This window comes from Ranitomeya variabilis, chromosome 4, assembly GCF_051348905.1.
Source record: "Ranitomeya variabilis isolate aRanVar5 chromosome 4, aRanVar5.hap1, whole genome shotgun sequence".
Taxonomy (NCBI): domain Eukaryota; kingdom Metazoa; phylum Chordata; class Amphibia; order Anura; family Dendrobatidae; genus Ranitomeya; species Ranitomeya variabilis.
This window is the reverse complement of record NC_135235.1, coordinates 401322968-401387225: the sequence shown is the minus strand read 5'-3', so window position 1 is coordinate 401387225 and position 64258 is coordinate 401322968. Positions and strand designations below refer to the sequence as shown.

The 64258-nt window shown below is 44.9% G+C and overlaps 1 protein-coding gene across 2 annotated transcripts; it reads right to left on the bottom strand.

The window, feature by feature from the left end:
* Window positions 1-10332: 10332 nt before the first annotated feature.
* On the bottom strand, window positions 10333-60934 carry LOC143764901 (uncharacterized). 2 transcript variants are annotated; one of them, XM_077250991.1, is made up of 10 exons: window positions 60761-60934; window positions 47465-47616; window positions 46282-46461; window positions 46088-46211; window positions 29503-29666; window positions 22373-22543; window positions 21879-21996; window positions 21680-21777; window positions 21423-21534; window positions 10333-17930 (listed from the first exon to the last, which is right to left on the bottom strand). In XM_077250991.1, exons 2-10 carry the CDS (start codon window positions 47570-47572, stop codon window positions 15988-15990), a joined length of 3018 nt encoding a protein of 1005 aa, XP_077107106.1. In that variant the 5' UTR covers window positions 47573-47616; window positions 60761-60934; the 3' UTR covers window positions 10333-15987. The 2 variants fall into 2 exon arrangements, with proteins under 2 accessions (XP_077107106.1, XP_077107105.1); XM_077250990.1 differs by having other exon boundaries at window positions 60767-60933.
* Window positions 60935-64258: the final 3324 nt, after the last annotated feature.

Sequence of the window (64258 nt, the reverse complement as noted above, 5' to 3'; positions counted from 1 at the left end):
TTCCCCCCCCTGGCACTTTCTATTACCCAACCAGAGACCCTTCTCGGTCGTCTCTGCCAGTCAAACCATCTGTCAAAGTCCGGCCCTGCTACTGAATCCTTTTGTAGATACCCATCCTCCGTCACATCCTTTAATAGAGATGACCCCTTGTCAGACTACCCGTACTCCTGGCGGTCAATCCGGCATCGCAATTCCCTTGCACCCATACCATCTGTCTGGTCTGACTCTTTTTCAACACGTCCGTTACAGGGTCTCCCGCCTAGGTCACTCAGCCCTGAGATAACTGAGGCGTCACTACTTCTACCTCTTCCGTCAGGCCATCTTCTATTATGTCTTTGCTGGCTATTTCTCCCATGGTCATTAATTGCCCGAAGAGCAGTTCTTCCATTTGTCTCTATGTCCTCCAATCTTTAGCGAACCTCTTCGCCTCTCTATACCGTGAGTTGAAGATGGCGGCCATCTTCTTTCCATTTCCTGCAGCTCTCTGTTGATCTGCTACCTCTCACATCTTAGCTGCTCGACTTCTTTTAGGTACGCCACGCGATACCCCAGGAGCATCTGGATATTCCCAAGACTCTCCATGGATCCGACAATGAGGAATGGAACCACCCCATCTTCACCCACGACCTGGGCTTCGTCATCAGCTGGAATGCTCACTCTCATCACACCGGACCTATTCACTATCTCCTACATCACCTTCCCAAATCTTCCGATGACTTTCCTCACCAGACCTCTGGGCACTTGAATGATGTCTTCTACAATACCCAACCGACTTTGAGCTTTCCTCGCAAGCTCCAGACGTCGAGCAGCTTCGTTATTTCTCAGCAAGATCATCTGCTTGGTGTGGAGGCATTGTAGGTGCATGTCCCTCAGGATAGCCACCCACTTTACTGTTATTCCTTAGATGACAGTATGACCAACTGCTGCATCTCTGGGGCCCAGTACACACTACAAGCTTCTATTGCCTTTCTAAAGGCCTCATGCACCTCCTTACTGGCACAAACTACTCACATGTATTCGGGTACCTCTATTACGCACTTGAAAACCGAAGTCTCACCTTCTTGGCCATATTGTTGGACCTCCTCGTCCTTAGCATCAGCGCAGTTTTCCAAGACCTTGATGTCCTTTGTTCGGCCATCTGTGTGGCACTTACCCTGCTGGATTTCTTCCTCTGTGGAGGCCCCTTCTTTCGTCAGCCTCTTCAGTTCACTCTCCTTCATAGCGATCAGATCAGAAGAGCGCAACAGTTCGATTTCCTGGTCATCCGTGGATTTCTGAAGTTGGGGATTGGTCTCCTTTATTTTGAGGTCCCGGAGAACTTTATCTTGCTCCTCTACCAGGCAGCGACGCTCATCCTCTCTCTGGAGAAGCTCCTGCTGATGCTTCTCTTTGGCCTTTCTGAGCACCTCCGTATCTTTCAATAAGACCTTGTTCAAGGTTTGGCACGCTGACAAGTGACCTTTGAGCTCAGAGACTTCCTTCTACAGCTCATCCACTCTGTGCTCAACCGCTTGTCTCAGGACCCTTTCTCGTTCGACTATTTTTTTAAGCAGCTCTATGTTGTGGTCCTGCTCTCTTTTGGCCAGCACATGTTGCACCATCAGTTCTTTTATTAGATTTTCAAATGGTCTCTCTTGTCCACCCATACTCTGCCTCTTGAGAGTTCCACCTGTTTCTGCATCCGCCTCTATTGTCTCTGCGGGGCTCTCTGTCTGTTCACTCTTAGGTACCTCTCGACTCTTGGTAACTTCAGAGATCTCCATCTCTTCAGCATCAGGTACTCTGGAGCCTTCTTCATACTGAGCCACTTCACCCTTTCCAGGCATTGCAGATGTGGGTCTACTACAGGTCTGTTTTAATTCCAGCCCTACCTCTGTGCTGGGATTTGTCAAAGATAAAGTGACCTCCTTATCAAGGACAGTAACCTGATCTGTACCTGACCCTAACTCTTCCTCATCATCTCTCTTCTCAGAGGCTGTAGTCTGTCCCGCCTTTCCACGGCCCCCGCGATGAGACGAAGATCTGCCATTTTTACTCGGCTTCCCTTTAGGGTATGTGCACACGTCCGTATTTCTTGCAGAAATTTCCTGAAGAAAACCGGAAATTTTCTGCAAGAAATCCGCATTTTTTTTTGCGTTTTTTTTCTTTTTTTTTTTCGCGTTTTTTTTAGCATTCTGCAAGCGTAATTAGCTTGCAGAATGCTAAAGTTTTCCAAGCGATCTGTAGCATCGCGTGGAAAACTGACTGACAGGTTGGTCACACTTGTCAAACATACTGTTTGACAAGTGTGACCAACTTTTTACTATAGATGCAGCTTATGCAGCATCTATAGTAAAAGATAGAATGTTTAAAAATAATAAAAAAAATAAAAAAAATGGTTATACTCACCCAGACATCTCCTCAGCGGCGTCCGTTCCTCTTCCTATAGCTGCTGTGCGCGCAGGACCTTCCATGACGTCGCGGTCATGTGAGCGGTCACGTCAGCGGTCACATGACCGCTCACGACCAATCACAAGACAGTGACGTCATCACAGGTCCTTCACCGCACAGCAGCTATAGGAACCGAAGCGGCAGCATGCAGCGGTGAGGCGGGAAGACATCGAGGGTGAGTATAGGACTATTTTTTATTTTAATTCTTTTATTTTTGACCAATTATATGGTGCCCAGTGCGTGGAGGAGAGTCTCCTCTCCTCCACCCTGGGTACCAACCGCACATAATCTGCTTACTTTCCGCATGGTGTGCACAGCCCCATGTGGGAAGTAAGCAGATCAATGGACTCCTAGGTGTGCGGAATCCCCGCAATTCCGCATTTTTAATGAACATGTTGCTTTTTTTTCCGCGATGCGATTTTTTCGCGGAAAAAATCGCAACATTTGCACAAAAAATGCGGAATACACTGTAAATAATGGGAGGCATATGTTAGCGTTTTTTTCGCGTTTTTATCACGTTTTTATAGCGAAAAAAACGCGAAAAATCCTGAACGTGTGCACATGGCCTTACTGCACTCTTTTTCCCTTGCGTTCAAGTCATAGTCTAAATAGGAGTCACCCCCTCTCACCCTGGAACAGCAAGTCCCCACTTAAACAGGTGTCAGATCCACACTTTCTTCTGGTCACCCGTAACTCTGGACTATTGACCTTGGGTGGCACTACTTCCTCCTCTTTATGCATCCCATTAACAGGAATCCCCACAGCCTGCTGCTGTAGTGGGGCTTCAATACAACCATTCCGTCTCTCCTCTGAGCAACCCTACACTTCATCAACTTCCCATAGGTCTTCAAAGACCACAAAGTCCCGGCCCCTGTCCAAGGGGTAGAACAAGTTTGGTGTTATACCACCATCTTGGCACTCTACACTTTTGGACATATCAATGATCACTCTGTCTACAGTATAGTCCACAGTGACCCCATGGATGCAGTGAACCTTGACCTTTTTCTCGGTTAGACAGAGAACGAGAGGATTCCCGTCAGAGTCACCTGACTCTTTGAGTCCAGCAGTCCAGATACTCCTTCACGGTGTAACATCACAGTACACACCTGCGGCCTGTCATCAAACGGGAAGTGTATGCTGCAGTCGGAATACGCAAAACACTAACACCGCTGTTCCCCAGACATGTCCACTGAGGTAACCGGTGCCACCATTTTTGAAAGTTCCACCCCTTTTGGGACTCTGCCCCTTTCATGACGCAACCCCTTTTCGTGACTCCACCCCTTTTGGGCCGCTACTCCCTTTGGGACTCCGCCCCCTTTTGGGCAACTATCCCTGTTTGGGTTACTGCCCCTTTTTTTGGGACACCACCTTTTTAGGGACATTACCCCTTCCCTGGGGTACACCCTGTAGACTCCCCACGGTACTCTCAGGCCCCAGTTCGCACAGAACACCAATGTCTCTGGGCTTGCACTGGCCCTTTAAGAATTTGCACGATCTGGACCAACAATGTTTTTATGACACCTCACCAGCTCCTGCTGGCGCTACCACAGCTCCTGCTGCAGTCACACACCACCGGCACCTCCAGCTGCCGATCACAAACCGCTGCTGCTGCCACTGCAGCTTCGGCTGTTGCAGAACATCTTGCTGCAACTGCAGCTCCTCTCCACAAGCCTCTGCATGGCTCCGCACCGCAGATTTCATGGACCTGCCGATCCACAACTCTTCGTAACCCCGCCGAGTTACAGCCCAATGCTTGTCAGCTTCGTGGACCCGCCGATCCACAGCAAGTTGATTTGAAGAAGAGAAAAAAAATCATTGTGACCCCGCCGAGCCACAGCAATCACCTCCACACGTGCTTCCTGGACCATTGCCCGCAGTCTAGCACCAACTGTAAGACAATGCTTACTTCATGTCTTGGGGGACACTCGCTTGGCAACGGGATAAACGCACTCAGGCACGATTTTCTTACAAGAATAGTCTCTTAGGTTTATTTCCACATCAGCATAAACCGCAACCTCAGGAACTTGGTAGTGTGCAACAGCCTGAACACCGTCTGTACATATTCAGCTTTACAGTGGAACCATAGTCCCTCACTAACCCTGGTCAGCATAACACGGATTACAGTCCGATACCTGTTGGCAACCATCGCACAAGTTCCCGGATGCTTCTTATCCTCAGAGGTATCCCATAGAGTAAACAGTCTCTCTCTCTCTGACCCCAATCAGTATAACAGGGATCCCTGTCCGCTACCTGTTGGTGCCGGCCACACAGGTTCCCGGATGCCTCTTATCCTCAGAGGCATCCCAAGAGTAAACAGTCTCTCTCTCTGACCCCAGTCACTATAACACGGATCCCTTTCCGTTACCTGTTGGAGCCGGCCACACAGGTTCCCGGATACCTCATATCCTCAGAGGTATCCCACAGACATCTCTCACTGACCCTGGTCAGTATCACTCACAGTTATCAGACCGTCCACTCCAGAGGTATCTCACAGGCCTCCTTGCTCTGGCTCAGACTAGCCAGCACTCTCTCCTATGTGCCAAACACACCTCCACTACATAGGTGTAACCACACCCAGGTGCCTATTACATGGCTAGTCAGGTGATCGTGACATCACCACAGTTCCTTAAACACACAATCACATACAGGCTTCATCTTGGGTATTCAGACACATCCCTTTGGGTGGGTTTGTAGGTGACTGGACCCACCCATCTCTCCAATCACCTGGAAGCCTTCCCAATGTAAAACAAATCCCCCAGCAGTAGATCTGCTGAGCAAAACATGCCCAGGCTTCCATCACAGGGCCACCCACCTCTGCGATACATACCGCCCATTAATCACATGACCAGTCGCTATGCCACAGTGCCCATTTAATAATGTCGAGTCCCCTCATGTACAGTGAACCTGTAATTATATATAGTCTTGAAAACAATATATCTACAGCCAATAGAAGCTGTAGATATATATATATCCTTATACATCTCATTTCTCGTTCTTTATTTCCATATTTTTTCCAATCCTCATTTTTTCATTCTCATAGTCTTTATGCCTATCTATAACCTTCTTTTATATCCCCCATCATTTCATTAATCTCACATTACTAATTCTCCTTTCTGTGCGGCATTAATTTCCCATTAATCCTTCTATTGCTTGTGGATCCCATGCATGCGCACATGATCGTTATAATCGTTGTCATTTTCCACTAGCTGGTCTCAGGTCATGCTGGCGCATGCGTGTGTGCATCTTCCGACTAATTCCTTAGACCTTTGGCATCGCTCGGCTTTTCGACTTACGTGACCAGTCCGGATCATGTGACACACCCAGATATGAAGACTTTATTGCATTTAACCCTTTCACGACATGCGCCGCACATGTACGGCGCATGTCATGTCCCTCCCTATCATGTGGGCTCCTTCATTGAGCCCACATCTTTCCCAACACATCAGCTGTTGTGGCCATATTGACGGAAAAATAAAAAAGCTATTGCTGTGGGAAGAAGGGGAGCGAAAAACAGAAACACAAAAACGAAAAGGGCTGCGGTATGAAGGGGTTAAAAGGTCCTTCCGTGGCGCACAGTGCACATACCACCACGCTTTTCTGGTGCACGATCAGTGTCGAACTGGGGTGACAAGGGCCCACCAATAACATTGATTTTGGGGGACCCACTTTTCACCTGCATGCAAATATTATACTACCCCCATTCACAAATTTACCTATATCTCTATATAATAATAAACTGGATAGCGTGGTTAGTGAATGATGAGGTGCTGCTTTTTTTCTGTACAGAGTAAATCAAGTGAATTATGCCAAGTACTGCCCATACAGTGGGATTGGGGGCCCACTGGGGGATTCCCCTGTTACCCTGTGGGCTAGTCCGAGCCTATGCACGACAATTCTCCTACCTACAGGTAACTTTTTACATATTTTACCTTCACTTATCTCTTGCATTTTCAACATGACTAACTATATCTATTTCATTTGTACTCGATCTTTCAATATACCTTATATCTCATTACCTATCATTTATACAACTCCATGTTGTGTACTATCAATTTAACCCTAGACTGACTTTCTAAACAAACCCTCCCTAACCTCTCTCCTCCTAATAGGCTATGAATATTCTCTTATATAAAGTTATATTGTATTTGACATGCATTTTTCACATATTAAACATTCCTTTCACTGAGCTGTTGCTAGAGACAAACATTTCCCAAACACATGACTGGCTTTAAATTTTATATTGACCCGTGTTCATCCCCTCCCTCATTTTTTTCTGTTTTTCTTTCGGTGAATGCACACCAATTGCTTCCACTGACTGCAGATATATGGTTTTCAAAACGGTATATATAATTTTTGTCATGAACAGCTAAACCAAATATTGGCATTCATTAATTGTGATATTGTTAGTGCAGCGCCCCAGAGTCCTGGTCGTTGCAGTATTGTCGCTCTTCCACTATGGGGAGTGATGGTACGTCTGATGGTACTAAAGGAGTTCACCTGACCAGGTATCACAGTCACACACTACACTTCACACTCCGGCCACCAGGGGGAGCAAAAGGTTCTATTAGGCCACTCCTCACACTCGGGTAAAACTGGGGGTTGGATAGGAAATTAGTTAGAAAGCTGCCTGGGTGAGACCCAGAGAAGACCTGTCAGGCAGACAGGGGGAGGAGGAACATCTGAGCTGCAGACAGAGGTCCCTGTCAGGGGTGGGATCCTGACAGAGACATAGCAAGAGATAGAACGTTACGGAGCTGCGCCTGCACCTCATTGCGGCAGCATCCTAAGAAAGGACAAGAAGCTAAGTATATTGTGGAGAAGTGAGAAACGAGATCACAGCACAAGGAGATAACACCAGGAGGAGTCTTGCCTTAAGACCGGCAACATCCTTCTGAGGCACGTAGCCGGTGGCCGGAACACCGAGGGAGTAATAGGCTCTACGCATTACTTCAAATAACGGCAGGACAGTTAATTCCAAGTTGGCTGCCCAACCTTTAACCTAATGAAGACAACGGAGGCAAATTGTGGGAGAGGGGCGTCTCTAGGGTCCCTATAAAATAGCTCCAGGCCTACCCTGTCATACGGGTCGTCCTATCCATACCATCTGGGAGACGGAGAGAGAATATCAGAACATACACGACAGTTGTGAGGACTATCCCGTGGTGCTCAGCAGGGAAGTACTACAACACACAGGCGCTAGTAGGAAGGCTACTGATTTCCACCTGCAAAGGGAACTCTGGATGTGCCTTTGGACCAGCCTGATTCAACTAGCCCTGTTAGCAGTGCTCTGGATTGTGGACGCTGAAGTCTACAGTAAAAGGTAAAGAGACTGCAACCCTGTGTCCTCGTTATTTACTGCAACCTATACCATCATCATTTACCTTACTGGGAAGCCCTGGGGACATACTTCACCTGTGGGAGGGTACACCATCTAGCTGCCATAACATCACCCCAGTGGACCCCTAAGCAGCGTCGGTCACCCTGACCGAACACCACAGGTGGCGTCACGAACACTTGACAAACTACATCCTTTAATTGGGCATCCCCCTTAGGCTAGGTTCACATTGCGTTAGGGCAATCCGTTTAGCGCTAGCGGATTGCGCTAACGCAATGTTTTTGTAGGGGCCTTGTTTAGGGGTCGCGCTAACGTCCCCGCTCTCGCAGGGAAAGGACCTCGGGCGTGCCGCGGACGCTGCAAGCAGCGTCCGAGGCGCGCTACAAAAGAACGGCACATTGCTAGCGTGAGCCGAAAAAGGCTCGCGCTAGTTTTGCGCTACAGGCGAAATTTACATTGCTGTCAATGGGTGCGCTAACGGACCCGTTGCACGGCGTTAATTGCGACATTTTCGCCGTGCAACGCTGTCCGTTAGCGATCACCCACTAACGCAATGTGAACCTAGCCTAAGCAGGGCCACGGACCGGGTCGGGCCACCGTGACATCCCCAGAACTGAGACAGAGGGGCCCGGTACCGAGTACCCCACTGCCCTGCGCCTGGGGGCGATCCATTTATATTTCCGTTATGCAGAAAATCCTTAAAAAAGGTCATAAAGGTCGAAATTTTGAGATACTTTGTGTTCTGCTCATTTTCGGCTGTGAATTCCCAAAATAAAAAATATTTTGCTTTATCTACAACGGACTGTTGATTGAGTGCTTATGGTTACCGATTATTTAATTTGATTTTTTATCGGCTTGCAATTGTCCTATTTATTTGTAAGTGTGAGTGATCCATAAGCGTATCTAATCGCAGCACATGATACACTTCACGTATCTAACCCCAGCTTATGATACAGCGAGCAGCACCAACTAACAAAATCGGTGGTGCCGGCTATCCTTGGTGACTGTCTACTTGTCAGTATCACTGGCAGTCACCAACAAAATGGCTCTTCACTGTGATCCTAAACTTCATCCTCTCTTATCTCTTTTTTTAAATGAAAACATTAATACTTCACATTTTTTCAATTGTTGAAAATAAGTTTTTTTTTGCTGGCACCTTTCCTTTAAATCACAGGAACCCACGGAAGACACCCTTGTCTGAAAGAAGTTACTCTGACAGTTGTGGAAATAAAAATGCAGAAAAAAAGGACATTTTATTCTTTATTATACAATAACAATATAATCTATGTACAATCAAAATTCCTTAGATACATTGTTTCAAGGTTACTAATGAGATGGCTATTCATATCAACAAAATCATTTATTAATGGTTAAATTAGATGAACCCAGAATATTGGCACAAGAATATTAACAGCGAGCACTTCCAAATATTTTACATGGAATGAAAAAAAAATGGATCTTAAATACTTTGATGCAAAGACTAGGTTTTCACAGAATGACCTCCTGCGTTTTTTTTTTTTTAACAAACACAATGCCAGCACCGAGCATGCCGAACAGTGTTTTACGGCTTTTATTTACAAATTAGTGAATCGGCATTTGTCACCAAAACACAACGCCCTACGTTACCCCTTCACAATGCAGCCAGCTTTGGCCTTTTTGACAGCACCCCATTTTTCAAATCAAACATGTTATTTTACATTGTTATAACTGCAATGATTCTACATATCCCAGTTTTTTTTAAATCAAATATTGTACTTTTTGTTAGCGGTAAATTTTAGTCTTGGTTTTGCCTTCTTTCATTTATATTAAATACTTAAAATAAAAGCAACATTCAAACTTTTAATTTTTCTTCCTTCAAAGAAGATATAGACAGTCATAATGTCATGTCACACAGCATAGTTAGTAAATATATTTTGTCGTGTCTACGGCAGCATTTTTTAAAAACAAACATTTGTCTTTTTAGAATGCTAGAATAAGTTTTCACATTGGAACAAAGATTTCAAAACCTATAGTTTTAGGAAACAATTCATATTTGAAGTGGTTTTGAGGGGTTTATTAAGACATTACCTTATAAAAAATAAATTGGCACTCCTCAAAGCATTCCACATTGCATTCAGATAACATAGAAAAAAATGTTTGGGCATATGCCATGGCACAGATTTTGCTGAAATACTTTGTTAACAGCATTTCACATTTGCAGAGCCCCTGAAGAGCCAGAAGAGCAAAAAATATTGTTATCATATCTCTCAAGCAATTCATTTAGGAGGAAAGTGGACTCTTTCACAGATGTTTCATAGGTTTTTACAGCATTGGGCAATGAAAAATTCTATTCTTTAAAAAAAGATTTAATTTCATTTTATTTTTTATCTTTACACAATGTAATAAGGAAAAAAAAGTAGCTTGCGTGTAGCTTATATGTGGATATACACTATTGATTGGTCATACTACAGGGCTTAGGAAGTGCCATTTGGTGCATAGATTTAGCTGGAATTGGTTTCAGGCACCTGGTTGCATTTGCGGTCCCCGTGAGGTATCAGTACTGTGGAAATTCCCCAAAAGAGACCCCATTTTAGAAAATAAATCCAACATGGATTTTTTTTGCAGATTTATAGTAAGTATTTAGACACCACAAATAGTTCCCAAAAAGAAGAGTGCAACAAACATGGTAGATTACATTTTCTTATTTTACACATACAGTTACAGTAGGTCAAGAAATATTTGGACAGTGAACGAATCTTCCTGGTTTGGGCTTTGTATGCTACTCTTTATCGAAAATGAAACAACTGAGATGCAATTGAAGTGTAGACTTTCAGGTTTAATTAAAAAGGAGTTGAGAAAAAATAACCAGTTTAACCCCTTTACCCCCAAGGGTGGTTTGCACGTTAATGACTGGGCCAATTTTTACAATTCTCACCACTGTCCCTTTATGAGGTTATAACTCTGGAATACTTCAACGGATCCTGATGATTCTGACATTGTTTTCTCGTGACATATTGTACTTCATGATAGTAGTAAAATTTCTTTGATATTACCTGCATTAGTGAAAAAAACGGAAATGTGGCAAAAATTTTGCAATTTTCCAACTTTGAATTTTTATGCCCTTAAATCACAGATATGTGGGAAATGTTACTTATTAGGTATTTTGTGTGACATGTCTACTTTACATCAGCACAATTTTGGAACCAACATTTTTTTTTTTTGATAGGGAGTTATAAGGGTTAAAAGTTGACCAGCAATTTCTCATTTTTACACCATTTTTTTTTAGGGACCAGATCACATTTGAAGTCACTTTGAGGGGTCTATATGATAGAAAATAACCAAGTGTTACACCATTCTAAAAACTGCACCCCTCAAGGTGTTCAAAACCACATTCAAGAAGTTTATTAACCCTTCAGGTGTTTCACAGGAATTTTTGGAATGTTTAAAAAAATGAACATTTAACTGTTTTTCACAAAAAAATTGCTTCAGCTCCAATTTGTTTTATTTTCCCAAGGGTAACAGGAGAAATTGGACCCCAAAAGTTGTTGTGCAATTTGTCCTGAGTACGCTGATACCCCATATGTGGGGGTAAATCACTGTTTGGGCGCATAGCAGAGCTCGGAAGGGAAGGAGCGCGTTTGACTTTTCAATGCAAAGTTGACTGGAATTGAGATAGGACGCCATGTCGCGTTTGGAGAGCCCCTGATGTGCCTAAACATTTAAATCCCCCACAAGTAACACCATTTTGGAACTAGACCACCTAAGGAACTTCTCTATATGTGTGGTTGAGCACTTTGACCCTCCGAGTGCTTCACAGACGTTTATAATGCAGAGCCGTAAAAATAAAAAATCATATTTTTTCACAAAAATGATATTTCGCCCCCATTTTTTTATTTTCCCATGAGTAACAGAAGAAATTGGACCACAAAAGTTGTTGTGCAATTTGTTCTGAGTACGCTGATACCCCATATGTGGGGGTAAGCCACCGTTTGGGCGTATGGCAGAGCTCGGAAGGGAAGGAGCGCCATTTGACTTTTCAATGCAAAATTGATTGGAATTGAGATGGGACGCCATGCCGCGTTTGGAGAGACCCTGATGTGCCTAAACATTGAAACCCCCCACAAGTGACACCATTTTGGAAAGTAGACCCCCCCTAAGAAACTTATCTAGATGTGTGGTGAGCACTTTGACCCACCAAGTGCTTCACAGAAGTTTATAATGTAGAGCCGTAAAAATAAAAACTCATATTTTTTCACAAAAATGATCTTTTCGCCCCCAATTTATTTTCCCAAGGGTAACAGAAGAAATCGGACCCAAAAAGTTGTTGTAAAATTTGTCCTGAGTACGCTGATACCCGATATGTGGGGGTAAACCACTGTTTGGGCGCATGGCAGAACTCGGAAGGGAAGGAGCGCCGTTTGACTTTTCAATGCAAAATTGACTGGAATTGAGATAGGACACCGTGTCGCGTTTGGAGAGCCCCTGATGTGCCTAAACATTAAAACCCCCCACAAGTGACACCATTTTGGAAAGAAGACCCCCTAAGGAACTCTTTGACCCTCCAAGTGTTTCACTACAGTTTATACCGCAGAGACGTGAAAATAAAAATTCTTTTTTTCCACAAAAATTATTTTTTAGCCCCCAGTTTTGTATTTTCCAAAGGGTAACAGGAGAAATTGGACCCCAAAAGTTGTTGTCCAATTTGTCCTGAGCAGGCTGATGACCCATATGTGGGGGGGGACCACCGTTTGAGTGCATGGCAGAGCTCGGAAGAGAAGGAGCTGTTTGGAATGCAGACTTAGATGGAATGGTCTGCAGGCGTCACATTGCGTTTGCAGAGCCCCTGATGTACCCAAACAGAAGAAACCCCCTACAAGTGACCCCATATTGGAAACAAGACCCCCAAGGAACTTTCAATATTTGCAGATGACACTAAACTCTGCAGGGTAATCAATACAGGGGAGGACAATTTTATATTACAGGCTGATTTATGTAAACTAGAAGCTTGGGCTGATAAATGGCAAATGAGCTTTAATGGGGATAAATGTAAGGTCATGCACTTGGGTAGAAGTAATAAGATGTATAACTATGTGCTTAATTCTAAAACTTTGGGCAAAACCGTCAATGAAAAAGACCTGGGTGTATGGGTGGATGACAAACTCATTCAGTGGCCAGTGTCAGGCAGCTGCTGCAAAGGCAAATAAAATAATGGGATGCATTAAAAGAGGCATAGATGCTCATGAGGCGAACATAATTTTACCTCTATACAAGTCACTAGTGCGACCACACTTAGAATACTGTGCACAGTTCTGGTCTCCGGTGTATAAGAAAGACATAGCTGAACTGGAGCGGGTGCAGAGAAGAGCAACCAAGGTTATTAGAGGACTGGGGGGTCTGCAATACCAAGATAGGTTATTACACTTGGGGCTATTTAGTTTGGAAAAACGAAGACTAAGGGGTGATCTTATGTTAATGTATAAATATATGAGGGGACAGTACAAAGACCTTTCTGTTGATCTTTTTATTCATAGACCGGTGACAGGGACAAGAGGGCATCCTCTACGTCTGGAGGAAAAAAGGTTTAAGCATAATAACGAACGCGGATTCTTTACTGTAAGAGCAGTGAGACTATGGAACTCTCTGCCGTATGATGTTGTCATGAGTGACTCATTGCTTCAATTTAAGAGGGGACTGGATAACTTTCTGGAAAAGTATAATATTACAGGGTATATATATTAGATTCCTTGATAAGGCGTTGATCCAGGGAACTAGTCTGATTGCCGTATGTGGGGTCGGGAAGGAATTTTTTTCCCCATGATGGAGCTTACTCTTACCACATGGGTTTTTTTTGCCTTCCCCTGGATCAACATGTTAGGGCATGCTAGGCTATGGGTTGAACTAGATGGACTTAAAGTCTTCCTTCAACCTTAATAACTATGTAACTATCTAGATGTGCTGTGAGAAAGTGTTTCACTACAGTTTATAACGCAGAGCCGAGAAAATATAAAAAAAAATTTCCACACAAATTATTTTTTAGCCCCCAGTTTTGTATTTTCCCAAGGGTAACAGGAGAAATTGGACCCCAAAAGTTGTTGTCCAATTTGTGCTGAGTACGCCGATACCCCATATGTTGGGGTAAACCCCTGTTTGGGTGCACGGGAGAGCTCGGAAGGGAAGGAGCACTGTTTTACTTTTTCAACGCAGAATTGGCTGGAATTGAGAATGGACGCCATGTCACGTTTGGAGAGCCCCTGATGTGCCTAAACAGTGGAAACCCCCCAATTCTAACTGAAACCTTAACCCAAACACACCCCTAACCCTAATCCCAACTATAACCCTACCCACACCCCTAACCCCAACCCTAAATGTAATCCAAACCCTAACTTAGCCCCAACCCTAAGGCCTGTTTCACACGTCAGTGGCTCCGTAACTTGTGTGGTGACAGTTTCCTCACGTACCGAAGACACTGACTTACGTAGACACATTAAAATAAATGAGTCTCTGCACATGTCAGCGTGTTTTCACGGACCGTGTGTCCGTTTGCAAAACACGGAGACATGTCAGTGTTCGTGGGAGCGCACGGATCACACGGACCCATTAAAGTCAATGGGTCCGTGTAAACACGTACCGCACACTGATGCTGTCCGTGTGCCAACTGAGGACCACACGGACCATGCAGGAGACAGCGCTAGAGTTAAGAGCTGTCCCCCCTGCGTGTGGTGCTGAAGCCGGCATTCATTCCTTCTCCCCAGCAGCGTTCGCTGGAGAGGAATGAAAAATCAAGGTTTTTTTATTTTTTTTGTGATTAAAATAAAGTTCCTGGTCACCTCCCGCCTCCCACCCCCTGTGCGCCCGCCCGCTGGCATTAAAATACTCACCCAGCTCCCGCGATGCTTCCTCTCAGCGCCGGCAGCTTGTCCTGTGTGAGCGGTCACGTGGTACCGCTCATTACAGTGATGAATATGCGGCTCCACCTCCCATAGGGGTGGAGCCGCATATTCATCCCTGTAATGAGCCGTTATTAACCGACTTGGTCATTGCAGAATATTCCACTGCTTTGCCTTACTAAACGTCTGGGTTGGTTTTGCATTAAGTGTTGGATCATTGTCCATCTGTACTGAAGCACTGTCCAATCAACCTTGCTGCATTTGATCAATCTGAGCAGAAAGTATAGCCCTCTACACTTCAGAATTCATTTGGTTGCTTCTGTCACATTGTCAATAAACACTAGTTACCTAGTCTGGTAGACTTAGATATTTAAACGCCAAATTACTGGAGTGTGTTCTTCACTTGGGTTGATGATGTGAAAGGGTTTTTCTTTACTATGGAAAAGATTTTACGATCACCTACTATTGTGGTCTTCTGTGGACATCCAGGTCAAAGTTTCAAGCTCAACAGTGCACTCTTTTTTTTTTTTTTTTGCAGAGTGTACTGTTGGCCACTTGGCAAATGGCCACTTCTTAGGCTACTTTCACACTGGCGTTAACTGCAGTACTCTCGCAATGCGTCGTTTTGCCGAAAAAACGCATCCTGCAAAAGTGCTTGCAGGATGCGTTTTTCCTGCCTTGACTAACATTAGCGACGCATCTGCGACGCATTGACACACGTCGCAACCGTCGTGCGATCACTGAAAACTACAAAACATGCAGCAATATAGTTCTCAATATTCTTGAGCCCTGGCAGTCTCCACTACTCACCGCTAATTGTACACTTTCTCCGTTCAGATTTCCTCACTAACTGAACAGCAATTTTGTCCATAAAATAACTACTGATTGAGAAACATGTGACTAGATCATCAGCCTCCCCAATAGAAAAGCAGTTGTTTTCTTATGTCAGCTGTTTTACAATTGGAGGAGGCTGATGGATTGATCGGGTTACAAGTGCCTTCAACAGTAGACGCATTATGGACAGCAGTGGTGTTCAGTTTGCGAAAACGTCATTAAAAAAAGACACTGGCGAACCTCTTTAAACACAAAATTGTGAGATTCAATATGACTCATTAAAAGGCAATGGACCGCATTTAATAAAACTTTGACCAGAAAACTTGTTGCCAATAACAACCAATCTGCACTTAGCTTTTCTTTTTTCAGAGTATTTGACAAAAAATTAAAACTACAACTCTGATTTGACATAATTAGTAATAAGACCAGTTCTTCTGTCATACAATTTTAATAAATTGGACTCAATAGTGCTGAATTTTGTACCCCTCTTTTTTACCTTGAGGCATGTATATACCGTGCTTGTCATGTAACTATAATTTGTGAGTGTAGCGGATCAATGGAAAAACTATTCAAGATAGAGAGCTTGGGAAGTTGAGAGACACTTGAAGGTGTGTGAATTCTGTGATGTCTAATAAGATCTGATCTCTGGATAAAACATTTTCCACAGTCCGAACATGAAAATGGTCTCTCTCCTGTATGAGTTCTTTGATGCATCTCAAGTTGAGATTTACGTGTAAAACATTTTCCACAGTCTGAACATGAAAACGGCTTCACTCCTGTATGGATTTTCTGATGTGCAACAAGCCCCGATTTCATAGTAAAACATTTCCCACATTCTGAACAAGAATACGGTTTTTCTCCTGTGTGAAATTTTTGATGCTTAACAAGAACTGATTTCCGAGCAAAGCATTTCCCACATTCTGAACATAAAAATGGCCGTTCTTCTCGGTCTTTTCTCAGACGAAGTTCATCATTCCCAATTTTTGAGGACTTTCCATCTGGATGAATTTTCTGATGTCGGACAAGATCAGATTTTTGAATAAAAAATTTACCACATTCCGAACATAAAAAAGGCTTTTCCCCTGTGTGACTTCTCTGGTGTATTTCTAGCTGACATTTACGTGTAAAACATTTTCCACATTCTAAGCATGAAAACGGTTTCTCACCAGTGTGGATTTTATGATGTTGAACAAGAGATTTTTTCTGTGTAAAACACCTACCACATTCTGAACATGAAAATGGCTTCTCCCCTGTGTGAATTCTCTGATGTCGCTCTAGATGATCTTTCAGCAAAAAACGTTTCTCACATTCTGAACATGAAAATGGCTTCTCTCCTGTATGAATTTTCTGATGTTTAACAAGATATGCTTTCTGGGTAAACCCTTTTCCACATTCTGAACATGCAAATGGTCTATCCTCATTAGGAATTTCATGTCTTTCAGGGTGGATACAGGTATTACCATTCTCACAATCCAAACATGAAACTGAATTCTCCAATGTATGAATTTTTTGATGTTTAACAAGACCAGATTTCTGTGAAAAACATTTCCCACATTCTGAACATGGAAAAGGCCTCTCCCCTGTGTGAGTGCGATGATGTTTCACAAGACCCGATTTCTTTGAAAAACATTTCCCACATTCCAAACATGGATACGGTCTTTCTCCTGTGTGAGTTCTTTGATGGTCAACAAGAACTGACTTCTTGGCAAAACATTTCCCACATTCTAAACACAAATATGGTTTCTCACCTGTGTGAATTTTTTGATGTTTCCCAAACATCGATTTGTTGGTAAAACATTTCCCACATTCTGGACACGTAAACTGATTCTGCACTGAGTGAAGTCTTAAATGTTTAACAAGAACAGATTTTTTGCCAAAAGATTTTCCACATTCTGAACAGGAGTATGGTTTCTCCCTCATGTGAAATCTCTGATGTTCTACCAGGTACGATTTATAAGAAAAAGATTTACCACATTCATCACATGTAAAAGGCCTTTCACCAATGTGAATTCGTTGATGTCTATAAAGAATAGCTCTGTGGGTAAAACGTTTTCCACATGTAGAACATGAAAAAGGCTTTTCCCCCGTGTGAAATACCTGATGTTCCACAAGATGTGTCTGCTGAGTAAAAGATTTGTTGCACTTATCACATGAAAACGGCTTCTCTCCTGTGTGTGTTCTTTTGTGTCTAAAAAGATTTGACTTCTGGCTAAAAACTTTTCCACACTCAGAACATGAAAACAATTGACCATTTTTATGTCCTGAACACTGTGTCACATCAGATGAATGAATAGGTGAAATGTCCTCTTGAAAACAGTACTCCGAGAACTCTTGTGCATTGAAAAACCCTGGGTGTACACTTGGGACAGTATATAATTCTTCTGGAAAATGCTGTTTAATGTTATCTTCAATTTCACAATTTGGAGATGAAACAAGCTGTCCGTCTAACAACTTGCTGCGGTCAACTGTTGAGAATAAAAAGGATTTTATAACTTTTTAAACTACCCAAATAATATAGTAATACACAATACTAGTTATCTGTAGATGCAGTGGCTTGTAAAAGTTTAGGCACCCCTGGTCAAAATTACTGTTATTGTGAACAGTTAGGCAAGTTGAAGATGAAGTGATCTCTAAAATGGCTAAGGTAAAAAATTACACATTTCATTTTTTACATTTTAAAAATTACAAAAAAGAAAATAGGAAGATGCAAAAGTTTGGGCACCTTTGGAAATTTGTGTGCATAGACAACTTTTACCTAGTTTTCAGGCTTTAAATAGCCCGTTAGGGTTACGGCGTGTTCATAATCATAGTTAGGAAAGGCCAGGTGGGTCAAATTTCCCAGCCTTTTCAAAACCGACCTCCTCTAAGCTTGTGCCAAAAAACAACAGCCATGGTTTGTTCTAAGTAGCTGCCTAGCATTGTGAAAATGGTGGCGGCCCACAAAGCAGGAGTAGGCTATGAGAAGATAGCAAAGCATTTTCAAGTTGCCCTTTCCTCTTTTCAAAATGCAATAAAAAATTGGCAGTTAACAAGAATAGTGGAGGGCAAGATAAGGTTTAGAAGACCAAGCAAAATTTCTGTTAGAGCTGATCGTAGGATTGCTAGAGAGGCATATCACAACCCCCGTTTGACTGCAAAAGACCTTCAGAAAGATTTAGCAGACTCTGATGCCGTGGTACATTGTTGTACTGTTCAGAGACACCTGCACAAATATGGCCTTCATGGAAGAGTCATCAGAAGAAAACCTCTCCTGTGTCCTCATCATAAAATTCAGTGTCAGAAGAACGCAAAAAAACATATAAACAAGCCTGACGAATTTTGGAAACAAGTCCTGTGGTCCGATGAGGTTAATATAGAACTCTTTGGCCACAATGATCAAAGATATGTATGAAGAAAAAAGGGCACAGAATTTCAGGAAAAGAACATCTCACCAACCGTTAAGCATGGGGGTGGATCAATCATGCTTTGGGGTTGTGTTGCAGCCAATGGCACAGAAAACATTTCATGGGTAGAGGGAAGAATGTATTCAATTAAATTTCAACAAATTCTTGTTGCAAACATAACACCACCAGTAATAAAGCTGTAGTTTAAAAGAGGATGGCTTCTGAAAATGGATAATGATCCTAAACACATGTCAAAATCCAAAACCGACTACCTCAAAAGGCGCAAGCTGAAAGTTTTACAATGGCCCTCACAGTTCCCTGATCTGAACATCACTGAAAATCGGAGGTCAGACCTCAAAATAGCAGTGCATGCAAGACGACCCAGGAATCTCACAGAACTGTAAGAATTTTCCAAGGAAGAATGGATGAAAATCCCTCAAACGAGAATTGAAAGACTCTTGGATGGCTACAAAAAGCATTTACAATATGTGGTACTAGGTGCTAACCATGCAGGGTAACCAAACTTTCGCACTGGCCCATTTTCCTTTTTGTAATTTTTAAAATGTAAAAAATTAAAATATACAGTACAGACCAAAAGTTTGGACACCTTCTCATTTAAAGATCTTTCTGTATTTTCATGACTATGAAAATTGTACATTCACGCTGAAGGCATCAAAACTATGAATTAACACATGTGGAATTATATACTTAACAAAAAAATGTGAAACAACTGAAGTTATGTCTTATATTCCAGGTTCTTCAAAGTAGCCACCTTTTGCTTTGATGACCGCTTTGCACACTCTTGGCATTCTCTTGATAAGCTTCAAGAGGTAGTCACCGGGGATAGGCTTCCAACAATCTTGATGGAGTTCCCAGAGATGCTTAGCACTTGTTGGCCCTTTTGCCTTCACTCTGCGGTTCAGCTCACCCCAAACCATCTCGATTGGGTTCAGGTCTGGTGACTGTGGAGGCCAGGTCATCTGGCGTAGCACCCCATCACTCTCCTTCTTGGTCAAATAGCCGTTACACAGCCTGGAGGTGTGTTTGGGGTCATTGTCCTGTTGAAAAATAAATGATGGTCCAACTAAACGCAAACCGGATGGAATAGCATGCCGCTGCAAGATGCTGTGGTAGCCATGCTGGTTTAATATGCCTTCAATTTTGAATAAATCCCCAACAGTGTCACCAGCAAAGCACCCCCACACCTCCTCCTCCATGCTTCACAGTGGGAACCAGGCATGTTGAGTCCATCCGTTCACATTTTGTCGCACAAAGACACGGTGGTTGGAACCAAAGATCTCAAATTTGGACTCATCAGACCAAAGCACAGATTTCCACTGGTCTAATGTCCTTTCCTTGTGTTCTTTAGCACAAACAAGTCTCCTCTGCTGGTTGCCTGTCCTTAGCAGTGGTTTCCTAGCAGCTATTTTACCATGAAGGCCTGCTGCACAAAGTCTCCTCTTAACAGTTGTTGTAGAGATGTGTCTGCTGCTAGAACTCTGTGTGGCATTGACCTGGTCTCTAATCTGAGCTGCAATTAACCTGCGATTTCTGAGGCAGTTGACTCGGATAAACTTATCCTCAGAAGCAGAGGTGACTCTTGGTCTTCCTTTCCTGTGGCGGTCCTCATGTGAGCCAGTTTCTTTGTAGCGCTTGATGGTTTTTGCAACTGCACTTGGGGACACTTTCAAAGTTTGCCCAATTTTTTGGACTGACTGACCTTCATTTCTTAAAGTAATGATGGCCACTCGTTTTTCTTTACTTAGAATTTGTATTGTGGCAAGAAAAAAGCAGCTAACAGTCTATTTAGTAGGACTATCAGCTGTGTATCCACCAGTCTTCTGCACAACACTACTGATGGTCCCAACCCCATTTATAAGGCAAGAAATCCCACTTATTAAACCTGACAGGGCACACCTGTGAAGTGAAAACCATTTCCTGTGACTACCTCTTGAAGCTCATCAAGGGAATGCCAAGAGTGCAAAGCAGTCATCAAAGCAAAAGGTGGCTACTTTGAAGAACCTAGAATATAAGATATAATTTCAGTCTCACACTTTTTTGTTAAGTATATAATTCCACATGTGTTAATTCATGGTCTGGATGTATGTATGTATGTATGTATGTATGTATGTATGTATGTATGTATATATACACACACACACACACACACACACACACACACACACACGTGGCATGTGTGTCCGTATATAGAGGAGATATGTGGGGCTCATACTCTATATAGTTGGACAATAAGTGAGCTTATACTTTATATCGGGGGCTGTGTGTGGCATTATACTCTATATAGGAAGGCTGTGTGTGGGATCTTACTGTATATAGGGGGGGCTGTGTGTGGGGGTTTCAGTAAATTTAATCTGGATCAATATTAAATTATTTTATATTAATTGTAATAATAAAATTGTAACTAATAAGTTAATATTAATATTGAGCAGAATTAATTTCAGCCTATTGGTTCGGCCCCCCACGACAGTCCCAGTCTCTCATGTGGTCCCTTGAGGAAATTAATTGTCTACCACTGTGCTTTAGTCTATTCTGCATTTAGAAGGTATTACTTACGAGTGCTAATATCTGTAGGAAATCCCTCATCCATGGACAGTTGATCACATCGGATATAGATATCTTCTTCTCGCTCTATGATTTCAACTTTAAGATCAATTATATCTTCATCCTGATCCAAGATGCGGAGAAAGTAACATCAAATTATATACAAAGTTTAAGACTTTTTTAAAGTATCAAAGTAAAATCAGTAGTAGGAATTATTAACTTTTAGAGAGATCATATGCATTTTATAATGATAACCGTGCTCCATCTACCTGAAGGTCCTGTGGGACAAAGGAATTTTCTTCTGGACAGTTCTGGAAATGCAGATCGCCTGGATATATATCTGGTAAATTAATTTTACTGGATTCATCTGCAGAATATATAAAGTGATTGAATAAATCCTTTCCATGGGTGATCAAATAATGGAAGCATATGGATGACCTTTCACAATAAATTAAAGCCTCTTCTTACCAGATGATGTAGAAGAACAGTTCAGCATAACATACTTGTATGCATCTTTGTGTCCTACCAAAAACTCCCACTCATCCACAGAAAAACTGACAGCAATATCTTCACACCTTAAAGGAACCTGAAACAAGATAATATAGTCATCAGTAATGATGAGAGAGTATACTCGTTGCTCGGGTGGTCTCTGAGTATTTGTGAGTGCTCGGAGATTTAGTTTTTGTTGACGCAGCTGCATGATTTACAGCTACTAGCCAGGCTGAGTACATGTGGGGGTTGCCTGGTTGCTATGGAATCTCCACATGTAATCAAGCTGTCTAGTAGCCGCAAATCATGCAGCTGCAGCAAGGAAAACTAAATCTCCGAGCACTCACAAATACTCGGAGACCACCCGAGCTTGCTTGGGAAAACCCGAGCAACGAGTATACTCACTCATTACTAGTCATCATTCAGAAATGAATGCTGCTGTATGCCGTCCCAGAACTCCGAGTAAAGCTCACCTCTCCAGTCAGTAGCTCAATTATTTTGTAGGCAACTTCTAGGATCTGCTCATTTCTTTCATGTATTATTACGCAAGATGGTGGTTCTGTGATTGGGCCTGAGGTTTGGCTCCATTCTCCTGACACAAGGCTCAAACATTCACTGGGTGTCTTTTTAACTACTTCAAAATTCTGTGAATGGAGAGATAGTAGTTGTAAAATCATAATCTAGGAAGGTATTGAACAAATGTAGTGGTTCTCCATATGCGGCAGGTGACGGCGGTGTTCTACAGCTGACACCCACTTGTAGTTGCTTACCTTCAACCCCTTAAATGCCGCCGTCAATAACAACTACAGCATCCAAGCTCTTAATAGTAGGGTTATCCTTAACAGAACAATCAAGTGCAGGCAGAAGTATTTGGAGTGTAATGTATCATCAAACAATCACTTTTTAACATTTCACAGTGTTACTTAACTCCATACTCCTTTCGGAGAATCCCTTTAGGCTGCTTTCACACATCAGATTTTTGCCATCAGTCGCAATCCGTCAAATATTGAAAATAACGGATCCGTCTCAGATTGCGAAAAATCCTCTGATCAACACCTGGTCGTCTAATGGTTAGACGGAGACCTGGAGAGACGTACAAGCCACAGTGTCTTGCACCCACTGTGAAATTTGGTGGAGTATCGGTGATGATCTGAAGATGCTTCAGCAAGGCTGAAATTGGGCAGGTTGTTTTTTGTAAAGGACATATGAATCAAGCTGCATACAAGGTTATCCTGGAAAAAACAGTTGATTCCTTCTGCTCAGGCAATGTTACCCAACTCTGAGGACTGGTTTTTCCAGCAGGACAATGTGCCATGCCACACAGCTAGGTCAATCAAGGTGTGGATGAAGGACCACCACACCAAATCCCTGTGATGTGCAGCCCAATCCCCAGACCTGAACCCCATTGAAAACCTCTGGAATGTAATCAAGAGGATGATGGATAGTCACAAGCCATCAAACAAAAAAGAACTGCTTACATTTTTGTACCAGGAGTAGCATAAGGTCACCGAAAAGCGGTGTGAAAGACTGGTGGATAGCATGCCAAGACACATGAAAGCTGTGACTAAAAATCATGGTTATTCCACAAAATATTGATTTCTGAACTCTTCCTGAGTTAAAACAATAGTATTATTGTTTTTAAATGATTATGAACTTGTTGGGATTTTTTGCATTATTTGAGATCTGCAAGCAATGGATATTTTTTTTTTGTTATTTTGACCATTTCTCATTTTCAGAAAATAAATACTAAATTTATTGCTTGGAACTTCAGAGACATGTCAGTAGTTTATAGAATAAAAGAACAATTTACATTTTACTCAAAAATATTCCTACAAAGAGAAAAAACACCGCCCCATTAAGAAGAAGCATCAGCGAAACGGCGCTTGTCGGGCGCAGGAAGCGGCACGCAGTACCCCCCCTTCTCCCTGCACCACACCGCAGCACTCTACCAACATACATTTGTTCCAGGTAATATTCATTTATTTTTACCGTTTTTTTTTCTCTATTGTGTGCATTGTCATAACTGAATTGGATCTGGCCGCAACTTATTTAACCCCTTAACGACCGCCGATACGCCTTTTAACGGCGGCCGCTAAGGGTACTTAAACCACAGCGCCGTTAATTAACGGCGCTGTGGAAAAAGTGAATAGCGCCCCCCAGAGTCGGATTTTCTCTGGGGTCTCGGTTGCCGAGGGTAGCCGAGACCCCAGAGAACATGATTCGGGGGTTTTTTACCGACCCCCGAGTTGCAATTGCCGGTAATTAACCGTTTACCGGCGGTCGCAACAACAAAAAAAAAAAAACGCGATTTGCCGTTTAATTTCTCTGTCCTCCGATGTGATCGCACATCGGAGGACAGAGAAATGTGGTCCCCGATGGCCCCCAATAGCCCCCCGATACTTACCTACCTCCCCCGGTGCTCCTCGTGGCTCCCGATGGGCGCCGCCATCTTTTTTCCGGGAAAAAATGGCGGGCGCACGCGCAGTGCGCCCGCCGCCCGGCACCCGGAAGATCTTTGGGGTCTCGGCTGCCGGGGGTAGAGACCCCAAAGAACATGATCGGGGTCGGTTTGCACCGACCCCTGTTTTGCGATCGCCGGTAATTAACAGTTTACCGGCGACCGCAAAAAAAAACAAAAAACGATCGATCTGTAATTCTCTGTCCTCTGATGTGATCGCACATCAGAGGACAGAGAAATAGGGGGATTTGGGGACCCTAACATACTCACCCGGTGTCCCTGGGTCCTCTTCTGTCTTCTCCTGCCAGCCGGCTTTTTCATCATGGCGGGCGCATGCGCAGTGCGCCCGCCATCTGCTGCCATCTGCCGGCCGGCAGGAGAAGACGAGTTGGGGATAAAATTAGGGTTAGGGTTAGGGTTAGAGTTAGGGTTAGGGTTAGAGTTAGGGTTGGGGCTAAATTTAGGGTTAGGGTTAGGGCTAGGGTTAGGGTTAGGCTACTTTCACACTAGCGTTTTTTGGCTTCCGTCGCAATGCGTCGTTGGAGAAAAAACGCATCCTGCAAAAGTGCTTGCAGGATGCGTTTTTTCTCCATTGGCTTGCATTAGCGACGCATTGCGACGGATTGCCACATGTCGCATCCGTCGTGCGACGGACGCGTCGTGCTTTGGCGGACCGTCGGCACAAAAAAAGCTACATGTAACTTTTTTGTGCGACGCGTCCGCCATTTCCGACCGCGCATGCGTGGCCGGAAGTCCGCCCCCGCCTCCCCGCACCTCACAATGGGGCAGCGGATGCGTTGAAAAAACAGCATCCGCTGCACCCGTTGTGCGGCGCTTACAACGCTAGCGTCGGTACGTCGGCCCGACACACTGCAATGGGCCGAGTACGACGCTAGTGTGAAAGTAGCCTTAGGCTTCTTTCACACTTGCGTCGGTACGGGGCGGTCGCAATGCGTCGGCCCGACGTACGTTGTGAAAATTGTGCACAACGTGGGCAGCGGATGCAGTTTTTCAATGCATCCGCTGGCCCAGTCTATGTCCTGGGGAGGAGGGGGCAGAGTTACGGCCACGCATGCGCGGAAATGGCGGACGCGACGTACAAAAAAAAGGTTACATTGAACTTTTTTTGTGACGACGGGGGCTAAAGTTATGGTTAGGGTTGGGGCTAAAGTTAGGGTTAGGGTTGGGATTAGGGTTGGGATTAGTGTTACGTTTGGGATTAGGGTTGGGATTAGGGTTAGGGTTGGGATTAGGGTTAGGGGTGTGTTGAATTTAGGGTTTTGATTAGGGTTATGGTTAGGGTTGAGATTAGGGCTGTTTTGGGGTTAGGGTTGTGATTATCGTTAGTGTTGTGATTAGGATTATGGATCGGGTTGAGATTAGGGTTAGGGGTGTGTTGGAGTTAGGGTTGGAGTTATAATTTGGGGGTTTCCACTGTTTAGGTACATCAGGGGGTCTCCAAACACGACAGCCAATTTTGCGCTAAAAAAGTCAAATGGTGCTCCCTTCCTTCTGAGCTCTGCCGTGCGCCCAAACAGTGGTTTACCCCCACATATGGGGCATCAGCGTACTCGGGATAAATTGGACAACAACTTTTGTGGTCCAATTTCTCCTGTTACCCTTGTGAAAATAAAAACTTGGGGGCTAAAAATCTTTTTTGTGGGAAAAAAAAATATTTTTTTATTTTCGCTACTCTGCATTATAAACTTATGTGAAGCACTTGAGCATTGAAAGTTCTCACCACATATCTAGATAAGTTCCTTAGGGGGTCTAGTTTCCAAAATTTGGTCACTTTTGGGGGGTTTCTACTGTTTAGGTACATCAGGGGCTCTGCAAACACAACATAACACCCACAGACAATTCTATCAAAGTCTGAATTCCAAAATGGCGCTCCTTCTCTTCCGAGCTCTGCCGTGTGCCAAAACAGTGGTTTACCCCCACATATGGGGTACCAGCATACTCAGGACAAATTGGACAGCAACTTTTGGGGTCCAATTTCTCTTGTTACCCTTGTGAAAATAAAAATTTGGGGGCTAAAAAATTTTTTTTTGTGGGGAAAAAAAAATTTTTTTTATTTTCACTACTCTGCATTATAAACTTCTGTGAAGCACTTGGGCATTCAAAGTTCTCACCACATATCTAGATAAGTTCCTTGGGGGGTCTATTTTCCAAAATGGGGTCACTTGTTGGGGGTTTCTACTGTTTAGGTACATTAAGGGTCTGCAAACGCAACATAACGCCCGCAGACAATTCTATCAAAGTCTGCATTCCAAAATGGCGCTCCTTCCCTTCCGAGCTCTGCCGTGCGCCCAAACAGTGGTTTACCCCCACATATGGGGTACCAGCATACTCAGGACAAATTGGACAACAACTTTTGGGGTCCAATTTCTCTTTTTACCCTTGTGAAAATAAAAACTTGGGGGCTAAAAAATCTTTATTGTTAAAAAAATATATATTTTTTATTTTCACGACTCTGCATTATAAACTTCTGTGATGCACTTGGGCATTCAAAGTTCTCACTACACATCTAGATAAATTCCATGGGGGGGTCTAGTTTCCAAAATGGGGTCACTTTTGGGGGGTTTCTACTGTTTAGGCACATCAGGGGCTCTCCAAACGCGACATGGCGTCCGATCTCAATTCCAGTCAATTTTGCATTGAAAAGTCAAATGGCGCTCCTTTGCTTCCGAGCTCAGCCATGCGCCCAAACAGTGGTTTACCCCCACATATGGGGTGTCGGCGTACTCAAGACAAATTGTACAACAACTTCTGGGGTCCATTTTCTCCTGTTACCCTTGGTAAAATAAAAAATTGGAGGCAAAAAGATCATTTTTGTAGAAAAAATGCGATTTTTTTATTTTCACGGCTCTACGTTATAAACTTCTGTGAAGCACCTGGGGGTTTAAAGTGCTCACCACACATCTAGATAAGTTCCTTAAGGGGTCTAGTTTCCAAAATGGTGTCATTTGTGGGGGGTCTCCACTGTTTAGGCACATCAGCGGCTCTCCAAACGTGACATGGCGTCCGATCTCAATTCCAGCCAATTCTACATTGAAAAAGTAAAACGACACTCCTTCTCTTCCAAGCTCTGCGGTGCGCCCAAACAGTGGTTTAACCCCACATATGGGGTATCGACGTACTCAGGAGAAATTGCACAACAACTTTTGTGGTCTAATTTTTCCTGTTACCCTTGTGAAAATAAAAATTTGGGGGCAAAAAGATCATTTTTGTAGAAAAAATGTGATTTTTTATTTTCACGGCTCTACGTTATAAACTTCTGTGAAGCACTTGGGGGTTCAAAGTGCTCACCACACATCTAGATAAGTTCCTTAAGGGGTCTAGTTTCCAAAATGGTGTCACTTGTGGGGGGTTTCCACTGTTTAGGCACATTAGGGGCTCTCCAAACGCGACATGGCGTCCGATCTCAATTCCAGCCAATTCTGCATTGAAACAGTCAAACGGTGCTCCTTCACTTCCAAGCTCTGCGGTGCGCCCAAACAGTGGTTTACCTCCACATATGGGGTATCGGCGTACTCAGGAAAAATTGCACAACAAAATTTGTGGTTAAATTTCTGTTTTTACACTTGTGAAAATTAAAAAAAATGGTTCTGAAGTAAAATGTTTGCAAAAAAAAGTTAAATGTTCATTTTTTTCTTCCACATTGTTTCAGTTCCTGTGAAGTACGTAAAGGGTTAATAAACTTCTTGAATGTGGGTTTGAGCAGCTTGAGGGGTGCAGTTTTTAGAATGGTGTCACACTTGGTTATTTTCTATCATATAGACCCCTCAAAATGACTTCAAAGGTGATGTGGTCCCTAAAAAAAACATGGTGTTGTAAAAATGAGAAATTGCTGGTCAACTTTTAACCCTTATAACTCCCAAACAAAAAAAAAAATTGTTTCCAAAATTGTGCTGATGTAAAGTAGACATGTGGGAAATGTTATTTATGAACTATTTTTTGTGACATATCTCTCTGATTTAAGGGCATAAAAATACAAAGTTTGAAAATTGCAAAATTTTAAAAATTTTCGCCATATTTCCATTTTTTTCATAAATAATCGCAATTAATATCGAAGGAATGTTACCACTAACTTGAAGTACAATATGTCACGAAAAAACAATCTCAGAATCAGCGGGATCCGATAAAGCGTTCCAGAGTTATAACCTCTTAAAGTGACACTGGTCAGAATTGTAAAAATTGGCTCGGTCATTAAGTACCAAATTGGCTCTGTCACTAAGGGGTTAATCTGATTATTCGGACTTTTGGATTCCCCTTCACTGGGCGCTACTAAACCTTACATCTTTTTGTTGGTTCAGAAATCTAACTTGTCATTAGCAGGCTATAGTGATTCAATTTGCTTTCAGCAGGTGGTGCTTTAAAATATTTTCACCCACATGGTGGTCTGCTGTGCCCCTCATCCTGAAATTCCTCTGGAGGTCTCTTTCATCCCCCTGTCTTTTTAAATTTAATGTTAACATTTTATCCTTGTTATTTAATAAAGAATTTTTTTATTTCACACTATTTTACTTCTTCACTTCTTCCAGTCACCTTACACGGTCATGAAAATCTCATGCAGTTTTGTGTTATTATTAAAGAGAAAAATCAGACATACTGAACATTTTGCAGTGGTCTGTTAATTTTTGCTATATATATATCCTATACAGGTTTAGTAACTGTGTAATCACACTCACCTGCACAATAAAGTTAGCGCTGTAAAAAACGATACTCGGAATACATTGGCAGAGTCACTTTTCTTTCTATTCCACATCACAACTTTTTTCCAAAAAGGATTTTTAACTCAAATATAACATTTTCCGTAGACTAGGGAACTGAAAGTTGGAAGCCATGGTCAACGTTTGTTTAATATTTCTCTTGCTTACAAAGATGTTGACATTTTTCTGATTTGAGAATTTATGGACATTATTGTATTTCGGGTGGGAATCTTAACAGTACACTTGTTGATGCTTTTTTTTCTTACCAAATACAGGAATTAAATGAAAGTAAAGAGGAGTGATATTAGCTCTTTCTAGTCTATCAGGCTTTTCATTCATATTCACTCCCGTATCTGGCTGAACTGCACAAACAATTACAGTAAATGTGGAAAAGAAGCCAAAAGGTCCAGTGACAAGTCGCGCAATCCCTCACCTCTCTGGTAAGCAGGTAGATCATGTTCAAGGAAAGGTTTAGTACCCTTTCTGTCATCAGCTCTTTGCATACTTCCATTTTTGGAGGGTCAATCAAGAAGGCCTCTGTCTTGTAAAAGATTGTTTGCTGAAAATTGCTCCGGGAAGAGTCTGAACTGCTACAGCCTGTGAGAAAGGAGAAACAAAAGATTACAAATGAAAAACTACAGTGGGGCCTGCCTGGTTCAGTTAAGGACATGGAACAAAAGAAAAATCTCCACGCAGCACAATATTTCACCTAAAATATAACGGAATTTGTGGCTTAGATACAAAAATAGCATTTTCATTTTTCCTCTTCTTCCAATAGCCATATCTTTTTTATTTTTCTGTCGAAATAGCCATACGAGGGCTTGTTTTTTTCTGGGACGAGTTGTACTTTTGAATGGTATCATTCATTTTGTCATATGATGTACTAGAAAGCAGGAAAGAAAAATTCCAAGTGTGGTGAAATTACAAAAAAAGTGCAATTCTACCATAGTTTATTTTTCTATATTTACTATGTTCACCATACGGTAAAAATGACCTAGCAATATGATTCTCCAAATCAGTATGATTACTTGGATACCAAACATGTATAGTTGTTTGTTTGTTTTTTTTCATTTCAGTGGTGAAAACAATTTTTGTTTGTGCCGCCATTTTCATTTTTGGTCAATGGGGCTGTGTGTGGGCTTTTTTTGCACCCCAAGCCGACGTTTCTATTGATACAATTTTGGGGTAGATATGATGTTTTGATCACCTATTATTGCAATTTTTGCAGTGTTGCTGTGCCTGAAAAAATCGTAGTTTCTTACCGATAACCGTATTTCTCTGATCCCACGACGGCACCACGGAGAGAGAGGGATCCACCCTCAGGGACAGGAAACCTACAGGTGAAAAAGGCGGTACCTCTCTCCCACATCAGTTGGTTTACAGAACATTATACAGAACTTTCAGCTGTAACTCAAATGATTATGCAAACAAAAAATTACTCAACTTAGACTTAGAAGAGGCACCACGTGGCTAATTTATCAATAATTAACTAATTCTAGCGTGCACACCTATGTGTGAAGGGAGGGAATGTACGGGTGCCCTCATGGGATCAGAGAAATACCGTTATCGGTAAGTATCTACGATTTTCTCTTTTCCCTTTGACGGCACCACGGAGAGATTGAAATAGATTATACATTAGGGGGGGGACCACTGCTTCCAGGACCCTTTTCCCAAAGGTAAGGTCTGACGAAGAGGATAGGTCCAGATGGTAATGCTTAAAAGAATGTAGAGGGAGGAGACCAAGTGGCGGCTCTACGTATCTGCTCTATTGAAGCGCCGGCTCTCTCCGCCCATGATGATGCCACCGCTCTCGTTGAATGGGCTCTTATCCCCTCTGGGACGGCTGTTCCACAGGAGGAGTAGGATAGGGTGATGGCGTCTCTTATCCATCTTGCCAGTGTGGCCTTTGATGCTTTTTGTCCCTTCCGTGGACCCTGGAAGCAGACAAACAGAGCCCTATCCTTCGTACACTCCCTAGTAGCTATTAAGTATTGAACCAGGCATCTCCTTACATCTAAGGTATGTAACAGTTTTTCCCCTTCAGTTTTGGGATCGGGGCAAAAGGAAGGTAGAGAGATTTCCTGGGTTCTATGGAACTGTGATGCAACTTTCGGGAGGTAAGCTGGGTCGGTTCTAAGAATGACCCTATCATCAAGTATTTGCGTCAAGGGGGGGGTACGCTGATAAGGCTTGCATATCACTAACACGACGGGCTGAAGTTAAACCTACTAAAAGGGAGGTCTTAAGGGATAAGATTTTTTAAAGGAACTTCAGGTAGGGGCTTAAAAGGGGTTTTAGTTAGAGCTTTCAGGACTAAGTTTAGGTCCCAGGGAGGAGTAGTATGGAGGGAGATAGACCTGGATCGACTTGAGGATCTAATGAATCTTGCTATCCAACGATTTTTGGCTAAGTCATAAAAGTACAATGCTCCCAAGGCAGCCACCTGGACTTTTAAGGTGCTAGTGGACAGACCCTGCTCCAACCCTTTCTGCAAAAACTCTAGGATTTTGTTTATTGGAATTTCCCCCGTCAAGTCAGAACCGGACACTGAAATTAATTTTCTCCATACCTTCCCATATGCTTTAGTGGTTACCGGTTTTCTACTCTGTAGGAGAGTTGATACGTTTGAAGAAAACCCCCTACTGGTTAGGAGTTCCCTCTCAAAAGCAAAGCTGTCATGTGTAAATTTTCTAAGTGTGGGTGATAAACTGGTCCTTGGCACAAAAAGTCTGAAATGTCCGGGACCCATGGGTCTGAGATAGACATCATACTCAGCCATGAGAACCATATTCTCCGAGGCCAGAAGGGCGCTAATACAATCACCCTTGCTTTGTCTTCCCGAATCTTCCTTAATACTAAGGGAATTAGGGCTATTGGTGGAAAAGCATACGCAAGATGATAATTCCAGGGTATTGTGAAGGCATCTAGAGCTACCGGGCCCCCCCAAGGGTCGATTGAACAGAAGGTTTCTATTTTCCGATTCTGACTGTTCGCAAATAAGTATCTCTGGTTGCCCCCAGAGCTTTACAATCTGGTTAAATACTGACTGGTTTAATTCCCATTCCCCTTGTTTTATTGTTTTAGACGTGTCCGACTTAGGTAATCCACCGTTCGATTTTCTGAGCCTTTTAAATGTAGGGCTGTCAGAGGTTTTAGATTGTGCTCTGCTAGATGAAGGATGGATTTTGCTACCTCCATTAACGCTCGAGATCTGGTGCCCCCTTGGTGGTTCAAATATGCCACTACTACCTGGTTGTCCGAGAACACCCTTACGTGGTGAGAGCGAAGAGACCCCAGAAAGTGGATGAGAGCTAGTTTTACTGCTAGTAATTATTTCATATTCGAGGAGGCTGATTTTTTATCTTGAGACCAAGGACCCTGAGCTACCTGATCTTTTAGATGTGCCCCCCACCCCCAGGGACTTGCGTCTGTGGTCAGGATCTTTGGTGTTGGCCATATCCAGGGGACCCTCTGGTTAAAGTGGCTGACTCCACCCACCATGCTAAGGAGTGTACCGTTTTTGACGAGATATTTAACTGCCCCTCTAAATTCCCGTTTAGGAAAGCGCCTGAGTCTAAGATTTCCCACTGTAGGTCCCGAGTATGGGTTTGGGCCCATTGCACAGCCAGGATGCAGGCTGTCATTGATCCCAGCAGGGACATTGCCTTTCTCAGGGTAGTAACCGGGGAGTCCCTCAGATGTGATACCATTTGTATCATGTTCTGGATCTTCCCTGGAGGGAGATGACATTTTTGCTCGTTCGAGTCTAGAATTATCCCCAAGTATTCCTGTACCTGACTCGGTACAATTTTGGATTTGGGTAAATTCAACATCCACCCTAGACTCATCAGGGACCTCATGACCGCATCCAATTGTTGTTTGCAGTGGTTGAAGGAGACGCCCAACACCAAGAGATGGTCCAGATAAAGGACTATTAAGATGTTCTGTTCTCTTATGTGGTCCATCACCTCTGCCATGACCTTCGTGAACACTCTTGGAGCTATGGCAGCCCAAAAAATATAATTCTGGGGTTTCAACTTTTTCTCATTATGTTTACCGATCGGATTCATTTTATATTTTGATAGAATGGACTTTTACAAACACAGCGCTACATGTATACATATGTTTAATTGAACATTTTTAATGGGGAAAAAGCGAGGCGATTTGAACTTTGTTTTATTTTTTTCATATTTTTAAGAACAAATTTTTACTGTATTTTTACTTAACAGTGCAATAAAATGTAAAAAGAGGTGATCAAAACATCACATCTACCCCCAAAAGGTCCCTCATTACATTTCATTGCAATGTTGCGGCAGAGAAAAAAAACAATTGCAATTCTGGCATTTTGATTTTACTCACGTTACTATAATATATATTATATATATAAATATATATATATATATATATTTCAATTCTTTTACTTTTGATGGGGCAATAGGTGGGTGATTTGAACTTGTGTCATATATATATATATATATATATATATATATATATATATATATATATATATATATATTGTGGTGCAGTAAGAGGTGTAGTGCTGGACGGAAGATATGTTTCTCCCAGCAGGATAAGTTTTGGCCTGTTATTTTCCTAAGGTTGAGGACCTGCAGTGATGTCACGGTCATGTGATCAGCCCATGTGATGGGTACCTCACCTGTGGGTGTGGCTATAGACTATGTAATGGAGTTTCTTTTGTTTGGCACATGTTATTCTGGGGATGGAATTAGGCTGGAAGGAGCCTGAACGGTTTTTCTCTCCCACACATGTCACAAAGGTTCGTGATATGACTGTTAGCAACCCTGGAAATGGCACCTGGCGGAAGCCGCTGACCCGGCAGCCGCTTAGTTAAGCCCGTCCTGTGTAAGGGTGAGTCTGAGACCAGTGGTTCTCCAAGCTGGAGTATGTTTGGTTTTTTCTCTTACTTTCTGTCATGGACTGTTTAAAGTGACAATAAACCACTGAAGTTTGGACTGAAAGCCTGTGTGTTGCCTCATTACTGCGGCCCTACCATTGCTCACCTGAGCCAATCCCTACAGTATGTATATATATATATATATATACACACCGTATTTTTCTGACCATAAGACGCACTTTTTTTCCTCCAAATTTGGGAGGAAAGTGTGGGTGCGTCTTATGGTAGGGATGTAGCATGTGGGGAGGGGGGCAGCAGCGGGTGGGATCGCAATGTTATCCCACTTCAGGAGGCAGAAAAATGTCCCCACTGCCGGGAATCAGCTGCTGGGGAAACCATGTGGTCCTGATGATTAAGTGCAGTGAATATTCATTAGCTACTCCCCGCCCACCTATCAGCTGAGCGGTGAGCCAGGAGCAGCAAATGAATACTGCACTTAAGCAGGGACACACATGGTTTCCTCAGCGCTGATTCCTGCAGCTGCTGGGGAGATCTGTGTGTCCGGGGGAGGAGGAGGCAGCAGCACCAGGGTCCAGGGGAGAGGAGATCACTGGGTACCTTCCTGGGCTGGAGCTGAGTGCTGTGCAGTGTGCACAAGGAGGACCTGTGATGATGTCAGAAGTGGGCGGGCTGGAGCATCACATGGCAGCACAGAGCCCTCCGTCTTCTTGACATCATCACAGGTCCTTCAGACTCCAACACTAGAATCTGCTGGCTTCCATTACCTGTGCTGTGGAAAGGCAACAAGAGGGAGGGCTCTGTGTGTGCAGTCATGGGATGCTTTTACCTCACCACATGCTGGCTGCCACAATTAAGAGGTTAGTCTTTCCAAAACACAATAAAGCACTCTGCCACTCCTTTGGTGAACTATAACTCCCAGCATGTCATAGGATCTGCAGGACATGCTGGGAGTTATAGTTCTCCCATGAGATCATAAAGCAGCACTCCAGTGCTATATTGCAGTGCTGGAGTGGTGCTTTCAATATCAGCCCTGTGCCCCATTCTTATACTCACCCTCCAGCATCTTCATATAGTACTTCACAGACACCACACTGGTTCCGCAGCTTCCAACATAATAACATACTATTATATATAATAACACCACATATAATAGTATGTTATTAAATATTTTACCACATTTTTTTGCTTCAAATATTTTTTTCCCTATTTTCCACCTCTAAAACCTGGGTGCGCCTTATAGTCCGGTGCATCTTATAGTCCGAAAAATACGAGATTATATATATCTTTTTTTATTAAACTTTTTATTGTATTTGTTAGTCTCCCTAAGAGACGAAGTAGAGACTGATCGCTTGTGCTATAGATCGCAGTGCATCAGCACTGCAATGTATAGCTAAAATCACAATCTCCTATGAACACCAGCTAAATGCAGGTTTTCATAGAAGTATCATAATGACATAATGGTCGTTAGCGGACCCCCAACTGTCATGTCAACCCACTGGCACCCTGTGACCACGTCACAGGTGAGCCGCTGGATGGGTGGAATGACATACCACCCTGCCGCAGCATATTTAATGCCGCTGTCAGAGATTGAAAGCGGCACAGGTTAACAGTAACTGGCAGAGCTCCACTCCACCCATGGCTGTAAAAGACACATGATGGCTGATTAATTCAGCTATCATCTGCTGGGAAAGATACGGGTCCAAGCAAGCACACATCAAACTCAGGGACATGACCTTTGACGTACTTATACGTCAAAGATCTTGAAGGGGTTAAAGGACCTGATCCATTAATGTGTTTTCGCCACGTTTCAAACGTGAAATTGTGCAAAAATTGTACAACTTTTTCATTTTTTTTTTAAGACACTCCCAGCCAACGCCTCCCAACTTTTATAAAAGTGGGAGGAACTAGGATTGTAAATTATGCCAGAAATGTACTTCAAACTGGAATTAAATGTTGTGTTTCACTGAAGTTTAAAGATAAGCCAAATTCATTAAGAGAGTCCTGCATATTAACCCCTTCCCACAAACGGACAATGTATTCACATACTGAAAATGTGTCCTCGCATACGGAAGCTGAGCTCCTTTCATACTCAGCTGATACCAGCTATATTATATAGCCATCATCTGTCTCTAAAAATGCGGCTTGCGCAGAGTTCCGGATGCAGGTTAACCGTTAACCATTTACATGCCGCTGTCACTCTGACAGAAGTATTTAAATGGTTGTGAACTGTTGCCCAGCACCCATCGACCCCATGTGACGCCATTGTGAGGGACCGATGAGCTACTATGCCAGATGGGGCTTCGTTGCCGCGGTCATCTCAGTCCTTATGTGAAGCTCAGCGGTAGGTGGAGCTCGATAAGAGAAATAAATTTTCCCTACATATTGCAATACTGTCCTATTGCCGTACATAGTATCAGAGATCAAATCACTTCAAAATAATGATTGAAAGAAAATTACATTTAGTATCTCCATGTCTGTAAAAGTCCTATTAAAATATTGAATTAACCTGATCAGTATACGCCATAAAGAAAAAACAAATCAAAGCGCAATAATTACTGTAATAAGCAATCAAAACATCTTATGAACACAATATTGGTATCAATAAAAAAGTCCACTCTCTGTGTAAAAAACAAGCCCTCACTTAGCCCCATTAACAGAAAAATAAAAATATTACTAGCAACACGAAAACAAAATGTGCTTTTTTTTAAACAATATTCAGAATTTTAATTTCATCCCTTACAATAGAAACAAAACAAACAAACAAAAAAATGATGCATCTTTGGTATATTTGTAATCGGACTGACCTGGACAATTATGCTTCCAGTTCATTTTTACTGCACAATGAATGTTTTAACAATAAAACTCAAAAGACAACTGTGGAACTGCATTTTTTTTTTCAACATTTCATCAAACTTGGAATATTTTTCCCAGTGTTTCAGTAGAATACATGGTAAGGAGCATGGTGCCATTCAAAACTGCAACTCGTCCTGCAAAATACAAGCTGATCAGATCTGCTGTCATGTGCCGGAAAAGGTGCGGGCTCATCGTCAGAGCCCGCACCAAACAGGGGGAGGCGTCCAATGACAGACTCTGTCCATCATTGGACGTTAAGGGGTTAATGAAATAGGCGCATCTTATTGTAGTGCACATCTCATCAAGACTGGTGTGCATAATGTCTGTTGTCTTGATACATTTGGCCCCACGTCCATCCATAAAGTAGAGCAATATAGAAGGAATGGATAAGATTGTGTTTATCCACTTTAACATTGTTCAATAAAACTGTATAAAGGTGTGTGCACGACTGTGTATACAGAATTCTGTGTTTTGTATATAGGTCCCTGTGGATGTTTGTGTGAGTGTAAGTGTTTGGTGATGGGTAACAGCTGCAACGTTACTGATCTGTCCCTGCTCCTTTAACGCTGGAGACAGCGCTCTTTTAAGACAAAACAGAAAGTGCTAGCGATAACAAAACTGACTCCACATGTTGTCCTGAAGGTTGTGGGAACCCAAGAAGAATGTAGGAATTACACAACCCTACTGGAGACTTGGATCTATAAGGTGCTGGCACTGACGTATTTGAGTTGCATACATACAGTGCCTACAAGTAGTATTCAACCCCCTGCAGATTTAGCAGGTTTAATAAGATGCAAATAAGTTAGAGCCTTCAAACTTCAAACAAGAGCAGGATTTATTAACAGATGCATAAATCTTACAAACCAAAAAGTTTTGTTGCTCAGTTAAATTTTTATAAATTTTAAACATAAAAGTGTGGGTCAATTATTATTCAACCCCTAGGTTTAATATTTTGTGGAATAACCTTTGTTTGCAATTACAGCTAATAATCGACTTTTATATGACCTGATCAGGCCGGCACAGGTCTCTGGAGTTATCTTGGCCCACTCCTCCATGCAGATATTCTCCAAGTTATCTAGGTTCTTTGGGTGTCTCATGTGGACTTTAATCTTGAGCTCCTTCCACAAGTTTTCAATTGGGTTAAGGTCAGGAGACTGACTAGGCCACTGCAACACCTTGATTTTTTGCCTCTTGAACCAGGCCTTGGTTTTCTTGGCTGTGTGCTTTGGGTCGTTGTCTTGTTGGAAGATGAAATGACGACCCATCTTAAGATCCTTGATGGAGGAGCGGAGGTTCTTGGCCAAAATCTCCAGGTAGGCCGTGCTATCCATCTTCCCATGGATGCGGACCAGATGGCCAGGCCCCTTGGCTGAGAAACAGCCCCACAGCATGATGCTGCCACCATCATGCTTGACTGTAGGGATGGTACTCTTGGGGTCGTATGCAGTGCCATCCAGTCTCCAAACGTCACGTGTGTGGTTGGCACCAAAGATCTCGATCTTGGTCTCATCAGACCAGAGAACCTTGAACCACAGTCTCAGAGTCCTCCAAGTGATCATGAGCAAACTGTAGACGAGCCTTGACATGACGCTTTGAAAGTAAAGGTACCTTACGGGCTCGTCTGGAACGGAGACCATTGCGGTGGAGTACGTTACTTATGGTATTGACTGAAACCAATGTCCCCACTGCCATGAGATCTTCCCGGAGCTCCTTCCTTGTTGTCCTTGGGTTAGCCTTGACTCTTCGGACAAGCCTGGCCTCGGCACGGGAGGACACTTTCAAAGGCTGTCCAGGCCATGGAAGGTTAACAGTAGTTCCATAAGCCTTCCACTTCCGGATGATGCTCCCAACAGTGGAGACAGGTAGGCCCAACTCCTTGGAAAGGGTTTTGTACCCCTTGCCAGCCTTGTGACCCTCCACGATCTTGTCTCTGATGGCCTTGGAATGCTCCTTTCTCTTTCCCATGTTGACCATGTATGAGTGCTGTTCACAAGTTTGGGGAGGGTCTTAAATAGTCAGAAAAGGCTGGAAAAAGAGATAATTAATCCAAACATGTGAAGCTCATTGTTCTTTGTGCCTGAACTACTTCTTAATACTTTAGGGGAACCAAACAGAATTCTGGTGGGTTGAGGGGTTGAATACTAAATGACCCTCTGAAAAGACTTTTCACAATTTAAAAAAAAAATAAACAAAGAAATAACATTCTTTTTTGCTGCAGTGCATTTCACAGTTCCAGGCTGATCTACAGTCCAAATGTCACAATGCCAAGTTAATTCCAAATGTGTAAACCTGCTAAATCTGCAGGGGGTTGAATACTACTTGTAGGCACTGTACATACATACATACATACATACATACATACATACATACATACATACATACATACATACATACAGGTGCTTCTCACAAAATTAGAATATCACCAAAAATTTATGTTGATGATTATGGCTTACAGCCAATCAAAACTCAAAAGTCATTATCTCAGTAAATTAGAATAATTAACAAAAAATACCTGCGAAGGCTTCCTAAGAGTTTAAAAAGGTCCCTTAGTCTGTTTCAGTAGGCTCCACAATCATGGGGAAGACTGCTGACTTGACCGATGTCCAGAAGGCAGTCACTGACACACTCCACATGGAAGGTAAGCAACAAAAGGTCATTGCTAAAGAAGCTGGCTGCTCAGAGTGCTGTATCCAAGCATATTAATGGAAAGTTGCGTGGAATGAAAAAATTTGGTAGAATAAGGCACAAGCAACCAGGATAACCACAGCCTTGAAAGGATTGTTAAGAAAAGGCCATTCAAAAATTTGGGCGAGATTCACAAGGAGTGGACTGCTGCTGGAGTCATTGCTTCCAGAGCCACCACACACAGATGTATCCAGGACATGGGCTACAAGTGTCGCATTCCTTGTGTCAACCCACTCATAACCAATAGACAACGCCAGAAGCGACTTACCTGGGCCAAGGAGAAAAAGAACTGGACCGTTGCTCAGTTGTCCAAGGTGTTGGTTTCAGATGAAAGTACAGTTTGCATTTCATTTGGAAATCAAGGTCCCAGAGTCTGGAGGAAGAGTGGAGAGGCCACAATCCAAGCTGCTTGAGGTCTAGTGTGAAGTTTCCACAATCAGTGATGGTTTGGGGAGCCATGTCATCTGCTGGTGTAGGTCCACTGTGATTTATCAAGACCAAAGTCAGCGCAGCCGTCTACCAGGAAATTTTAGAGCACTTCGTGCTTCCCTTTGCCGAAAAGCTTTTTGGAGATGGAGATTTCAGTCTCCAGCAGGACTTGGCACCCACATTGCCAAAAGTATTAATACCTGGTTTAAAAACAACAGTATCACTGTGCTTGATTGCCCAGCAAACTCGCCTGACTTTAACCCCATAGAGAATCTATGGGGTATTGTCAAGAGGAAGATGAGAGACACCAGACCCAACAATGCAGACGAGCTGAAGGCTGCTATCAAAGCAACCTGGGCTTCCATAACACCTCAGCAGTGCCACATTTCAGTACGCCAACATTTCAGATAAAGTATTCTAATTTACTGAGATAATGACTTTTGGGTTTTCACTGGCTGTAAGCCATAATCATCAACATTAACCCCTTCATGACCCAGCCTATTTTGGCCTTAATGACCTTGCCGTTTTTTGAAATTCTGACCAGTGTCCCTTTATGAGGTAATAACTCAGGAACGCTTCAACGGATCCTAGCGATTCTGAGATTGTTTTTTCGTGACATATTGGGCTTCATGTTAGTGGTAAATTTAGGTCGATAATTTCTGAGTTTATTTGTGAAAAAAACGGAAATTTGGCAAAAAATTTGAAAATTTCGCAATTTTCACATTTTGAATTTTTATTCTGTTAAACCAGAGAGTTATGTGACACAAAATAGTTAATAAATAACGTTTCCCACATGTCTACTTTCCATCAGCACAATTTTGGAAACATTTTTTTTTTTTTGCTAGGAAGTTATAAGGGTTAAAATTTGACCAGTGATTTCTTATTTTTACAACAAAATTTACAAAACCATTTTTTTTAGGGACCACCTCACATTTGAAGTCATTTTGAGGGTTCTATATGGCTGAAAATACCCAAAAGTGACACCATTCTAAAAACTGCACCCCTCAAGGTGCTCAAAACCACATTCAAGAAGTTTATTAACCCTTCAGGTGTTTCACAGCAGCAGAAGCAACATGGAAGTAAAAAATGAACATTTAACTTTTTAGTCACAAAAATGATCTTTTAGCAACAATTTTTTTATTTTCCCAGCGGTAAAAGGAGAAACTGGACCACGGACGTTGTTGTCCAATTTGTCCTGAGTACGCTGATACCTCATATGTGGGGGTAAACCACTGTTTGGGCGCACGGCAGGGCTCGGAAGGGAAGGAGCGCCATTTGACTTTTTGAATGAAAAATTGGCTCCAATCTTTAGCCCACACCATGTCACGTTTGGAGAGCCCCTGTGTGCCTAAACATTGGAGCTCCCCCACAAGTGACCCCATTTTGGAAACTAGACCCCCCAAGGAACTTATCTAGAAGCATAGTGAGCACTTTAAACCCCCAGGTGCTTCACAAATTGATCCGTAAAAATGAAAAAGTACTTTTTTTTCACAAAAAAATTATTTTAGCCTCAATTTTTTCATTTTCACATGGGCAACAGGATAAAATGGATCCTAAATTTTGTTGGGCAATTTCTCCTGAGTACACCAATACCTCACATGTGGGGGTAAACCACTGTTTGGGCACATGGTAAGGCTCGGAAGGGAAGGAGCGCCATTTGACTTTTTGAATGAAAAATTATCTCCATCGTTAGCGGACACCATGTCGCGTTTGGAAAGCCCCTGTGTGCCTAAACATTGGAGCTCCTCCACAAGTGACCCCATTTTGGAAACTAGACCCCCCAAGGAACTCATCTAGAGGCATAGTGAGCACTTTAAACCCCCAGGTGCTTCACAAATTGATCCGCAAAAATGAAAAAGTACTTTTTTTTCACACAAAATTTCTTTTAGCCTCAATTCTTTCATTTTCACATGGGCAACAGGATAAAATGGATCCTAAAATTTGTTGGGCAATTTCTCCTGAGTATGCCGATACCTCATATGTGGGGGTAAACCACTGTTTGGGTGCACGGCAAGGCTCGGAAAGGGAGGCGTGCCATTTGACTTTTTGAATGGAAAATTAGCTCCAATCGTTAGCGGACACCATGTCGCGTTTGGAGAGCCCCTGTGTGCCTAAACATTGGAGCTCCCCTACAAGTGACCCCATTTTGGAAACTAGACCCCCCAAGGAACTTATCTAGATGCATAGTGAGCACTTATAACCTCCAGGTGCTTCACAGAAGTTTATAACGCAGAGCCGTGAAAATAAAAAAATAATTTTTCTTTCCTCAAAAATGATTTTTAGCCCAGAATTTTTTATTTTCCCAAGGGTAATAGGAGAAATTGGATCCCAAATGTTGTTGTCCAGTTTGTCCTGAGTACGATGATACCCCATATGTGGGGGTAAACCACTGTTTGGGCGCACGGCAGGGCTCGGAAGGGAAGGCACGCCATTTGGCTTTTTGAATGGAAAATTAGCTCCAATCATTAGCGGACACCATGTCGCGTTTGGAGAGCCCCTGTGTGCCTAAACATTGGAGCTCCCGCACAAGTGACCCCATTTTGGAAACTAGACCTCCCAAGGAACTAATCTAGATGTGTGGTGAGCACTTTGAACCCCCAAGTGCTTCACAGAAGTTTATAACGCAGAGCCGTGAAAATAAAAAATGTGTTTCCTTTCCTCAAAAATATTTTTTTAGCCCAGAATTTTTTTATTTTTGCAAGAGTAACAGGAGAAATTGGACCCCAAAAGTTGTTGTCCAGTTTCTCCTGAGTACGCTGATACCCCATATGTGGGGGTAAACCACTGTTTTGGCACACGTCGGGGTTCGGAAGGGAAGTAGTGACGTTTTGAAATGCAGACTTTGATGGAATGCTCTGCGGGCATCATGTTGCGTTTGCAGAGCCCCTGATGTGCCTAAACAGTAGGAACTCCCCACAAGTGACTCCATTTTGGAAACTAGACCCCCAAGGGAACTTATCTAGATGTGTGGTGAGCACTTTGAACCCCCAAGTGCTTCACAGAAGTTTATAATGCAGAGCCGTGAAAATAATAAATGTGTTTCCTTTCCTCAAAAATATTTTTTTAGCCCAGAATTTTTTATTTTTGCAAGAGTAACAGGAGAAATTGGACCCCAAAAGTTGTTGTCCAGTTTCTCCTGAGTACGCTGATACCCCATATGTGGGGGTAAACCACTGTTTGGGCACATGCCGGGGCTCGGAAGGGAAGTAGTGACGTTTTGGAATGCAGACTTTGATGGAATGGTCTGCGGGCATCATGTTACGTTTGCAGAGCCCCTGATATGCCTAAACAGTAGAAACCCCCCACAAGTGACCCCATTTTGGAAACTAGACCCCCCAAGGAACTTATCTAGATGTGTGGTGAGCTTGTTCAACCCCCAAGTGCTTCACAGAAGTTTACAACGCAGAGCCGTGAAAATAAAAAATCATTTTTCTTTCCTCAAAAAAGATGTTTTAGCAAGCAATTTTTTATTTTCACAAGGGTAACAGGAGAATTTGGACCCCAATATTTGTTGCCCAGTTTGTTGTGAGTACGCTGATACCCCATATGTGGGGGTAAACCACTGTTTGGGCGCACGTCAGGGCTCGGAAGGGAAGTAGTGACATTTGAAATGCAGACTTTGATGGAATGGTCTGCGGGCGTCACATTGCATTTGCAGAGCCCCTGATGTGCCTAAACAGTAGAAACACCCCACAAGTGACCCCATTTTGGAAACTAGACCCCCGAAGGAACTTATCTAGATGTGTGGTGAGCACTTTCAACCCCCAAGTGCTTCACAGAAGTTTATAACGCAGAGCCGTGAAAATAAAAAATAATTGTTCTTTCCTCAAAAATTATGTTTTAGCAAGTAATTTTTTATTTTTGCAAGGGTAACAGGAGAAATTGGACCCCAACAGTTGTTGCCCAGTTTGTCCTGAGTACGCTGGTACCCCAAATGTGGGGGTAAACCACTGTTTGGGCGCACGTCGGGGCTTGGAAGGGCGGGAGCACCATTTGACTTTTTGAACGCAAGATTGGCTGGAATCAATGGTGGCGCCATGTTGCGTTTGGAGACCCCTGATGTGCCTAAACAGTGGAAACCCCTCAATTCTAACTTCAACACTAACCCCAACACACCCCTAATCCTAATCCCAACTGTAGCCATAACCCTAATCACAACCCTAACCCCAACACACCCCTAACCACAACCCTAACCGCAACACACCCGTAACCCTAATTCCAACCCTAATCCTAACCCTAATCCCAACCGTAACCCTAATCCCAACCCTAACCACAACTGTAACCCCAACACACCCCTAACCCTATCCGTAACCCTAACCACAAGCCTAATCTTAACCCTATTTCAAACCCTAGCCCTAATTCCAACCCTAACTCTAATTCCAACCCTAACCCTAAGGCTATGTGCCCACGTTGCGGATTCGTGTGAGATTTTTCCGCACGATTTTTGAAAAATATGCAGGTAAAAGGCACTGCGTTTTACCTGCGGATTTACAGCAGATTTCCAGTGTTTTTTTGTGCGGATTTCACCTGCGGATTCCTATTGAGGAACAGGTGTAAAACGCTGCGGAATCCGCACAAAGAATTGACATGCTGCGGAAAATACAACGCAGCGTTTCTGCACGGAATTTTCCGCACCATGGGCACAGCGGATTTGGTTTTCCTTAGGTGTACATGGTACTGTAAACCTGATGGAAAACTGCTTCGAATTCGCAGCGGCCAATCCGCTGCGGATCCGCGGCCAATCCGCTGCCAATCCGCTGCGGATCCGCGGCCAATCCGCTGCGGATCCGCTGCCAATCCGCTGCGGATCCGCGGCCAATCCGCTGCGGATCCGCGGCCAATCCGCTGCGGATCCGCTGCCAATCCGCTGCGGATCCGCGGCCAATCCGCTGCGGATCCGCTGCGGATCCGCTGCCGATCCGCTGCGGATCCGCGGCGGATCCGCGGCCAATCCGCTGCGGGTCCGCTGCCAATCCGCTGCGGATCCGCGGCCAATCCGCTGCGGATCCGCGGCCAATCCGCTGCCGATCCGCTGCGGATCCGCGGCCAATCCGCTGCGGATCCGCTGCGGATCCGCTGCGGATCCGCGGCCGATCCGCTGCGGATCCGCGGCCGATCCGCTCTGTGTGCACATGCCATAACCCTACCCCTAACCCTACCCGTAACCCTAACCCTACCCCTAGTTCTAACCCTAGTTCTAACCCTAACCCTAGTGGAAAAAAAAAAAAAAAAAAAAATTCTTTATTTTATTATTGTCCCTATGGGGGTGATAAAGGGGGGGGGGTTATTTATTATTTTTTTTATTTTGATCGCTGTGATAGAACCTACCACAGCGATCAAAATGTACCTGTAAGGAATCTGCCGACTGGCAGATTCGGCGGGCGCACTGAGCATGCGCCCGCCATTTTCCAAGATGGCGGCGCCCAGGGAGGAGACGGCCGGACACCGGGAGGATCGGTAAGTATGAAGGGGTGGTGGGGGGGTGGATCGGAGCACAGGGGGGGTGATCGGAGCACAGGGGGGGGGGATCTGAGCAAGGAGGGAGCGGACAGCAGGACGGGGGAGCCGGCAGGCGGACGGAGGGGACCGGAGGACTAACGGAGCACTGGGGGGGCGATCGGTGGGTGTGGGGGGGGGCACTTTAGTATTTCCAGCCATGGCCGATGTTATTGCAGCATCGGCCATGGCTGGATTGTAATATTTCACCAGTTTTTTAGGTGAAATATTACAAATCGCTCTGATTGGCAGTTTCACTTTCAACAGCCAATCAGAGCGATCGTAGCCACGGGGGGGTGAAGCCACCCCCCCTGGGCTGAAGCACCACTCCCCCTCTCCCTGCAGATCGGGTAAAATAGGAGTTAACCCCTTCACCCGATCTGCAGGGACGCGATCATTCCATGACGCATACGCTGCGTCATAGGTCGTTTTGGCACCGACTTTCATGACGCAGCGTATGCGTCAAAGGTCGTTAAGGGGTTAACAGAAATAGACACTTAAAATAGATCACTCTGTTTGTGATGACTATATAAAATATGAGTTTCACTTTTTGTATTGAAGAACTGAAATAAATTAATATTTTGAGGATATTCTAATTTTGTGAGAAGCACTTGTATAACTGACTGACATACATTAGGGGGGTGAGAAGCTAGGTGACCCTCAAAATTGCTCCTCTTACCTTGTGATATGAGGGTCTGGTAGTGCTCCATGATGACATCCTTGTACAGATCCTTGTGTCCTTCTATATACTCCCACTCCTCCATGGAGAAATAAACCGCGACATCCTGACACCTTACAGGAACCTGACACACAATGATACAGTCAACATCCGGACACGTCACCCATGCTACATAATATCACCCTAGTGCTCACCTCTCCCGTCAGCAGTTCAGTTATCTTGCTCGCGAGATCTACCATCTTCTTTTTGTTTCTAAGATATATCAGTGAATTAGCTGAAAACGCCAAAATGAGACTCTGCATGTCACTTATTTCTCCTAATGGATGGCTAACCGACACAAACTCCTCAGATGTCTTCTTCACAACTGTGTAATCCTGTGGATGGAAACACTAATATAACTACACACATTTTCAGGACTACAAAACCTAAATTATCTATTGCTTTGTGAAAAAGAATCTGACAGTAAGATCCGCAGTCTCAAGCCGCATCGCTCTGGGCAAGCAGTTTTTTGAAAGCTAAATCCATCAGCACCTTTATATCTCCCTAAAAGCTGCTGCAGTCCCAATACATTTGTGCTTTAATTCATATGTAAATTAGGTAATTAGTGCTCTAATCCTGCCAGGGCACTGAACAAGCTTCTGCCTCCTGAGGTTGTTTCCCTGCCCAGCAGCAGCCTCCTTAGCTTGACTGACAACTATCTGATTTCTTGCCTAGTGCCTGACATCACACAGGCAGCGAGCCATCAAGAAAGCTAAAATGGTTAGTAATTGGCAGAGAAAGAATCTAGGGAGAGAGTGGCTGGGTGTGAAAGAGCACTTAACGCCTCATTTGCATATAATACTACCAATTTGTCTACTATGCAGCAACAGACAGAGGATCTGAAATGTGTCAATGGATTTACATAGAATCATAGAATGGTAGAGTTGGAAGGGACCTCTTGAGTCATCTGGTCCAACCCCTGCTCAATGCAGGAATCACTAAATCATCCCAGACAGATGCCTGTCCAGCCTCTGTTTGAAGACTTCCATTGAAGAAGAACTCACCACCTCTTGTGTGTGGAGAAGGTCCCTTCCAACTCTACCATTCTATGATTCTATGTAAATCCATTGACACCTTTAGATCTTCTGTCTGTGGCTGCATTGTAGACAAATTGGTACTTTCACATGCAAATGAGGCGTTAAGTGCTCTTTCACCCACAGCCACTCTCTCCCTACATTGTTTCCCTGCCTCAAACTAGCCATTTTAGCTTTATTGATGGCTCACTGACTGTGTGTGTCAGGAACATGTTAAAGACCTGCATGTCTATATATGTAGTTTCTGGGAAATTGGCCTTACTGATGGATTGAATTTAATAACATAATTCCCAAAATTCCTCACCTCTCCAATCAGAAGGTAGATGATATCCCAAGTGAAGTTTAATAGAATCTTGAATATTCTGGTTTGGTCCATGTCTATCCTTAGGGGGTCGCTCAAGAAGAGGACCATGTCTTGTTGAGAGATTATACGACTTCAACATAGATGTTCTGGTTCTGTGAGAATAAAAATGCAACACAAACAAACGAGCACATATTTAAAAGGGAATGTGTCAAGAGGAGACTTTTTTTTAAATGTTATTTTTTTTCTTAAATACTGATTTTTTTTTAAACTTCGTATCACTATTTTAATATATATTTAAAATAATGATTTTATAGTATATATTTGTGTTTTGATGGCATCTCAATATACTGTAATCACAGGCAAGATTAAAATGGTAGCAAATATACATAGATAATGCCGTAGCACACCATTCACTATAAGTACAGTGATGTCTGCACATGTAACAGAGCAAGTCTACACACTTATAGAAGTCAGAGTCCTCCGCACAGGCCAATTTCCTATATTCATGGAAAGCATAGAAAAAAATGTATTATTTCAATTTTGTGTTCATTTAACAATTTCACAAAGTACTATTACCCCCATTGTCACCTGTAATCTGTTACTAAGATCGTAGATCACGATGTATATACCGTATAGACGGATTGGTCATAACTTTTAGTGACCCTAATACATTTTTTTAGAAAGATTTTAATTAAGGTATACATGAACAAAAGAGCATAACAAGTCCCAACTTCCCTCATGGAAAAATACTCATGTGCAGCTTCTGAGCTGACAAGTTTGTCTAACAATCAAATATACAAAGACCCTGTTTCATCAAAATTGCATACAAGATTTCAAAAATCTTTTTCAGTTTTTCCCAGCTCTGCCCAAATGGATAAAGCTAGAGCAGGACAGGGCCTAGCGGGGATATGGTGGATTAAACAAGGTGTGATGCTCCATACGCCAGGAACCGCACTTCTGTCCCTAACCGGAGAAATAATTCTGTCGAAGCACATGGAGGCACCTTAAGGCTGCTTTCACACAGCAGTTTTCTGCCATCAGGCTAAATCCAACGAATTTTGAAAAAAACGGATCCATCGGGTCCGTTTTTTGCCGGATCCGGCTGGCTGATATCTGGGGGGGGGGGGGGGGGGGAGAGGAGAGGGAGAGAGAGAGGGATGGGAAACGTTTAAAACATTCTCAGCGCCATAGGCTTCCATTATAACAATATGCTGTCCGGTTTTTCGACCAACACAAAAAAAACGTTACAATGTCCGTTTTCTCCAGCCGCCGGAAAACAATTTTTAGACGGATCCTGCAAGAAAACGATGAAACGTGAGGCCATCCATCGCTAATACAAGTCTATGGGTAAAAAAAGGATCCTGCGGCAAATTTTGCCAGATCCGTTTTTTTCAAAATTTGCCGGATTTAGCCTGTCAAAAAACTGATGTGTGAAAGCAGCCTTACTCAAAGGCTCCAGACTTATGAAGAGGTGTGCATTTCTTCATGAATCAGGAGCGTTTGACTCTACGACGCCCACTCATCAAGACCGGTGAGAAAATCTTACTCTATGGGGGCCTTCAAAGTGATAACACTAAGGGGCTTCAATAGGGGCAAAATTATTGAAAAAGTGTTGCAATACGTGCCTTTAAACGTTCAGAGGTTATTCCTTTTGCAATTGTATGTCCCGTGTCCTGCCAGAGGAATACGGTTTTGCGGGTGGAATGGGCAATTAGGACTTTGGGCCCCCATAATTTTTATACATGCCACTGGGTAAAAGACTTGTTAGAAAGCTCAACATGATCTTTGTCTCCCCCTGTTCCTCGCTCTTTCTCCCCATAGAGCAATGTTCCCTGACATTTCTGACCTTGAGAGCAACATCCAGGTCTCGACCCTTCCTTCACAGTAGTGGCAACCAAAGCTCTTATTACGGGTATAATGACCGCCAAAGCTTTTCCACAGAAATTATCCCGAAGCAGTATAGTAAGATCCAGGGTTTCCCACAGTACTCCCATTCACTACTCTCCCATCAAGCACTTCCAAGACACTGTGACATCCAGCTTCAAGCACCATCATCCTGTCTCCAGCGTACCATACTTAAATCATCCCTAAACCCTTAAGACCAGTATATGTGCATCCAGATCTGCTCTTCTGTGCAGGGCTGCTCACACAATTCACCGTTTTGAGAGGTGCTCTTCATACCGGTTTGCTAGACCTGGGGCAAATGCACCAAGCTGCAGACAGCTGCGAGCCACAAGTGGCACCTAAGCTATAGGTTGGGTACCGCTGCCAAAGAGAATGATAGGCTCTGTAATCGGACAGCTAACTTTGCTAGCAGTTGAGTTGAGCTGCTTTTTACAAAGTGAATGATAAGATCAGGATGGAGGAGAAGAGATGAAGAAGTAATTCATAAATGGGAAAACTAAGCAGATGTCTCTGATAATATATATTAAAAAGTATTATGAACAATTTTGCAAGAACAAATATTTTTTATCCACAGTAAATGGAATTTTTATTCATTCCAAAAACACAAGGAAAATAATAAAAAAAAAAAAAAGTTGACATTGTGGTCAAAGATAAGTAACATTATGGCACTCTGAACATAATATAAATAAACTAGATGTTTCCAGCCAGCTAACGCTCGGCACGCTCATTGCTATCTAATCAACGCTGCTGGTGATTAAACTAAAGTAAATAATGACAACATTCAGGGTATGTGCACACGTCCGGATTTCTTGCAGAAATTTCCTGAAGAAAACTGGAAATTTTCTGCAAGAAATCCGCATTTTTTTTTTTGCGTTTTTTTTTTGCGTTTTTTTTAGCATTCTGCAAGCGTAATTAGCTTGCAGAATGCTAAAGTTTTCCAAGCGATCTGTAGCATCGCTTGGAAAACTGACTGACAGGTTGGTCACACTTGTCAAACATAGTGTTTGACAAGTGTGACCAACTTTTTACTATAGATGCTGCTTATGCCGCATCTATAGTAAAAGATAGAATGTTTAAGAATAATAAAAAAAATGCTTATACTCACCCAGACATCTCCTCAGCGGCGTCCGTTCCTCTTCCTATAGCTGGTGTGTGCGCGCAGGACCTTCCATGACGTCGCGGTCATGTGAGCGGTCACGTGAGCGGTCACATGACCGCTCACGACCAATCACAAGACAGTGACGTCATCACAGGTCCTTCACCGCACAGCAGCTATAGGAACCGAAGCGGCAGCATGCAGCGGTGAGGCGGGAAGACATCGAGGGTGAGAATAGGACTATTTTTTATTTTAATTCTTTTATTTTTGACCAATTATATGGTGCCCAGTCCGTGGAGGAGAGTCTCCTCTCCTCCACCCTGGGTACCAACCGCACATAATCTGCTTACTTCCCGCATGGTGTGCACAGCCCCGTGCGGGAAGTAAGCAGATCAATGCACCCCTAGGTGTGCGGAATCCCCGCAATTCCGCATTTTTAATGAACATGTTGCTTTTTTTTCCGCGATGCGATTTTTTCGCGGAAAAAAATCGCAACATTTGCACAAAAAATGCGGAATACCCTGTAAATAATAGGAGGCATAGGTTAGCGTTTTTTTTTCGTTTTTATCACGTTTTTATAGCGAAAAAACGCGAAAAAAACGCGAAAAATCCTGAACGTGTGCACATGGCCTCAATAGCGCTTATGCAGGTGGTAAATTAACTTAAAATGAAGATAATAACAATAATAATCATGTGTGGGGACGAAGCCTCGTGTGGTAATGTGTGCAGACGGAGCCTCGTATGGTAATGTGTGGGGACGGAGCCTCGTGTGGTAATGTGTGGGGACGCAGCCTCGTGTGGTAATGTGTGGGAACGGAGCCTCGTGTGGTAATGTATGGGGACGGAGCCTCGTGTGGTAATGTGTGGGAACGGAGCCTCGTGTGGTAATGTGTGCGGACGGAGCCTCGTATGGTAATGTGTGGGGACGGAGCCTCGTATGGTAATGTGTGGGGACGCAGCCTCGTGTGGTAATGTGTGGGAACGGAGCCTCGTGTGGTAATGTGTGGGGACGGAGCCTCGTGTGGTAATGTGTGGGGACGCAGCCTCGTGTGGTAATGTGTGAGGACAGAGCCTCGTTTTTTTTTCGTTTTTATCACGTTTTTATAGCGAAAAAACGCGAAAAAAACGCGAAAAATCCTGAACGTGTGCACATGGCCTCAATAGCGCTTATGCAGGTGGTAAATTAACTTAAAATGAAGATAATAACAATAATAATCATGTGTGGGGACGAAGCCTCGTGTGGTAATGTGTGCAGACGGAGCCTCGTATGGTAATGTGTGGGGACGGAGCCTCGTGTGGTAATGTGGGGGGGGCGGGATTATGTGTGGTAATGTGGTGGGGGTCGGGATTATGTGTGGTAATGTGGTGGGGGGGCGGGATTATGTGTGGTAATGTGTTGGGGGGCGGGATTATGTGTGGTAATGTGTTGGGGTGGCAGTTTTTATGTGTGGTGATGTGGTGGGGGCGGTATTGTGTGTGGTAACGTGGTGGGGGCGGGATTATGTGTGGTAATGTGGTGGGGGGCAGGATTATGTGTGGTTATGTGGTGGGGCGGGATAATGTGTGGTAATGTGGTGGGGGGGCAGAATTATGTGTGGTAACGTGTTGGGGTGGCGGTTTTTATGTGTGGTGATGTGGTGGGGGGGCGGGTGTTAGGGGTCGAGTTCCCGCCTCTGCACAGGGGGAATCTCGGGCCATCTCCGCTGCGGTCTCCCATTCTTCTCCTGCAGCAGTGGAGCCTGCTCAGCAGAGACGTCGGTCCCAGCGTCTCGCTCAGTCTGACTCTGTGCAAAGGGTTACTGCTGCTTTTCCAGCTTCTGCCATTGAAGCCAGTGCTGGGCAGCAGCGAGCAGATGCTTTTGGGACTAAGTCCTGCTTTTCTCCTTCTGAGCATGCCCAGGGTAAGATGTCTCATTGGAGATCGAGGGTCACATGCTTGGATACTGCAGCAGAGCCCATTGGTTCTCCAGGAAGGTCCTGAAGGTGCTCAGGCTCTGTGGCAGCCTCTCATTGGTCCTTCTAGGAAGGTCTTGTACTTGCTGCAGCTATATAAGGTTCGCATGGCCATGCGCTAGTATCAATGCATGTTATGAGTTTTACACCAATGTGGTCACGCTTGTGTGGATTCAGGGCCCCGGCTGAAATAAGCCACCTAGCATACCGGCTCCTCCGGTGAGGAGATTGTATGTTTGCCTCCTTGACTGCGTGACCACAAGCTGCTATCTGCTCAGCAGTTACTGTGTATTCCTGTGGAGTTTAACAGGACACAGCCCTTTCTTTATAGCGACTCTGTGAAGCAATAGAGATCGCTTCTACCACCATATAGTGCCGCTGTTTGCCAGCAGCACGTTCTTTTCCTGCACGGTGGACCCCGGGCTGCGAACGCACCAAATAACATCTCTATATTTACTCGGTGCGTTCCGCCAGCCCTAACAGTATACTAGCGCCAGGGTCTGGCTGGTAAATGGCGGACGATCAGCGTCTACAGCGGTACATCCAGCAGCTGGAGGGTAGGTTAGCGGCTCTTGAGCGCACGACCTCAGCTGTGGATGTTACCGCAGTCGCTGCTCAGGCTGCCAGTGTAGCTGCAGCCAGTTTGTCCTCTGCCACCCCTGCTCCGACTTTATCCCGTCTTCCGCTTCCAGACAAGTTTGCTGGTGACAGTAAGCTATGTCGGGGATTCGTGAGTCAGTGCCCCATACATCTTGAGCTCCTGGCTGCACATTTTCCTACGGAACGGGCGAAAGTGGGATTTATTTTATCCCTTTTGTCGGACAGGGCGTTGAATGGACAACGCCGCTATGGGAGCGTAATGATCGTGTGGTGCAGAGTGCTCCTCTCTTCCTGGACGCTCTGAAACAGGTCTTTTTGGGACCTCGTGTCACCCACGATACCGCGCTCCAATTGTTGGTAATAGCACAGGGTTCGTCCATGGTCAGCCAGTTCGCCGTCCAATTCCAGACTCTGGTCTCTGAGCTGGAGTGGCCGGATAAAGTCCTTATTCCGGTGTTTTGGAAAGGACTGGCAGACCATGTGAAAGACGCCTTGGCCTCCAGGGAGATTCCCGCCACACTGGAGGAGCTCATTACTATATCTACCCGCATCGACCTCCGTTTTAACGAGCGGAGGTTAGAGCGGACCCAGTGTAGGCAGAGGTTTCGGCTGGCTCCCACCTTCGCCAGACCTCTAGAATCTTCCGTTCAGGCGTCCGACTCCCATGAGGCCATGGAGGTTTCTCAAGCGGGACCTAAGTCTCGGTCCGCTCGAGTACCCGTGGTTTGTAGAAATTGCCAACAAGGACATTATGCAAATAAATGTCCACGGCGGTCGGGTAAATGATCGCGTCTAGTAACTATTGGAGGAGGTTCACTAGACACAGCGGCGTTTTCCTCCAAGCTGTCCTTCAAAGGGACAATCATGTTAGGCTCATCCTCTCTAATAGTCGAGCTTTGTGTGGACTCTGGAGCAGAGGGGAATTTCATGTCCTCTGCGCCATGCAATACCTCTGGTGATGCTCGCCAAACCGGTGACTGTTAGAGTGGTGAATGGGTCGACACTTCCCTCACAAATCACACACCAGACTGTCCCTTTCATGTTATCTATGTCCCCTTCCCACCAGATTATTTCCCTTCTTGTTCTTCCCGAGGGAATGGACGAGATTCTGCTGGGAATACCCTGGCTCCGTTTCCACTCCCCACATATTGAGTGGACCTCTGGGAGGATATTGGGTTGGAGTGATTCATGTAAGGGCTGATGTGTGAGGGAGTGCGTTCAGGTTTCCTCTACTGAGATACCTGCAGATCTCTCTTCCCTTCCCAAGTGCTATTGTTCCTATGCAGACGTCTTCTCCAAAAAGGCTGCGAAGACCCTTCCGCCTCACCGTCCCTATGACTGTCCTATTGATCTCTTGCCTGGAGCAGAACCTCCTCGGTGTCACGCCCTACAGAAGGATCAATCGGGTAGACCCACTGGACCGCAAATACAGCGGTTGCTGATACCAGGAAGGGAGAGCCAGACCAGGGAAGCAGGTTCAAAAGCTTTATTGTAAGAAATACAAATATACTAGGAGAGACACCCCAAAGGAAGGCCACAGGACCAAAACACCAGGGTGCCTCTAAGGAGTCCAAGGCTAGGAGTGACCCCTATACAGGGATTTCCCCTTGACCTCCAATAGAGGGTCCGATGAGACAGAAACCTGTGTTAAACCGACCTAGGAGGTAGAGAAGAAATGAACGGACACAGACGGGGCAGAATGTGGAACTTGGAAGCAGGCTGAAGATTGCAGAAACCGCTCTGGATACGGAACTCAGGATGCTGAGAAGACCAGACACGATCCTAGGGAAAAAGGTAAACAGAGTAAGACAGGCAAATGGGACTGGTAAACCTAGCTAGACCAGACCTGGAGCAGAGACTTCAGGATAATAGAAGTTGCCCAGGCGGTGTCCAGGAGTGACTGAGATCCTTATATACCTCCAGCCTCCAGGTGATAGGCCGGGAGGAGGGGCAGTGAGTAGGGAGGGGCTGGCCCTTTAAGAAGCCAGAGAGCTCGCCTGCCCGCCCCCTATGCACTCCCTAGGAGAGGGAGAGGAAGTGCAGCAGACATGGGAGCAAGGACCCGGGCAGCATGTCTGCAGGGACGGACCCCGGAGCGCTGGCGGACGACCGGAGCGTGACCCTGCTGGCTCAGGACAGGACCAGAAGAGGTAAGAGCAGGCGGGGAAGAGAAAGTAGGCGCCCCGGACCGCGAGGTGGTGACACTTGGGGACGGGTCTATCCCCTCTCTCTCCCAGAGACGGAGGCTATGTCCCAATACATCCAGGAGAATTAGGCAAGAGGGTTCATTAGGAAGTCAGTGTCACCTGCAGGGGCGGGGTTCTTCTTCGTGCAGAAGAAGAACGGAGAATTACATCCTTGCATAGATTACAGGGGTCTTAACGCCATCACCATTAAGAATAAATACCCGTTGCCCCTGATTTCTGAGCTCTTTGATAGGCTACGGGGAGCAAGGATGTTTACCAAATTAGATCTGCGGGATGCTTATAACCTGATTCGCATCCGTGAGGGGGACGAATGGAAGACGCCGTTTAATACCAGGGATGGGCACTATGAGTATCTGGTGATGCCCTTCGGGCTCTGTAATGCCCCAGCCGTTTTCCAAGACTTTGTCAATGATATCTTCCGGGATATGCTCTCCACCTCGGTCGTAGTCTATCTGGATGATATTCTCATCTTCTCTCCAGATATTGACTCCCACCGGAGAGATGTTGGCAGAGTCTTCGACCTCTTACGGGCAAACTCCCTCTATGCAAAGTTGGAGAAGTGTATGTTTGAGCAGGAGTCTTTACCTTTCCTGGGCTATATCATCTCCGCCCAGGGATTGGCTATGGATCCTGCCAAACTACAGGCTGTGATGGACTGGCAAGAACCCCATTCTCTTAAAGCGGTGCAGCGCTTTATGGGGTTCATAAATTACTATCGTCAGTTCATTCCCCACTTCTCAACTTTGGTAGCTCCCTTGGTAGCCCCTCACCAAGAAGGGAGCAAATCCCAAATTGTGGTCTGAAGAGGTCTCCAAGGCTTTTTCTTCTATTAAGTCTCAGTTTGCTAGCGCTCCTATCCTACATCGTCCCGATGTTGATAAGCCATTTATAATGGAGGTGGATGCCTCATCCGTTGGTGCAGGAGCAGTCCTCTTCCAAAAGGATGCTCAAGGTCAAAAGCATCCTTGCTTCTTCTCCAAGACCTTCACACCAGCAGAGAGGAATTATTCCATCGGGGACAGGGAGTTGCTAGCAATGAAGTTAGCCTTCTCGGAGTGGAGACATCTTTTGGAGGGGGCTCGCTTTTCCTTCCAGGTCTTCACGGACCACAAAAATTTGGTTTATTTACAAACAGCCCAGCGGCTAAATTCTCGTCAAGCCAGATGGTCCTTGTTCTTCTCCCGGTTCCATTTCACCCTCCATTATCTCGCTGGGGAGAAGAACATTCGTGCTGACACCCTCTCTCGCTCCGTTGTGTCATCTAAGGAGGAGGAAGGGGAGCCTCGACTTATTGTCCCTTCTGAGAGCTTGAGAACCGTAGCTCCGGTTTCGCTGGAGTCTGTGCCTCCGGGCAAGACTTTTGTACCCCTTAATTTGTGACCGGAGGTCCTCTCTTGGGCTCATTCGTCCAGGGTGGGTGACACTTTGGGACAAAGAGGACATCTGAGCTGCTGGCGAGGACGTACTGGTGGCCACATATGGTCCATGACGTCGGAGATTATATTCGGGCGTGTGTCTCCTGCGCCAAAAATAAGTCTCCTCGACAACGGCCAGCTGGGTTACTCTATCCCTTGCCAGTGGCAGACAGGCCCTGGGAGATGGTCGGGATGGACTTTGTGGTGGGTTTGCCCAAATCTCTTGGCTGTACCATCATTTGGGTTATCACCGATCATTTTTCTAAAATGGTGCATTTGGTGCCGCTTCCACGGCTACCTTCTGCACGGGCCTTGGCAGCGTTGTTCATAAAACACATCTTCTGCCTACACGGTATGCCAGACAAAATTGTCAGTGACCGGGGTCCCCAGTTTGCGTCTCGGTTCTGGAGAGAGCTTTGTCGTCTTCTCAGCACTGAGTTGAATCTCTCTTCCGCATATCATCCCGAGATGAATGGGTTGGTAGAGAGGGCCAACCAGACCTTGGTCACATATCTGCGACATTTTGTCTCAGCCAGGCAGGATGACTGGGCTTCCCTGCTACCATGGGCGGAGTTTGCACTGAACAACGCCGTAGCCGACTCCACTGGACAAACCCCATTCCTCCTTAACTATGGTCAGCATCCGCGGGTACCTGTGCCTATGCCTGTGTCTTCCGCTGACTCCAGGGTGGCAGACTGGGCTGTGGAGGCACGGGATATTTGGGACCGCACTCAGGATGCCATTCGGGCCTCCATGGAGAGAACATCGGCGCCCCGCTCTGACCTTTGCTCCTGGCGACTTGGTGTGGCTCTCCGCCCGTAACATCAGGCTGCGAGTTGAGACCACTAAGTTTGCACCTCGCTACTTGGGCCCTTTCAAGGTCCTCGAACAGGTTAACCCTGTGGTTTACTGTTTAGCCCTTCCACCACGCCTGGGTATCACTGACACCTTTCATGTGTCCCTCTTGAAACCCGTATACATGTCTCGGTTTTCCGAGTCATCTGCCGGGACATCGGGTTCGTCTACGGACGATTACGAGGTGAACGCTATTTTGGGGTGCAAGGTGGTATGTGGCAAAAAATTTTATTTGGTGGACTGGAAGGGTTATGGTCCTGAGGACAGGTCCTGGGAGCCTGCTGAGCACATTCAGGCTCCGCAGCTCATTGCTGCCTTCGAGCGTAGCGAGGTCCAAGGAGGGGGGGTAATGTTAGGGGTCGAGTTCCCGCCTCTGCACAGGGGGAATCTCGGGCCATCTCCGCTGCGGTCTCCCATTCTTCTCCTGCCGCAGTGGAGCCTGCTCAGCGGAGATGTCGGTCCCAGCGTCTCGCTCAGTCTGACTGTGTGCAAAGGGTTACTGCTGCTTTTCCAGCTTCTGCCATTGAAGTCGCAAGCAGATGCTTTTGGGACCAAGTCCTGCTTTTCTCCTTCTGAGCATGCCCAGGGTAAGATCTCTCATTGGAGATCGAGGGTCACATGCTTGGATACTGCAACAAAGCCCATTGGTTCTCCAGGAAGGTCCTGAAGGTGCTCAGGCTCTGTGCAGCCTCTCATTGGTCCTTCTAGGAAGGTCTTGTACTTGCTGCAGCTATATAAGGTTTGCACGGCCATGCGCTAGTATCAATGCATGTTATAAGTTTTGCACCAATGTGGTCACGCTTGTGTGAATTTAGGGCCCCGGCTGAAATAAGCCACTTAGAATACCGGCACCTCCGGTGAGGAGATTGTATGTTTGCCTCCTTGACTACAAGCTGCTATCTGCTCAGCAGTTACTGTGTATTCCTGTGGAGTTTAACAGGACACAGACTTTTCTTTATAGCGACTCTGTGAAGCAACAGAGATCGCTTCTACCGCCATATAGTGCCGCTGTTTGCCAGCAGCAGGTTCTTTTCCTGCACGGTGGACCCCGGGCTGCGAACACACCAAATAACATCTCTATATTTACTCGGTGCGTTCCGCCAGCCCTAACAGCGGGATTGTGTGTGGTAATGTGGTGGGGGCGGGATTGTGTGTGTGGTAATGTGGTGGGGGCGGGATTGTGTGTGGTAATGTGGTGGGGGGGTGGGATTGTGTGTGGTAATGTGGTGGGATTGTGTGTGGTAATGTGGTGGGGGGGCCGGATTATGTGTGGTGATGTGGTGGGTGGCAGGATTGTGTGTGGTAATGTGATGGGGGTCGGGAATATGTGTGGTGATGTGGTGCGGGGCGGGATTATGTGTGGTGATGTGGTGGGCGGGCGGGATTATGTGTGGTGATGTGGTGGGTGCGAGATTATGTGTGGTGATGTTGTGAGGGAGGGATTATGTGTAGTAATGTGGTGGGGGGGCGGGATTATGTGTGGTAATGTGGTGGGGGGGCGGGATTATGTGTGGTAATGTGGTGGGGGGGCGGGATTATGTGTGGTAATGTGGTGGGGGGGCAGGATTATGTGTGGTGATGTTGTGAGGGCGGGATTATGTGTGGTAATATGGTGGGGGGCGGGATTATATGTGGTAATGTGGTGGGGGGCGGGATTGTGTGTGGTAATGTGGTGGGGGCGGGATTATGTGTGGTAATGTGGTGGGGGGGCGGGATTATGTGTGGTAATGTGTTGCGGATTTTGTGTGGTAATGTGGTGGGGGGGCGGGATTGTGTGTGGTAATGTGGTGGGGGGGCGGGATTGTATGTGGTAATGGGGTGGGGGGCGGGATTGTGTGTGGTAATGGGGTGGGGGGCGGGATTGTGTGTGGTAATGTGGTGGGGGGTGGGATTATGTGTGGTAATGTGGTGGGGGGGCGGGATTATGTGTGGTAATGTGGTGGGGGGCGGGATTATGTGTGGTAATGTGGTGGGGGGGCGGGATTATGTGTGGTAATTTGGTGGGGGGCGGGATTGTGTGTGGTAATGGGGTGGGGGGCGGGATTGTGTGTGGTAATGGGGTGGGGGGCGGGATTGTGTGTTGATGTGGTGGGGGGGTGGAGCTACTGTGCAGGGGGCGGGATTAGCGAGTAATCACGATGCCTCTTATATATATAGATTACAAAGAATAATAATTACAAAGATCAGAGAAGGAAGGTCACCTTGCAGAAAATAAATACCTTTAGAAAATCAAAACAGGATTGGCTAGAAGGAATAACACTGATTGACATCCATAGACCCAACAAAAGGTAGCCAAAAAATAGCCAAATGCCAACTGGTGACACAAATGAACCCTGACCAGTATTAAAGTGCCATAGTGCAGAGAGCCCTTACACATCCGCAAACCCCAAGGTAGTTCTGCCAAAGGGACGTGTGATCTGCAGCATACATCATAGTGGGTACGTGTTCTGTGAAAAAAAATATGTATACAACATGTACATCTGAATGAGGCCTTAATGACGCTGCTGTGCCCCACCAACAGAAATGTTCCTCCTCAGTGATTGGAGCATGAAGAACAGTCATAGCTTATAGCACGTTTGTGGCATAAATTCTGAATGTGTCAGCTGTGCTTTGCAATGCCGGGGGCTCCAGCCACTTTGCGGAAAGCTGGGCTGCCAAAGAAACGTCAAGATTGTTATGGAACTACAAGTTGTTCAAGACGGTTTGCCCATTTCATACAGGTTTACCCCAGGATTGTGCTGCAGCCCGATGGCTTAGGGCTGCGACCCGGAGCGGAGCTATACGGCGGCGTATGAGCTGCTTACCTGCGGCCAGGACAGTGTGCCCACCTGCCATGATGGCAGCAGTGGGTGTCAATGAGGGCACAGATATATATATATATATATATATATATATATATCAGCAGCTATAAGGTAAGCATTGCTGTGCTCAGGCTGTACTACAGATGATAGGACCCCTCCAGTGTCCCCATGACAACACTGACTGGTGGGCACTGAGGGCCAGAGCTGTTATCGTGTGAGCAGCTCACAGACATCCCAGCCTCTACGTTCCGACCACACACAAGGGAACCAGGGTTCAGTTGCCATGGCAACCACCGATACACTATGAACCATAACAGTATCCTACAATGGAGCAGAAGCTGCAGCAGCAGGACGTGACGGGAACATGCAGAACTGCTCCACCGTGTACGGCACACTGCAGGGAGAGCTAGGACGGAACGGCGGAAATATAAAGGCGACTACGGCCACAAACACGGGTGACATACACTCACTGGGCTGCAGGCGGCTCACCCCGGAAGTAATCCCTCCTCGGCTGCGCCGCTCTGCCCAATGACTGCAACTTCCGCCCTCAGTGCACCACGTGACTCGCCCCCTGCGCCTGATTGGCTTCTAAAGAGACCATGACAAAGCCAGTAATCACATGGGGCGCTGTATAAAGGGGACGTAGCTAGTCATCATCCGGGTCAGTGCTGTATGGTCAGGGCAGAGCAGGTCGCCCCTCAGGATTTGTGTTCTCCCCTTTATCCAAGAGCCCTATCTAGATGACGCCAGAGCTGTCAATCTAAGAAGAGGAGCTAGAGAGTAAGCAGGTGGCCCCGCCAAGGGTGCACCGAGCGCCTGTACATGGTTTGTTCAGTCATTCTGTGCTGACAGTCCCTTTAAATGCTGCTTTCAGTGATTAATGGCAGCATCTGAATGGTTAAATAAGTCAAGAGATTGTAACCATGAGCAGGATAAATGATGGGAGACAACAACCAATAAGTGCTAGGACAAAATTAAATACAAATTATATACATCTTTTTTAACCCCTTTCCGAAGTTTTGGCGTAATAGTATGCCCATGTTGGAATCCCTCCTTTTGATGCGGCCTCAGGCGCTGAGCCCACATCTTTCCAGGCATGTCAGCTGTTTTGTTGCCTCTAACAACCTCGGGTGGAATTGTGATCCACCTGCGGCTGTTAACTAGTTGAATGCTGCTGTCAATCTCTGACATCGGCATTTAACTCGCACTTTCCGGAAGCGTGCCGGAAATCCCACCCATCGGTGACTCAGTCACGTGACCGCAGGTCACCGATGGGTTGCCATGACAACCAGAGGTCTCCAGCAAACCTTAATGGTTGTCATAGCCAGAATGCTATGAGCAGATTGCTGCCCGGTGGTCGGCGCTCATAGCTAGTGAGCATTTCTGCTACACACAGGCAATCTGATCATCGCTAGTGATGAGCGAATATACTCGTTACTCGAGATTTCCTGAGCACACTCGGGGGTCCTCCGAGTATTTTTTTAGTGCTCGGAGTTTTGGTTTTCCTCACCTCAGCTGAATGATTTACATCTGTTAGCCAGCATAAGTACATGTGGGGGTTGTGTCATGAATCCCAATGGCTAGGGATAGCAAGGGACAAGCAAAGTAATACAAAATATCGGACGAGCTCTAGGGTGATGGAACCTGGGCTGACCGCTGCCCTACGCCTGACAAACGCAACTAGAGATAGCCAGGGAGCGTGCCTACGTTGGTTCTAGACGCCACGCACCAGCCTAAGAGCTAACTAGTACTGCAGAGAAAATAAAGACCTCACTTGCCTCCAGAGGAATGAACCCCAAAAGGTATAGTTGCCCCCCACATGTATTGACGGTGAAATGAGAGGAAGGCACACACATAGAGATGATATAGGTTCAGCAAATTGAGGCCCGCTGTAAACTAGAAAGCAGAACGATACAAAAGGGGTCTGAGCGGTCAGCAAAAAACCCTAATCAAAAAACCATCCTGAGATTACAAGAACCCATGTGCCAACTCATGGCACATGGGGAGAACCTCAGTCCACTAGAGCTACCAGCTAGCATAGAGACATAATAAGCAAGCTGGACAAAAAAACCAACAACTGAAAATCAGCACTTAGCTTATCCTGAAAGATCTGGGAGCAGGTAGGCAGGAACCAAACAGAGCACATCTGAATACATTGATAGCCGGCAAGGGAATGACAGAAAGGCCAGGTAAAATAGGAAACACCCAGCCTCTCATGGACAGGTGGAAACCAAAGGCCGCAACCCACCAAAGTCACCCAGTACCAGCAGTAACCACCAGAGGGAGCCCACAAACAGAATCCACAACAGTACCCCCCCCCTTGAGGAGGGGTCACCGAACCCTCACGAGAACCCCCAGGGCGATCAGGGTGAGCTCTATGGAAGGCGCGGACCAAATCAGTCGCATGAACATCGGAGGCGACCACCCAGGAATTATCCTCCTGACCATAACCCTTCCACTTAACCAAATACTGGAGTTTGCGTCTGGAAACACGAGAATCCAAGATCTTCTCAACAACATACTCCAATTCTCCCTCCACCAGCACCGGAGCAGGAGGCTCAACCGAAGGAACAACGGGCACCTCATACCTCCGCAACAACGACCGATGGAACACATTATGAATAGCAAACGATGCTGGGAGATCCAAACGAAAAGATACAGGGTTAAGAATCTCCGAGATCCTATAAGGACCGATGAACCGAGGCTTGAACTTAGGAGAAGAGACCTTCATAGGGACAAAACGAGAAGACAACCACACCAAATCCCCAACAAGAAGTCGGGGACCCACGCGGCGACGGCGATTAGCAAACTGCTGAGTCTTCTCCTGAGATAACTTCAAATTGTCCACCACCTGGTTCCAAATCTGATGCAGCCTGTCCACCACCACATCCACTCCAGGACAATCCGAAGACTCCACCTGACCAGAGGAAAAACGAGGATGAAACCCCGAATTACAAAAAAAAGGAGAGACCAACGTGGCAGAACTAGCCCGATTATTAAGAGCAAATTCGGCCAGTGGCAAAAAAGCAACCCAGTCATCCTGATCAGCAGAAACAAAACACCTCAAATAAGTTTCCAAGGTCTGATTAGTTCGCTCCGTCTGGCCATTCGTCTGAGGATGGAATGCAGACGAGAAAGACAAATCAATGCCCATCTTGGCACAAAACGTCCGCCAAAATCTAGACACAAACTGGGATCCCCTGTCAGAAACGATATTCTCCGGAATCCCATGCAAACGAACCACGTTCTGAAAAAATAAAGGGACCAACTCAGAGGAGGAAGGCAACTTAGGCAAGGGCACCAAATGAACCATCTTAGAAAAGCGGTCACACACAACCCAGATAACGGACATTTTCTGTGAAACCGGGAGATCAGAAATAAAATCCATGGAAATGTGCGTCCAAGGCCTCTTCGGGATGGGCAAGGATAACAACAACCCACTGGCCCAAGAACAGCAAGGCTTAGCTCGAGCACACACTTCACAAGACTGCACAAAGGTACGCACATCCCTAGACAAGGAAGGCCACCAAAAAGACCTGGCCACCAAGTCTCTAGTACCAAATATTCCAGGATGACCAGCCAACACAGAAGAATGGACCTCGGAGATGACTCTACTGGTCCAATCATCCGGAACAAACAGTCTTTCTGGTGGACAACGATCCGGTTTATCCACCTGAAACTCCTGCAATGCACGTCGCAAGTCTGGGGATACGGCGGACAATATTACCCCATCTCTAAGGATACCAGTAGGCCCAGAGTCTCCAGGAGAGTCAGGCACAAAACTCCTGGAAAGAGCATCTGCCTTCACATTCTTTGAACCTGGCAGGTATGAAACCACGAAATTGAAACGAGAAAAAAACAACGACCAACGAGCCTGTCTAGGATTCAAACGCCTGGCAGACTCAAGGTAAATGAGATTCTTGTGATCAGTCAAGACCACCACACGATGTTTAGCACCCTCA

Bases quoted from the DNA above. Each gene is read 5' to 3' on its own strand.
- LOC143764901 (XM_077250991.1), bottom strand. From the start codon at position 47,572: ATGGTCCTCTTCTTGAGCGACCCCCTAAGGATAGACATGGACCAAACC. The intron at 29,667-46,087 runs GTAAGAGGAGCA...CCTTTCTCACAG, and splicing joins CCAGACCCTCATATCACAAG to GCTGTAGCAGTTCAGACTCT. The intron at 22,544-29,502 runs GTGAGGGATTGC...CTCCATTCACAG, and splicing joins TCTACCTGCTTACCAGAGAG to AATTTTGAAGTAGTTAAAAA.